Below are 69779 nucleotides of genomic sequence, written 5' to 3'. Positions count from 1 at the left end.
AGTGTGGCACCTTTCTTCAAAGGAACATTAGTGTTATTCCTTGATTTCTGAAATAACTTTCAGTGAAAGAGTCGATGGGCTCTTTTATGTGCTGAATGCTTTTCTCTAGGCAGCCAGTAAATAGTGAACATTGGCATGGTTTCCTTCTCCATTTATGGCCTTGGAAGGGTGAAAGGGACATGATTGGGACTCTCCATTTACGGTCCTTGGAGGAGTTGAAAAGAGTGATTGGGGTGTTCTTGGAGGCAGAAACTAGACATTATAAGATAAAAATAAATTGTCGGGGGATGTTTGCAATTCAAATTCCAATCCCTGCAAGGAAGGCAGAGGGCACTGGGAAAGGGGAACATGTAGAAAGTCAAATGAGATCTGCTGCGGGCATTTGTCTCCTTCCATTGGAAGGTTTGCCATGACACACGTTTCCCAAGTTCATATTTCGGGTTTGTTCTAGAAAGTTTTGTTTTACGGAGTTGTGGCTATCCTTTACAAAGAGAAAGAAGAAACACTTTTAAAAAGATTGTATTATTAGAAACCTCAGTTCTCTAAGACATCATTTGAGCCCCCAGAAGAGATCCCAAGAAAAGGAGAATGAAGCAGGTGCTTGTACAGAGGGTAGGCTGGCTGGCTTTAGGGTGGGAGACACTAATAATTGCTCTGTTTATGCGTGAGGAAGATCATATGTGTTATGCTTTTATTACTCCTTTTACCCATCTGGATTTCTGGTCTCAAGGGACAGATTTACAAAATATTTGACAGAGTGTCTTATAGATTGTCTGCTGTGACTTAAAGATACTGAACTTCCATGGAGGCTATATAAAGATTATTAAGAGTCGTTTTTAGTTTGGTGAGAATAGTTAATATATTGGCTTATGGAAAGTAATCTCATATTTAGGAGAAATTTATAGTCTGGCAAATGCCTGTAAATTAAGTCTGAGGTGAACTGGTTTTGCATAGTTGAGTTAGAAAGTATTGGGGAGGCAACAGGGAACAGGGTCTTGTCTCTCAAGAAAATTCTGAGAGTGAAACCCAGTAAAGTAGAAAGGAGAGTAGAAGGAACAAAGGGAGGCAGAGATGATATAGAGACAGAATGCAGCTAAACTCAATGTGGAAGCTCGAACTAAGTCCTTGGTTTATCTTTTGAAATACAAGATAGCATAAGACATACCACTAAACTCAGGAAACTGGGCTAATAATCAGAAATATGTGTTAGAAATAAAAACCCTGAGAAAATGGAAGAGTTGTACAAGGTGATTAACTAGGTTTTATCTGTGGACTTGCATATTATTTATTTGCTGTGTGCTATGTGGCAGAAAAATAAGTGAAATAATACCCCTCCACCTTGCCCTTCCCCCAAAAAAGAAGTTATTGGCCTGCCTTGTTGGTTTGTTTAGCTGGCAATTTGGTAGAATAGATTTGTAAATTGTCAAGTTTTAGACATAGGTATTAGTGTACTGTTTGTTGATAATCAATGTTTGAGACTGGGAATTTGTAGCGTTATTGATTTGACCTCTGTTTTAAATTTTAGCAGCTTCTACAAAGACTAAGTTAGTAAGGAATACAGACTATGTAAGTAGTATGTTTTACTAGCTAATTTGTTTAGGCAATTGTTTTTACCCTGTATTCCTTCTTAATCAAGAGTAAGGAAGGTGTTCTTTGCTTTGGGAAATTCTTCTTTCTGTCTTCCCTTCCCTCACTTTTTCCAAATTCTGGGCACAATAGCAGCTCTCTCTTTTCTGTGGCAGGTGTGCATCCTATTGGCTGGCTGGTATTTCTTGTTTTTTTTCCCCCCCTTATTCTTTTTAAATGGGGTGGGGGCATAAAAATATGTGTATGGGATACATGCAATAATGTTGTAATGTTTCTTGTTGTTTAATGGATAATTAATTGCAAAATAATTGTTTGAATTATAACGTGTTTGAGTAAATGCTAAATTAGTATTTTTTTCTAATATAATAATGAATTTGAAATCTAGCATTCCTGTAACAATGTGTCTATGTTTGTCTGTCTGTGTCTGTCTAATAGTAATTAATATCTGTGGTCCGTACCTGGAAGAGGAAGTACAGCTTTAAAGGAATAACAAAAGACTTTGTGTCTTAGACCCTTCGCAGGTGTTACAGTCGGGTGAAAGAACATGGTGTTGGGAAAAGAAAGAGCAGTTACACATTTGAACAGTTGGAACAGGTGTTTGGTCAGGGAGGATGGGATGCTCAGCCCTGCCAGCCTGTACTTATTAACAGTAGTGGCTTGTACCAGGAGCTGGAGTCAGATGGCAGCACTATGGAGGACTATTCACAGGAGGACTGGGGAAACCACAGTCAGGATCTCCATGGCTATCCAACAGATCAGGAATTGGGTAAGAAGCCAATGTATATGATACTTAAGTATGTATTTGTTTATATACCTTTATATATGTGCACTGGTACTTATTATCTGCGAATGTCTTCTGGTACTGTTCCCACTAGTGGTCAGTCATCACAAGGCATATAGCCAGTTTATTTGGGGCAATATGGGCATCCTCGGTTTGGCCTTAAAGTGCTAGCTAGTGCATTGTGTTGGTCATTTGGTGATGTGGGTACCGACAAGATTCCTAAAGACCCAGAAGAATTTCTAATTCTGAGCTATACACGGAAGCTCAGTGACAGGTAGCATCCTATGCAATTCTAAATCCTGCACCTTCTAGTTCTAAGATGACAGCCAAGTGTATTGACTCTTGGCCCAACTGCTGTAGACGTGACTGTCTTTTCCTTCCTTCATCCCAAATACCTTTTCTTTTGTTTATGATTTGAAGAAGTTCCCCTCCCAGACTTCAGTCTGAACAAAAAATGAGAGGAATCTTCCATCTATCTTGAGAAAAGCTGATATTTGAACTGTATCAGTGATCTTATTCCTTCAAAGTTCTTAAGGGATCCCATCCCAGTAGTACCTGGAATGATTTATATACAGTCATGATGGAAAATAAAACTCTTGGCCATCAAATCTAAACTTGTATGGCCTAATCAAGAGTATGTGTGTAGAGTTTTTTTTTCTTTGTTTGTTTCTTTTTGCGTTAAATGCTCTGATTTGATTTCTATAATTTGGAAGTACTAATCAAGTTTCTGCTGCAGCCATTGTACATTAACAGCAAATTGTGTAGCAAGTGCTCACTTATAAGTAAATGTTCTTACTTCCCAGTGAGGTACTCAGGCAACTCCCAAGGAAGTATAAGTAGAATTGGCAGTATAAATGTGCTCCCCTAGCCTATGACAAAAGTCCATGGGTACTGTTTTTTACAGAATTTCCTGATGAGACAGAAATGTGAATTCAAAAGAAAAAGGAATAAATGCTAATGTATTTCTTATGAATGCTGTTTTTAAAATATCTCTCAAATATTGGAGGAGAGAATGAGAAGAAAGAGGCTATAAAACTGTAAGAATAATAGTATGTGAGAGATGGACTTAAAGGTTAGAAGAATAAAAAGGTCAGATGCTAAGTGATCACTGTCTCTTTAATTTTAAAACAATAATAAGGACTAAATTATTTTGGCATCCCATAACACTGGTTTTTGCCATAGAGAGTTAAGTGAGTCAAACGTTTGGGAAAAAAATAACATGCAGTATGTGTTGATCCTCTATAAAACCTACATAGAAAATCTAAATAGAACAGAATTATTTTCATTCTTGTTCTTTTAAAATCATGTTTGTAGCGAAATTAAGCTTTAAGCTCCTAGCTAGAAATCCACTGGTGACCTTGAAGAATTTTATACTTGTAGAGCTGGTTTCTGATCTTGCATATAAATGTATGCATCTCATTATGTAAGAGTTATATTTATAAATCTGGCATTGGACAATTTGACATTAGAATTAAGGCCTGGCATTGGAAAGTACGGAATGAGCAGTAAACATAGGTACTTATCTACGTACATATATGCCATCACTTAGGAAAATATAATTTGTTTCAAAATCTTTGCTTTTCAGATGAAATACCTGTCACAAAGAGAACATTAAAAATAAAACAAGAGTCTTCTGAAGAAGCACAGTAAGTAGATGCTTCACCTTTCCAGAAACTGTGTCTGCCTAAGTTTATTGACCATTAGGAGGATCAGAAAGTTGTTAGACAAGTTATGGAAGTGACAGCCGTAACACCAAGGAAGCATGTCTATTTATTCTTTCTCATCTTCTGATCTTGTATTTTCCAGTGGTTATCTAAAATGTTGAGAATTTTGTATACAACAAGAATAAATAAATATGTTACATGAAAATAGGCATGTTTATGGTGTTTGCCTGTGTGTGGATGTGGATTTCTGCATGTTTAAATAAGGCACAAGGAAGAGTCATCGGGACTTGAGTTTAATCTTGGGTTAGGTGAAACGGTAGGAGGGCCAGAGAGACACTTAAATTCCTTATAGTATTATATTTTGGGATTCTGAAAGCAAGCTCTTAGATGATCTATTTATACATTTGGAGAAGAAAGCAGTTGCTGTAGGAAAGACTAAGAAAGTTCAGGGACAGGGTCTTCCCACTTGTCCCCACCTCTTGATCTTTCCCCTAAGAGTTCAGCATTATCTTTTTTGTAAAGACATCATAGTTCTTGGAGTTCGTAGAGTTACCAGTGACGTTACGTTTGCAGTTCTTTTGTTTGTTTGTTTTTTGAGACAGGGTCTCACTTTGTTGCCCAAGCTGGAGTGCAGTGGTGTGATCATAGCTCACTGTATTTCTGAACTCCTAGGCTTGAGCAATCCTCCTGCCTCAGCCTCCCAAGTAGTTGGGACTACAGGTGCACACACTGTGCCTGGCTAATTTTTAAAAATTTTTTTGTAGAGCTAAGGTCTTGCTATATTGCCCAGGCTGGTGCAGTTCTTTTTGATAGATTTAAATAAGTCTCCGATTAAAACTAAATATTGAAGAGAATATATTAAAAGATAAATTTAGGGTGAAAGTGAGGAACACCATTTTTTTCACCTGTTAACCTTGGAGCATTTATAGCACCTGCTTGTTCCTGGCTGCTTCATTCCACACATGTGATCTTGGTGTCAGAGAGATGGTGGAGGAAGAGGTAAAGAGGTGAGATGAAAAGAACTGTGATAGAGAACAGGCAGTACGATGAGGAAACGTTAACTGTTTTCATTCAGCAAACCACCACCATCAGCACCTCTCCTTTGCAAATGCTTGTTTCATTTTGACTTTATCTGTTTGGAATCAAAGAATTCCCAGTATCATCTGATTCCATGTCTGAGGAGAGGGTGAGAGTTCAGGGATCAGGAGTTGTTACCCAAAATTGTAGCCTTTATCCCGTGCCTCAAAAAGGAAGTTAAATGACCCAAATCAGTAAGTTTAAGGCCATCTCTTTTTGGGGAGGTAGTTACCTTTTAAGATGGTGACATTAAAGTATACCAAAGGAAGGGTTATTGTTTTAAAAAATGAGTTACTACAAGTCCATATATTCAAACCCCTATTTTCCAAAATCCCCACTTGCTCTTTCACTGACAGGTCCTGTCTCTCCCTTATAGTCACTCAGAACCTTCAGCAGAGGCCCAGTTGATGAAACTGGTGACTGGGGTTGAACTCAAACTTCACGGAATGGGTGTCACCAAGCTCAAACCACTTCAGCTTTTCTGGTGGTTGGAACTTCAGCAACCAGGAAATATAACAGACGGCTCTGAGGAACTGTTTAAATAATTAGGTCTAGTTCTCATCGTGCTCCGTATCTCTGAGACTCTCATATGAGTCTTGAACCTAAATCAGCTTCAGGCTCAGATCAGTAGGGCAGAAAACGGACAGGCTCTGCAGAAATCTCCAGCTTATGCTGCCTCTTCAGGTTTCAGCTCTTAGGGTGAGAGATTCTGAAGAGGTTCTGGGCCACTGGGTATTTTCCAAGGCGACAGTTTTTGCAGAACTGTTCTTTGCAGTGTCTGACTATAGCATTAATGATTTATGAATAAAATCATAAATCATCGCTGAATAAAATAATTTCATTTGGGCGTGGGATTTTTTTTCTCTTTGGGTGCAGGCAGGATTAGCAGAACTAGCTGACATAACCTATAGTAAAATACACCATCCTTCATCCATGAAGAAGAGTCAGTCACCTAATGTGCTCATGTGTTCAACACGTATTTATCAAGTGCCTATTATATGTCAGACATTGGGTTACATCAGTGAGCATAATAGGCAAAAATCTCTGCCCTCCATCCCTGCTCCATAGTGTAGTCGGCCCTGAGATCAAGAAAACATTTCAGAAGAGGACAAGGAAGGATGGTGGCTATGAAAGAGTTTTCCTTTAAAGCACTGACCCATGCAGAAACATAGTCCTATATCTTAGCCTCATAAGCATCACAATCAAGTATTATAAAAGTAATCAGGAACCTTTATGTCCTCTGAGAAGAAGAATCATTTCCCAGGAATGCAGTGATTTCATCTATCAGATGGCCACTCTAATACTTGAGAAGCTTTCAGGACAAACTAAAGGGTAGAGGGTAAATCCAGGGCAGTCTTAGGCTCCAAGAAGCAGCCGATAACAAAATATTATCTTTGTCATCTTGCAAAGAAAGTCAAGGACAGACAAAGAATGGCTGTGTGAAGACTGCCCAGAATGTTCCAAAAGCTCTTGCCCTAGAAAGTATAAGAATGTACAAGGAAATTCTCAAGGATCTGGCTCCTTCCAAGTCCTCCTTTCAAGAGGCTATTAGCCAGTCAACACGTACACCCTCCTTTCTTGCCTACGTTTGATTGTGTGTGAGTGTGGGGGTTGAGGATTTTTATAGGTTAAACTTATAATTGACGTAGAGTGTAATAGTTTGTTTCCAAGTTAATATTTAACAAACCAATCCTCCAATATCAAAGTCTGCTATACTTGAGAAACAAACTTGTAATTACATATTCTCATTATATACAAATACATGAGTTAAGCAGCCTGTGAAATAAGAATTTCCCACCATTTTCCATCTTGTTAACTATCCAAGTCAAAATTGAAATTATTCCTATATTTTTGCTTCCCTTTATAAAGGGTTTTCTAGGACAGTCTCAATTCATTATCTTGAATCTTTCTGTCTTAAAACCTATGCCTAATGTAGACTTTTTCCATCTGAATTCTCAGATCTTAATTCTGTGTTAACCTGACAGTTCTTTTAAATTTGGGAGTAGTAATTAATTTCAGACATACAGAAAATGTCATTTTATTTTTATATCAGGTCATTAGTCATAATCAATTGTATATTTTCCTACCATATGCATGTATGGGCCAAAATTATTGAACTTTCTGAATTTCTAGGTTAGAAATTAAGCTGTTAATTTTTTAAGTAACACCAGATGCTTTTCTGAATACAGAATTCCTCATCTTATTTTGGTAGTTAGGTCTGAAGGCCATCATAGATATTATAATAGCCACTTAAAAAATTTATGATCCTTGGATTTCTGAAATCCTAGAGGCTTGGGTACTAATACTGATTAAATATAATACAGCAAGGCTACAGAAGTAATAGAAAGCAGTTTATCATTAATTCCTAGACTCCCTAAGGGTGAATGTTTCTCACACTTGAATACTATGATTATCTAGACCTGCACTGTCTGATACAGTAGCCACTAGTCACATGTGGCTATTTAAATGTAATTTTAAATAAAATATAATTTAAAATTTAATACTCACATTAGCCACTTTTTAAGTTCTGGTGCCTACCATATTGGACAGCACAGATACAGAATATTTCCATCATCACAGAAAGTTCCATTTGACAGTGCTGTTCTGGACGCCTGAAGAATTTGACTTTTATTTCTCTTTCTAGGAAGAGAGACATCATGCAGAATATTGTACAGATTTTGGAATCGGTACAGTTGAAATGGGAACTGTTTCAGAGCTGGACAGACTTTTCAAGGCTCCATCTTTCTAATAAACTGGCCATTTTTGGAATTGGTTATAACACTCGTTGGAAAGAGGATATTCGTTACCATTATGCTGAGATCAGCTCCCAGGTGCCCCTTGGCAAGCGACTTCGGGAATACTTCAACTCTGAGAAGCCTGAGGGGCGGATCATTATGACCCGAGTGCAGAAAATGAACTGGAAAAATGTTTACTACAAATTTTTAGAGATCACTATTAGTGAAGCTAGGTGCTTGGAGCTGCACATGGAAATTGACTGGATACCCATTGCCCACTCCAAACCAACTGGTGGGAACGTTGTTCAATATTTATTGCCTGGAGGCATTCCTAAAAGCCCAGGCCTTTATGCCATTGGCTATGAAGAATGTATTGAGAGGCCCCTCTCACCCCACATGGAGCGACGGTCCACGGATGCAGGAAAAGAGGGCTGTGTTGACCTGGAAACCCTTTCAGCACAAGCCTCATTACAGGTGGAAATAGAACCCACCCGAATTATCTATTGCTACCTCGGGATCGCTGAGGTCAGGACTCTGCAGCAATGCTTATTTTTACATTTTCAAGCAAATACCAAAACCTTCAACAAAGATTGGGTTGGTATTAATGGGTTTTTGTCTCAGAACTGTATTGTGGATCCCGGAGTTTCCCCCAAATCCATCTATATCAAATTTGTAGAAGTAGAGAGGGATTTTCTTTCCGCTGGCTCTTTAGTTGAGTGCCTGGAAAAAGCCATTGGATACCCCTTAAAATTTAACAACTGAATGTCATCCTTCATAAGGATTTTGGCTCTTACCTCCTTCTTCTCTACGGCTTCCCATTACCCAGACTGTTCCTCATCCAGCTGCTGCCATCAGACTCTTCATGGAAACTTTTCCACGATCGGGCCAGTACAACTTTTAAGGAATCATAGTAGACTTGGGCAGAGAAGACCTCACCTGAAAATGCTCATTTTGAGCAAGCAAGATACATAGCGAACTTACATGGTGGGTCAGCTGTTTCTTTTTTAAAGACAGAAAAACAATTTTTAAATGGATTTTAAAGCCCTAATATAAACAAATTGTAGGTACATTCCATATTGGACAAAACTTATACTTTGAGTTTCATATGAAATTGAAAAATTGTATTTTTTTCACAATGTTTCATTTTTACACATCTCTATGTCTCTATATAAGTAATATTTACAACCTGAATAAATAAGCAATAGATAATGGCAAGTTAAATCTTGAGTCACAGTAAATAAGACTGTTTTTCAATATCACCCTTAGCTACTATTGTATATAATTTAGAGTTTCATTTTTTTCACCAACCAAGTGTTTTGCTATTTCCAATCAGTGTTGCCTGCAAAGACCTTTGTTTCTGTGATGTACCAACTTTACGGTTGTGTTGCCGTTTAAACTTTTTTTAAAAAAAATTAAAGTAATTCCTGGCCTCTTGGCGTGCTAGTTGAGCTTTTTGTAGCAGAGTGTGGCCACACTGGCAGTGGGTAGTGTGCTCTGACTTTACTGCTAAGACTGAACAGAACAAACAGAGCAGGATATCTTCACTTTCATGTACTCTCTGTACCCCATTGACCAGTGTTATTCTTTCTTGTCAGAGTACCAAAGGTCACTGGATATCTCATTTTGTATTTCTCTTTTAAAAAATGACTAGAGTTATCCTTCTGACCCTAAGTGCATGAATTTGTAAGAGACTTCATTCCTCATCTTTTACGCTCAGTATTCAGGAGCAACTCTCTCAAGGAGCACAAATAGAAAACTGATGTCATCTTGCTGCCTCTAAAAAAGGAAAATGAGGATCCAATAGAAACCTCTAAAAAATATTTTTAAAAAGTGATCCATAGGAGAGGAGATTGGAAGGTGTCAGTCCAGTAGGAAGGTAACTATCATATTTAGATCTTTCAGAGATTTCTAATGGGTCAACCACCACTCCACTTAGAGGTTAGTACTCTTGGCTAAGAATAGCTTACTAATAGAGTAGTCAAGGATCACTTTGGTCTCATGGCAGGAACTGGTTAGATTGGTTATCTTTAATGATTCCCCAGCATCTCTCAGGTACTCTGTTTTAAATGGGCTGCAAATCCAGGTAAGAGCTATCATTCTCCCTATTTGTTTTATACTACTGAAGATGAAGTTGCATATTTACCAAAAAAATGTCCTTTTCCTGCAACCTGAATAGTCTCAAATCAGCGATTTTCTCATTCTGAAACCTCTTGGTTGATGCTTATTTATTTTTCTAATGATTAGAGATCTTATAATAACAATGAGATGGCTTTTATTTATATTATTTGAGTCTGGGTTTGTGGAGTTGGCTTTTTCTGATGTTAGCTGCTAAAAATGGGTGCTAGTTCAGGGAGAATATAAATATCCTGAGAGTGTTTGAATATAACACCTGTTATGCAGACAGAGGCCTTAGGAAATTCTCATGAGTTTGCACTTCTTTGGAACTTGGAATTACGGTCCTAAAGGCTGAGGCGCCGTTGACCATCTTGTAGCAATAATTTCATTAATCTCATTAGTATTCAGTGCTTAGTGCTGTAGGAAGAAGGATTATTACCAGGAATACTACATGGAGTCCCTAAAACCTTGCCACTGACCAGTCCCCAAACTAAGATTGTGCTTCATGCATTTTTTTTCTCCATACCATTTTCTATCAGTGTTAGTTGCTTAGCTGGGGCAGAACATTTGGGGAACATTTAGTGAGGATGTTTTAGACCCACCTAACATTCCTGAGAATGGGGCCTTGCTGGACCACTATGAGTGGCATGGGGAAGATGGCAAAGACTGGATCCAGTATGTGTTTTCACCATTTGGCTTGGGATGGGTAGGAGTGAGGGGAAAAGAGGACAAGCTGAGCACTGGGAATTGGAGGCTTGCAGAGAAAGTCTCTTTGGCTAAAACAGTCTAGAAAAGAAGACGGTAGGTTGTCAGATAACTGTGTGCGTTGCTACAACAAGAAATGGACTCTTTAGACCTTATTGAAGCCTTATGACTGATTGAAGGGGGCCAGAGACACTATATTCAAATGTAAGAAGCGCAGTATTAGGAAGTACTTTGGAGATATAAGATGAGGTGTGATTGGAAGAAATGGTAATGATCTGCAAGTCTCTAACATATGAAACTAGGAACTTAGCTCTTGCACACGTTTATGTAAGCGGTTCCCAGGTCACACACAGATCATCTGTGCCAACATTCTCATTTTACACCAGGCTGGAGAGCAATGTCCACCCTAAAACGCATCTTGGTGAAAGCTTTCAGAAAGTAATGGAGCTGCCCTGCTAATTCCTACTACTTGACTGTCTTAGGGTCAGAATAAAGAAGTGGTTGGAAAAGGAGACAGGAGACAGTGAGGAAAATTCTTTGGGGTGAAAAGTCCTGAAGAGATTGCACCTGTGTCACATGGAGACATTCACTGCCTACAAATCCTTAGTTGCCGCTTTACTTCCCATGCGCCAAGTTATTTGGAATCTGAATTCTGAAGGAAAAGTTAGCTACAGGGAGGCTGTACCTTATGTAGCTCTTGATAAGGACGAGCACAGCTTGCGTGATTAGATGCTTTGGTGTTCCTGGGTTAGAACCAAAAGACTTTGTACTGCCTTTCTTGGAAGGAGTTATTTGAATGACTTAGCTGGTCTGTCTGAAAACAAAGAAGTGGTGTTTACAAGAGGTGGTTTGCAATGTAGACTAAAGCCAAGAAAAATTTGAGTGTGATAGAATAGGAAAACCAAACCAACAGCCCCCAACCCCTCCACACAATCTACTTGACAACTCCAAGTTTGTAGCTCCCTGCGTAAGGGTGTGAGACTGGCAGTTATCCATTCCTGTTGCCTTTGCCGCTACCGAGTTGCCAAGTATTAGATTCCAGGGTTTGCATGAGCAAGCTAGTGTTTGCATGGGCATTTCTCAGAGTCACTGCATGGCAGGTATTTGAAGAGAAGCCAGGCAAGTCACACTAGGAAGAAGCAGCCGAGAGGGCCTATGGGGCACTGTGTGGAAAAAGACCTGTGCAGTGTGGGCACAAGGACCATACTGGGTGTTAAAACAGCAGAGAACTATGTGGAGTAAATGGAATCCAGCAGGCCTGGCTGCGCTTCTTCTCAGACAACTCTGCCCCCTCAGCGGGCAACGCCAGGGATGCGTTATGGTTTCTGCCTTCGGTGACCTTTGCTCGGTGCTTGAGCTGTGCCCGGATGTTTGAAGCATCTTTTTTTGGCTATTGGACGGAGAACAGGTGCGTGCCCTTCGGGAAGGGAGCCACGGCCGCCAGAGGGCGCAGAAGTGCCTTTTGACCCAATGGCGGTGACGCGGGGCGGGTGGGGGGCGGTTAAATTAAATTCACAGGGAACAAGATCTAGTCTCGGGAATTAAAGGATGAGAGCGAGCCTGAGCCTTTCACTGCAGCGATGGGAGGCACTAAAGATTCGGGGAATAAAGAAGAAAGGGAGGACTCTGTCCTACCTTCCCGTAGCCGCCCCCTCCTCCCCGGGCAGCATAAGGCCTGTGAGCTGTTCATTTTGGGGGTGAGGAGTTGGGAACGGAACTAATGTTGCCTCAGTTTCCCGCCGAGCTCCTACCTTGCGCCAATCTTCCCTGCTTGGGGTATGAGGCACAAGACCAGGGTAATCATCTAGGGTGGGTTTCAGAGAGGCCTTCTCTTCCCCGTCCACAGGTGAGGACGGTCCCCGCGTCGACCGGCCGGCCCTGGCGCGTCCCGGTGCTGCCCACGACCTCCCAGAGCAGCCTAAGGGCAGCAGGCGCGTGCGCGGTGGGCGGCGGCGGGCGTGGCGGTGGTGGCCGAGCCCGGCCCTGGCTCTGGGAAAGCGGTTGATTCTGGGTAGCAGAATGGGGCCGGCACGGGCGACGCTCTGGCCTCTTCCTGCCGCTGTGCCCCACACACTGCGGAATCCCGGGAGGCTGGGGAAAATGCTGCTTCCTCTTCCTCCTCCAGGGTGGCCTCCCTGGTTAGGTCGAAGACGCGGTACCTCCAACTTGGAGCCGGTTATTGGAGCCAGAGCCCAAGACGTTTAGGGTGTCAGGGGTGCGGGTGGCTCCTAGACTTCGGAGAGTCCCCAAACTTCCCTCCTTTCCTGGTCATTCTTCCTATCCAGAAGGGGAAGGGGAGGGTATGGCGCAGAATGATAGTTCAGGACCCTCCTCTTTCCCCTTTGACCCCCGGTCTGGCTCGTGGGGACATTAAGACTTGCCCAGCCCCACCCTGAGTTCTGACCTGGTAGGGGACGCGGGATCCGGCCGTCGGAACGCCAGGAGCGCCCCCCCGCGGCGGGCCACCCGCGCACCCCGCCCGGGAGGACGGCGACCTCTCCGCCCCCTCGAATGCCCCGCCCCCCTGTCGCCGTCGGTCCCCACCCCACCACCGGCACACGCGAGCACAGACTTGGGCTGGAGCCGCCCTTGGTGTTAGTGGCTTGACTCCCGCACCCGCTACGGCCCGTCGCGCAGCTTTGGCACCTGTCGGTCCGGTGTGTCCCTGAGTTGGTACCCCAGACTCCGTCGGGGCCAGGGAGGGCCATGATTTCCCTGCCCAGGCCCCCGGCGACCAACTTGCTGCGGCTTTTGTTCCTGGGGCTGAGTACCCTCGGTGAGTAAAACCCAGGACCAGGAGGGGGTTGGGGTGTGGGATGGGGTGAATCAGGCCCTGAGGGAGGACTTTGGGCACTGATGAGAAATTGGGTCCCACAAGACTCCTCCCTCAGACTCTTGCCCTCCTCCCTTACCCCACAACCCCACCCCAGGGCATCACTGGCCAGTGCTGACTTTTCTCCCTGCTTTGGCGGGGACAGCTCCCAGTTTGGGTGCAGTGTTTGTGTGTGAATAGTGGCGTGCGTGGGAGGCGGGTAAGGGCATCGCCTGAAAGACCTGGATACCTCTGGGGTAAGTTATCGGAGCCATGCCTCACCTCCCACTCCCCACCCCCCACTCGGCAGAGCCAGATGAGCTGAGCCGCTAGATGAGACACCGGCTAAAGAGCTTAAGGACTTAACCCCAGACCCCCCTCGTCCCCCCCCCACCCCCCACACAAGCTGATGAATCCCCAAGGGAATCCCCTGGTCTTCAGGTTTGACAAAGGCACTTCGTGTCAGTTTCCCAGCCCAGATCCTCCCTCTTGCCCCCTCTTCCTGCTTCCTGCCCTGGAAATCAAGGGAGGTGTCCCAAAAGGGTGACCGTGAGGTCATTTGGGACACAGGAAATGGGGAGGGGTTCAAATGCCCTGAGGATAACTGTGACACCACCCCCCCCCAGGTCCACTACCCCATTGGTTCCCAGAGCCAAAGGGACAAGGGAAATAGGGAGGAGGGTGGCAAAGGGTCAGAGAGGAAGGGAACCGACTTGGAGCAAGTGCCTGGGAGTGTTGAAGGCCACCAGGGGCCCTGGCTTCAGCTGGAGCTGGGGGTGCTCAGTGTTCCATCTGGGGAGAAAAGGACCCAGCAGGAACTAGGCCCGTATAAGCTGTTTCACTTGCTGCCTCCTAGGTTTTCTTGCCATCCTCCTTCAAGGATCTGGAGTGGGGGTGAATGGGTGGGTTTGGGATATCCGCTTTAGCTCATTTCCCTCAGGTTAGAGGATGCCAGGCAAGTAAGGCCTGGAAAGATGTAGAGTGAAACTCAGTTACAGCGACGGGGACTGAGACGGAGATGCTAGGTCCTGCCCGTGCCCCTTTAGCCTGGTCTGTATCCCAAGGGTGTTGGGGCATGAAGTATTAGAGTCCCCAGACAAAGTGGGTCTCAAGAGCAGCACACCATCCACCCCCCCCAGCCACATCGAGCGGCTTCCTGCTTCTCTAGGCTTGGTGGACCTGACCCAGGATCCCTCAACTTCTCAGCCTGGCTCTCCCAACTTCAGCCTCAGCTCCTCTCTTCCTTCTGTGGGAGGGGGAGTCTGAAGCAAGGCAGGAAAATCCAAGTTTGCTTCCCAGGCATCCTGGACATAACCTGCAGCTCATCTGCAGCGCCCCCTTTTTCTATCCCAGTTCTGAGCCTCAGTTTGCCACACCGAAGGCGCCCGGACTCAAAGGCTCTACCGGGCGCCAGGGGATTTCCCAGCTCCTGCCGGCCACTTGAGGGTTAAATGACACTCAGGACCGCGGCGCATCGGGCAGGCACCGGGCTCCGCTCCTCTGGGCCCTCGGCGAGGCCTCCTGCTCTGCGCGCTCCTCCGCGGCTCAGCGCTGCTGCCCCTGGGGCGTGAGAAGCCCGCGGGGGGAGTTTCTCAGAGAAAGAGGGAGACTAAAAATAGTAGCCCTGGGGAGCGGGCCCATTTCGCTCTCCTTCGGCCCTTGCCTGCTCCCTCACTCTGGTCTCCGAGTGCCGTGAGCTGGAAGAGTCCCTTCTTGAGCTGCCCCTGTGACCTTCACTCAGATCCAACCAAAATCCTTTCTCTTCCAGAGGCACCGTGGACCCTGGGAGCGAAAAGGGCCGACCAGCTGGGGGGCTTCCGCACCAGCAGGCACCCAGGGCAGAGGGCCCTTTCTGCTCCTAGTTTCTGACTGCGGGCTAGGACAGGGAGCATTCGCCCAGACCCTAGTGTGTCCATTACTATCTATTGTAACTCCCCTCTACCTTTTGCAACGTGCAATTATAAATGCGGGAGGTCGCTGGGACAGTCTGTGCGAAGGAAACTGGCGCCCCTCCCGGGACGCAGGCAGTTTCCGGGCAGGAACCGTTTCTGGGCGCTCGGTGTGCGCTGCAGAAAGGCTAGGAGAGCGCCCGCACCGTCCGCAGGCTCCCGGCCTGCCCCGCCTCGGCCCAATGGCCCACGGACCGGGTCCCCAGGGGGCGTCAAGCTCCTTGAGGCTGGAGTTGTTTTTGCCCGCAGAGCCTCCGGTCTAGCGACCCCCCCTTCATTGTGTTCTGCCTTATCACCGGGTACAAGTTTCCTGCCCAGCCCGCGGGAACCCGCCAGGAAATGGGAAGGAGGTGCTACGAAGGTCAAGGAATAGGGGTGGGGGGTCTGTAAAGACACGCCGCGGGGAAGCGGTGGGGGTGGCGCGCATCCTGGCCGGATCGGCTCCGGGCCCTGAGAGGCCTGCAAGCCCGGTGCCGCGAAGGCGAAGGCCGAGAGCTGGGCCTGTCCGCGGCCTCTGCCCGCGGGTTGGCCGCCTGATCGCCACGCGGAGGTGGCGTCTTGTGTACTCGGGTGCAGAATGCCGAGGCCCGAAAAGAGCAGGGCCGGGAGTAGGGCGGCCAGCGTCCTCAGGCCTGGCCGGGTACAAGCCCAACGTTATTCTACAAAGGGCTTAGCACTCAGCCGCTCCTTTGCCTCTCCGAAAGGCAAAACGTGAGCCTGCCTGGACGCCACGGTGCAAACGATAGGCCCCTCCTTGAAACCAGCACCCCAGTCCACCTCCTTCCTGCACGCCCGACACGCGCAGGGGAAGCTTTGTGCTTGTCCGGAGATTGTAGTTCGCCTCCCTTTTATTCCCTGCGACCCGAGAGGATCCGCCCAGATCGCCCGGACCTCAAAAGGGTTCTGGTGTGCTTTGTGGGTCCGCTTTCCCAGGGAAGCCCAGCGCACTGGGACTGAGCGGGAGGCCGGGGACCACCGCAGCCACTGGGCCGGGCTTGGGCGCCGGGCCGCTCCGCTCTCTCCTGCTCTGGGGAGTTCAGAAGGAGCCGCGGGGTTAATCGGTAACTCGGCAGCTTCCCAATCCCCTCCGCCCGTCGGGTTGAGAACTCCGGAGCGAGGAACCCTGGTTGTCCCGACCAGCGTCGCTACTCTTCCTTGGTTCTCGCCCGGAGAAACTGGGGGAGCGAGTGGGCTACGTGGCGTGTAGAAAAGTAGATCTGTCCTTCCTCCTGATAGCTTCCCGTCCTGGCTGGAAATCTGCCCCCTCTTCTTGGTGCTCAGAAATCTGCACCTCTGGATACGAATAAATGCATATAAATATGGCCTATCCGCGCTACAAACCCAGGGGCTGGGAGTGGAGAGAATAAGCTCTAATGAAATTGAAAGCAGGACACTGGGTCAGCGGGCCCTGGGCACTGCTCAAGGCCTCCGGCGGCGGGACAGCACGAGGTTCTTTCCCGTTCGCGCGACTTTTTCGCGACCCTCTCCTCCAGCCGCGTCGGACAGGGTCAGCGAACAGAGCCGAGCCGGGAGCCAGCCCTCCGCGCTCACGCCTCCTCGCTCTTGTCTCCAGCGTCCCCCTCGCGGGCCCAGCTGGAGCTGCACGTGCCGGCCGGCCTCTCCAGGTTGCAGGCGGTAGAGGGAGCAGAAGTGGTGCTCCCGGTGTGGTACACCCTGCAAGGGGAGGTGTCTTCGATCCAGGGGTCGAAGGTGTTCCTGATCTGGCTCTTCAAACAGGAAGGGAAGGAACAGATCCAGGTGAGAAGGGAAAGCATCTCGGCCTGTGGCAAATTTTGCCCAGCGGTAGGCTTAGGGAAGGGCGGGAGGGGTGGCCAGGGAATGGGGGCCCAGGAGGGAGTTTCCGGGATAAGCAAATGTCCTCACCGGTTCAGTTTTTGTTCTGATATTGGAGCCTTCCCAAAAAGAATTTTCTTTCGCCCAACTTTCCCTAGAAATCCAGCACACAAAACACTGTAAAAGCCGAAAGGCATTTTGCTTAGTTATGGGGGCGGGGCGGTGGGAGTTAAGGAAAGGGGACTGGCGTGTCGCAAGTAACACAACTTTTAAAAGTTGAGCATGTTTCTGTTTTCACATTCTCCGCTTTGGACACTGTCATGTCACAGGCCATTTCTCTTCCCAAATGATTGTCATCTGCCCCCTGCCCCCTTATCCCACCTGGAGAGGCAAGGGACAGCCACCTCCCACAATCTGCCACCTGTCCTCCTCACCATACCTACTCAGAGGAGGATTTGCAAAGAAGCAAAGGGAACAATTTTCAGAGCCCCTCACTTGCATGGGCTCCTTCCAAGGTCCTGGAAAATATGTTCAAGCAGGTCATTTGATTTTTTTTTTTAAAGATATTTTTATCTTCTTTTTCCTGAAGATGCTCCCCCCAACCCCGTTGTATAAGTTTCAGGCCCTACAAAACCTGGATCTACCCCTGCGATCTAAGTTTTTTTCATCCATACTGCCTGTTTACATTATCCCTCCTTCACCCATTACGACACCTTTCTAAACACCCCAAGTGAGAGAGGAAGAAATAATGCATAGGGGATTTAGAACTGAACTGTTCTGGCGAAGAGGACCCAGGGGCAGGGAGAGAGTGGCTAGGAAGACAGGGCTGGGTGGGGGCTGGTACAGGTTAGAAGGATGGGTGTAGATGAGAGGTATTTGAAGAATGTCAGTTTGGGGGAGGGCGACAGGCTGAGCGTGTGGGCACAGTACACACGTGTGATAATAACGGGGAGGTGTTATGCCCACACCAGGTGTTGTCCCGCTTCAACGGGAACACGACGTCAAACAGTCCGAGAGTATCCCTGCTTTACCCGAAGCCCTCCTGGAACGTGTCCCTGCACCTGCAGGGCCTTCAGGAGACAGACTCTGGCTCCTACAGCTGTTCCGTGAATGTGCTGGACAGCCAAAACACGGTTAGGGACTCCGGCGTCAAAACTTTAGAACTCAATGTGCTGGGTGAGTGAGAAGCACACACTTCTGGGTCCCTCCCCACCTCCAACCCCACTGGGAGGTGTGGCAGGTGTCTCTCCCAAATGGCTGAGTGTAAGGGTTGGGGGAGGGGCAAACGGAGTGACACAGGGTATGGGGGACTGGGAGGAGGAGGATCTGTGGGTCCCTTAGGTGTGGGTTTTCATCTGTCTCCCCTTGCCCAGTTCCTCCAGCTCCTCCATCTTGCCGTCTCCTGGGCGTGCCCCGTGTGGGGACCAATGTGACCCTGAGCTGCCAGTCTCCAAGGAGTAAACCTGCTGCCCAATACCAGTGGGAGCGGCCGCCCCCATCCCCCCAGGTTTTCTTTGCGCCAGTTTTAGGTGAGAGCACTTCTGGAAACAGCCGGACTGTGGCTGGGAAGGGGAAAGATAAGAGGTACTGAGGTGCCGCAGAAACTGGGGTGAAAAGGGGAGGCAATGCTGGAAAGTACTGGGGTGGCGGGGTGGAGGAGGATGTGGAGAGGAGGATGGAGAAAGATGGCCCCGGGGCAGGCGTGGTGCTGGGTGCGTTCCCTTGCTGTATGCTGTGAGTAAAGAGGCTCTGGAGCTAGTGTCTCTGTTCAAATTCCAGCTCTTCCGTTCCCTGGCGTTGGGATCCTGTCCCTCCATCCCTGCATTTGTGAAATAGGGATTTTTTACACACACCTGTTTGAACACACCAGTGTGGTTTGAACACGCCAGTTAAACAAAATTTTTAGGGACAATTGAAACATTTTTAATATGGAGTATTAGATGATTTTAGATAATTATCATTAATTTCTTAGGCGTGGCAATGGTATTGCGGTTATGTGGGACAACATATTTATTTTTTGGAGATTTATGCTTAAGTATTTACTTTAAAATGTCTCAGTAAGAGAGAGAAATCAAATAAATATGGCAAAATGTCAGCAACTGTTGGATCTAGGTGGTAGGAATATGGATTTTCATTTTGCTCTTTTTCTACTTTTCATTTCTTCTAGCTTCTTGCTTTCAAAGAAGCAATTTTCTTTTTTTAAATAGTACTTATTTCCTCATAGGTTCATTGTGAAATTTTGGTAAGTTAGTACAGATAAAATACTTAGAGCAGTCTTTGATGTGGAGTAGGTAGACAATAAATGTTAACTGTTACAGTGATTAGTCCGTGTAACCTTTCGACACCGTCAGGTAAATTGTATTGTCCCCATTATACAGATGAAGAAATGGAGACCTAGGGATATGAAATAACTTGCTTAAAGTCACAGAGCCTATTCTGGAACTAGGTTTTCTAGTTCCTAGACTAAGGTTTTTTCTCTCTCTTACTGCCTTTCAGTGCGATGAATATAAGAAGCAAAAAGAGTACTTTGGTTTTTCTGTATGTCACTTCCCCTTTAGCCTCCTTTTTCAGAGATCAGTTGGGGGCACTTGGGAGTGCAAATGGAGAGGGGTACTGAGCTGAGCCCAGCATGCTGGCTGTCGCACCTTCTCCTCCATCAGGGAATAGACAATCTGTGACTCCCAGAGAGTCAGAGGGGACATTCTAGAGAAAGGAGAGGAGGGGAAGGGTTTTTTGTTTTTGTTTTTAATGGGAAAGAGATTCCCTGGACTGATGGCTAAATTGTGTCCACAGATGCCACCCATGGGTCTTTAAGGCTCACCAACCTTTCCACTTCCATGTCTGGAGTCTATATCTGCAAGGCCCACAATATGGTGGGCAGCGCCCGGTGCAATGTGACCCTGGAAGTGAGCACAGGTCAGTGAGGGGTAAGTGTGGTTAAGGAGAATGGTCAGTGGTGGTGAGGTGTGGTCGCAAGAGGGGAGGAAGCCTGTCTGCTGAGGCCTCTCCTTGTAACAGGACAGGGAGCTTGCTCTGGTCAAATATTTGTACAAATGTTTGGTAGGTCGGTGACTGGCCATTTTCTGCTTGACAGCCATCCCCTCTTCTTAACATGGAAAAAGACAGAATATGTATGGTGGCGGTGAGGGTAGTGGGATTGGAGAGGGGTAGGAAACAGCTGGGTGTCCCCCTCTAACACCAAGCATTTTCTAGGGCCTAGGGCTGCGGTGGTAGCTGGAGCTGTTGTGGGCATCCTGATTGGATTGGGGCTGCTGGCTGGGCTGGTCCTCTTGTACCAACGCTGGGGCAAGAGCCTGGAGGAGCCAGCCAATGATATCAAGTAAGTGTCCCTGGTCTCTGCTGTGTTTTGGGCTCTCTTAGCTCCCTTCACAGAGCCTGGGATTTCAGGCAGCTCTCATCTATCGGAAAGGTGAGCAGTAGCTGAAACACCCCTATGGGCAGATTTTAAGGGAGAGGGGGAGGAAGGTTGAAATATGGGGGGAGATGGGGAATAGAACAAAGCACTTGAACTCTCCCCTCCTTCCCCCTCCCACTTCTGACGTCTTATTACTTCTTTGATTACTAGGGAGGATGCCATTGCTCCTCGGACCCTGCCCTGGCCCAAGGGCTCAGACACAATCTCCAAGAATGGGACCCTTTCTTCTGTCACCTCAGCAGGAGCCCTCCGGCCTCCCTCTTCCAGGCCTGGTGCACTGACCCCCACACCCAGTATCTCCAGTCAGGCCCTGCCCTCATCAAGACTGCCCAGAACAGATGGGGCCCACCCTAAGCCAACAGCCCCCAGCCCTGCTGGGGTTTCTTCCTCTGCCCTGAGCCGCATGGGTGCTGTGCCCGTGATGGTGCCTGCCCAGAGTCAGGCTGGGTCTCTGGTGTGATGGCCCATCCACTCGTTGGCTGAACCGTCTGGTGTCTCTCTTTCGCACAGGGGTCACCCCTAGCACAGAGGCCTAAGTCTTGGGAGGGTAGCCATGCTCCGGACCTTCGGTCCCTGCCCTCACCTCTCTTTACTATGAGAAAACTGAGTCTCAATAAGACACAAATGTCCAGGAGGTAGAAGGAGAAGAGGAAGTGGACCTGGGATTGGGAGGAGCCTCTACCCTTCCCTACTTCTCCCTGTGAAGCCAGCTGAATGCCGCTGAGATTGGCTGCCCACCAAGGGCCCTGGCAGAGACTGCTAGTCACTGAGTCCCCCAAGCCTCCTTGATCTGTACCCCACCCCTATCTAACACTGTGCTTTGTTCCCACTCAGGCTCCCTGCATTGATATAACCTGTCCTGCTGGCTTGGTTGGGTTTTGTTGGGGCAGGGGATGGGGAAGATATCTTTTAAACTAACTTGAAATGTATGTTTTTTGTTTTTATTTTGCCAGTTTCAATAAAGATACATTGTGTTTGTATGGAATAAGAATCAAATCACTTTTTCAAACTCAGAATTCCCAGAAGTTGAGCTTCAGGATGATGCAAAGTAGATCCCTACCCAGGCTGTATACCCAGGAGTGCTTCTCCACACAGCCTCGGAGCTTACTAGCTCCAGATAGCTCTTCTAGAGTTTTCTAGAGCCCTTCTATAGCTCTAGAAGAGTCATTTGCTGTCCTGTGGAGAGGAGGAGTCACAAAGAGCGTGAGGCGAGGAGACCCTAACCTGCTCTGATCAGCAATGGGATGGGATTGGTGCGCTTTCTTTCTGTGCTCCAGGCTTGGGTCTCCTGCTTCCTCTTCTGGGACAGGGGAGATGAAGCTGACTTGTGCTCCCCTCTCCCAAACCACTAATCCTTAACAGACACACGTGCTCGCCCATCCGGAAGTGATCCCCCTTGTTGCTGAGGGAGAGCTGGCCATAGGATGTGGTGCAGGTCCATGTCTGAATTCTGCGATGCACTTTCCTGCCAAGGCTGGGGCTCCTCTAGGTGTCAGTTTCTCTGCCCATAAAATGGAGTGGCTCTGCAAATGGGGAGGCTGCTATAGTTTCCGTGGAGACTCCTACCTCAGCAAGTGGTGAGAAGAGGGGTTTGGAAGAAACAAGAACCTCTAAAGGAGCCAGAAATGGTCTATGGTCAGGGCCCATGCTCACTGTGTCAGGCTCTGGGGTGGGGATGTCATTTGCCAGCTCTGGGGGGATCGAAATGCCTCCCTCTTCCTCCAAAGTCGCTCTTTCCCTCCAGAGGTCTCGTTCTGAGCCCTTCCCCTCAGGGTGCCCACCCCGAGGCCAGGCCTTTTCCCAGGCCTGACAGCTTCAGAGGTTGGTGGGAAGAGGACGGCAGCAGGGAGCAGGGCTAAAGTGATTCCAGAATTGGGCCTTGAGGAGGGAGGAGCGTGTTTTTTACCTGTGGGTGCCGGCCTCTCCCCTTGTTTGCTCTGAGATAGTCAGTCTCGCTCCTGCCCAGGACTGAGGCGGCTGCCCTTGGGGCGCTCCCTTCCCTCCCAGACACCCGGGTAGGACCCGCCATGGCCAAGCTCCCCGGGCCTTTTCTCTGCGGGGCCCTGCTGGGATTCCTGCGCCTAAGTGGTGAGGAGGGCGGGACCGCGGGAAGAGCTGGGTGGCCGAGGCCTGGCTTCCCCGGCTCCTCCTGGGGTCTGCTCAGGCCCGGCGGGCTCAGGGGCTGGGGCGTCAGCTGGGGGTGGGAGGGGGGCGCAAGGAGCCATCGTGGAGGCCCGGAGGGCGGAGGGGAGAGGCAGGCAAGCCGGCAGGCCAGTTCGGCCTCTCGGTGCCAGAGGGTTTAACCACCGCAGGACCATTGTTTTCCTTTCTCTGCTGCACACACCCTCATACCTGGCCCAGTCTCGGCCCTTTTACCCACAAAAACCCGGCCAGGCCGTGGGCCTCTCCCTACCGAAACTTCAGGTTTCAGGACTGGAGGGACTGGGTTGAGGGGAGGGGTTGCGCTCTGGGGAGGGAGCCCCCGGCTTCTAGTGTGATCCCTTGGTGTGGCCCGGACCCTTCAGATCACCGGGATTTGGGTCTCCAGCCCCAGGGCTAGCCGTGGAGGTGACTGTACCCTCCGAGCCGCTGAGCACGCCGGTGGGCAAGACTGCCGAGCTGGCCTGCAGCTACAGCACGTCGGTGGGAGACAACTTCGCCCTGGAGTGGAGCTTTGTGCAGCCTGGGAAGCCCATCTCTTCATCCCATCCCGTGAGCTGAGAGCAACTGTGCCGAGTGGGGTTGGCAGGGAGAGGCAGGAGCCCAGTGGGGTCGGGAGGGGGCGTCTGGGCATCAGTATGCTTGAATGAAGAGGTAAGTGGGCTTTTCCTAGGTATTCTCAGGGCTGCAGTGTGCTTGATCCTGTATCATCCCTTCCTCTCCCATAGCTCCTATATCCAACTCGCCTGTTAGTGCAGTCCTAGTTTCAGTTAATAAACTCATCAACACTAAGGCGTTGTAGTTATTATTAGGATAATATGTTGCCTCTTATAGGACTATTTGCATGAATCCCCCCTATCCCCAGTAGAGAAAGCCATGCTTAACTGAAAGCAATGAATCTAGTTCATCTAGCACCTGGAAGGGGCTGGTGTTTGGGGACAGATAGACCTTTGTGGTTCTAGCTACAGAGTATCAGCCTCCCCGGCTGATGTAAGTGAGGAGCCTCTTATTCCCACTTTTATGAGGAAGGATTGTAGAGTTGACGCCAAGCAGAAAAAGGCACATATGTGTGTTTTCTACCTCTCTCTAGATCCTGTACTTCACCAATGGCCATCTGTATCCAACTGGTTCTAAGGCAAAGCGGGCCAGCCTGCTTCACAACCCACCCACAGGAGGGGTGGCCACCCTGAAACTGACTGATGTCCACCCCTCAGATACTGGAACCTACCTCTGCCATGTTAATAACCCACCAGATTTCTACACCAATGGGTTGGGGCTAATCAACTTTACTGTGCTGGGTAAGGCAGGCTGGGGACCCGTCAGGCACCTGCATACCTGAAAGTTCGCACTGGCCCTGCTAAATCTCCCCATGTCCTCATTTTCAGCCGGAGCACGCAACTGCACTGGGGACCCCAGGGGAAGATATCCCCTTCCCAAGTCTTCTAATCTAGATGGTCATACTCAGACTCCACCCTCCACAGACAGAATCTCCTCCCTCAGGGCCTAGTAACAAAGGGTGTGAGAGAGAAAGCTTTTCCCATATGTGGGGATCTGAGTCATGCCCCCACCAGCTCCACCATGAGGGAATCTCCCATGGGTAGCTAGATTCTATTTCCAAGGTCAATGGCAGAAAAGGGAAGTGACCATTAAAGGAACAAGGGCCCCTGTCACTGAGCACCAACTTCGCGTTCAGAGCTTCCATCTTACCCCAAACTAGAGCCTGGTCAGAGATGAGCAACTAGGAGAAACTATTAAAGGGGCTGGGAACATTTCGATGGAAAAGACAAGACCTAGGATGTGGTGTATGTCTGCTGTATTCAAACAGCTGAGGGACTGTCATGCAGAGGAGAAATTTTCATTTCTCCTTTCAGGCCCAGAGGGCAGGAACTGGATGCAATGGGTGGATATTACATTAACACAGATTTTGGCTCACCATGAGGAAGAATTTTCTAACAATCAGAATTCCCAATAGTGGAAATCCCTTCCTCAGGATGCAGTGGTGTGTGGACACTATTTGGTAGGGGTATTGAAGCAGGAAGTCTATTGCTTAATGGGGGTGGGGTTGGAAGATTGCTGAGGTACTTTCTGTCATTTTTGCAGTGCCTCCCAGTAACCTCTTATGCAGTCAGAGTGGGCAAACCTCTGTGGGTGGCTCTGCTGCCCTGAGATGCCACTCCTCTGAGGGAGCTCCCAAGCCAGTCTACAACTGGGTGCACCTTGGATCCTCTCCTACACCTTCTCCTGGCAGCATGGTTCAAGGTAAGGGCGCAGGGCATCAGGAAGAGGGAACTGGGGATCTGGGCAAGTCTGGTCTCTAAGCCCTAGACACCCCACGTTACTAGTTCCATGACTAGGAGTATGAGGCACACCACTGGACCTTTCCCTGACTCTTCCTTGGCTTTCTGTATTGTTCCCTCCTGTCTGCCTTCCTGCACAGTCTGTGGCTGGTTGATCCTAGAAGCATTTCTCAAGCTAAATATACCCTGATATCCTGGAAGAGAGAGTGGAGGGCAGGGAGCATTCTGATAATTCCCACTTGTCTGCTTTGGGGAGACTCCTTTTAGATTTCTTAAGGCTCATGAATGACTTCCAAACTTCTAAAAGAGGAAACTGAGGCAGAGTAGTCTGGACTGGCTTGAATCTTTCAGCCAATTTCTTTGGAGGAACCACATACCTAAGAGCCTTAGCTTCTCAGCTTTCTCTTGCTGGCTCCAGCTGCCCTGTCTCCGCCCAGTCCTAGCAAACTCCTTTATCAATCCAGACACACCCCCTCACCCCCAACCTCCTGGTGTGTGCTGTGTCTTCTCTAGCAAAGGCAAGCAGCTGAGAAAAGCATTTGGGTCAGCTTAGAGCCACCCCAGAGTATGCAGTTTCTAGCAATCAAAACTTTTACCCCCAACCAGAAGCCCGACATCAGCCAGTAAGCAGCCCACCCCAATTCCACTGCCGGTTTCTAAGCCCTCTATGTGTAGAAAGTCCCCTCAGAAGGCAGCTGTGTAGAGTAGAAAGAGCACAAAAGTTACTGTGGCTTCGGAATTCCTCTCTGGTCACTTCGGACAAATTAATTCCTTTCTCTGAACCAGTTTCCCCACCAATAAAATGAGGTTAGTCCCTTTCTGACAGAATTGTTGTAAGGATGAAGTGAAATGTGCTTTCCTCATAGTAGGTGCTCACTGTGAGTTGAATGAGTGGTGGAACACTTCCTCTTCATCCTCTAGATGAGGTGTCTGGCCAGCTCATTCTCACGAATCTCTCCCTGACCTCTTCGGGCACCTACCGCTGTGTGGCCACCAACCAGATGGGCAGTGCCTCCTGTGAGCTGACCCTCTCTGTGACTGGTAGGGGATGCTGGGCAGACGCCAGACTGGCAGGCTTGGGTTGGGGATGGGGAGGCTGCATGAAGCTGTCTGAGGATGGGCCAAGGAAGGTCTGCGACTCTGAGGGTCCTGTGTCTCTTTAGATCCCTCCAAAGGCCGAGTGGCTGGGGCTCTGATTGGGGTGCTCCTGGGTGTGCTGTTGCTGTCAGTTGCTGCCTTCTGCCTGATCAGGTTCCAGAAAGATAGGAAGAAGAAGCCCAAAGAGACCTATGGGGGTAGTGACCTTCGGTGAGCAGGAGGGCTGGGGGGTGGTGCAGAGAGGGAGGAAAGGGCTTGGGTTAAGTGGGGGCCTACAGCCCTCAAACTCTGACACTGTAAAATGCGTTTAGGGCTAGAGGGTGCTGCTCAGGCCTGAGATTTGGTGGTGACAGCAGTATAACCTATGTATTTGTGTATGTGAGCAAGGTGTACAGGGTGGAGGGGTTGGTTCACAAGCTGGTGCAGGGACAGCTCAGTTTGCAGGAATTCCCTGACCCTCTTCGTACTTAAAAAAAGTTTACTTTTCTGATTCGAAGGCATTTTCATATATACTAACCACCTGGAAGTAGTGAGAGGTGGCTGCTTTGTCCTGAGCCTTCAGCTGAGTTTAGTTCTGTGTGACGCAATCAGAAAAGGAGGGGGGAACCGCCTCTGCCATCCACTGTAGCTGCTAGTCCGGGTCCAGAACTTGCTCAACATTCAGATTGAGGCCCTTTCCTATCCCTCCTAGAGGGGTGTGTGGGTGCTTGGAGGTGGGGGCTGATCTTCATTGTAACCAAAGATCCACAGATGATTCTCATGCACAGTAAAAATTTAAAAGTCCCCAGGTTAGAGGATGGCCGCCTTCCGGAGGATGCTTCTAACGTTCACTAAGAATTTCCCTATATCCATCAGGGAGGATGCCACTGCCCCCGGGATTTCTGAGCAAACTTCTGTGAGGGCTGATTCTAGCATTGGGCTCCTGGAGAGGCCCCCGTCTGCCAGCACTGTGACGACCACCAAGTCCAAGCTCCCTATGGTTGTCTGAGTTCTCCTGAACCTGAGGGTGGTGAAGGGGATGTCAATAATTAAAGTCTTTGGGTACCATATGGACTCCCTCTCCTTCCTGCTAGTATGGCGAATTCTCTAGGCGGCTCAAAGAGTATTACCAGTAGGGGAAGGAAGGAATGAGCTTGAAGTGCGGGAGACGACGCCTTAGGCAGGAAGTTTGGCCGGGTCAAAGGAGTAGGTTTCAACCTAGGTACCTCTCCACCTCTGCCCTCCCCCCGTTCTCCCCCGCTTTGATTTGGTCAAATGAAACTTGTCAAGCTCCGAGCGGTGGCCTTGTGCACCCAAACTCTCTCCTCCCCTCCCACCCCCCCGCCGGCACCCTCTGGACACTTGGACATTCCTCTTTATTGTTCACATTCCAACCCAGCACGGTCACATGCACACACGGAGATTAAAAACCTTCCGGCCACAGCCCCAGGAGCCCTGCGGGGGACGGGACCAGCAGGGGCAGGGGCAGGGGCGGGGCCGCGGAAGACTCCTCCTACCGAGCCTTCCAGGCGCTCGGCGTTTGCATAAACAAGAGAGCTGGAGAGGCTGCTCTCAAGAGTGCGCTAGGGAGAGGGAAGGGGACATCACAGGCAGGCGTGGGGTAGGGACTTCCCTTCCGATCAGAGAAAGGGGCGTCTGACGCCATGAAAACCCTCTTCCCCTCTCTCCTTGCCCCAGGTCCAAAGTCCAGGGCCGAGGCTGGGGCGGGAACGGCACAGAGACGCAGGGCGCCCCTTTCAGCTGCGCACAGAACGAAAGGACTTGTTCTTTTGAGTGTACTTGGGCGACACTTAGGGCGCCCTCCGCAGTGCGCGCGGGGAAGCGCCCGCACCGAGGCTGCGGAGGCAGAGCTGCATGCTGGGTGCGGGGAGAGGTGGGCGAGAAGCAAAAGAAGGAAGATTTGGGAGCACAGGGTTTAGGGCAGGTGGGGGAGGAAGGGCAGATGGGAACCATACTAGACTAGAGACTAACTAAAAGGGCACGGACTCCGCGACGGAGCCCGCCTGGGAGAGGGAATCTCTGGGACGCAGGGGGGCTCCTGAAGCTGGCAGGTTGGTGGGAAGGAGGGGATCACAAACACGGCGGGGAAGTCTCTCGTCACTGCGAAGGGGACGCGGCATCCATCTCTCCTCGGGAACTGAGGAGAGAGAAGGTCTGAGAACCTGTCCTCTCCTGGTACTTTTCCTCCCCCTTCCCTTCTCCCTTTCTGGGCAGGGAGTGCCAGGGGGCCCCAGTAGCCCAGAACCGCCCGCCCGAGTCACTGTGCCGAAATGAGCCCCGCGGCAGGCACGTGTGTGCGCCGCGGCGTGCGTATGCCCCTCGGCCAGGCTTGTGCAGCCAAATGGGGGTGACTGCGTATCTGTGTCGGTCCAGGTGTGTCCCCGTCGCAGACTCAGGCGTCTCGATGTATCAGAAAACCCGCAACGCAGGGTGCATTTCCCCGGCTGGGAGGGGTGAGGACGGGCAGAGGGAAGGGTTGGGGATTTGGTCCCTTTCTCCCACTCACGGCGCCCACCCTGCCGCTTCGGGGTCGTATTCGTTACCTTCGAAAATGCTCAGTTCTTCTTTGGTCCAGGGCGGGGCAGAAGGGAGGGTGAAAAGGGAGAAACAGTGAGCTCTCGGCACACGCAGCACCCTCAGCCTCCTCCCGCCCACCCACCTCACGTCTCGGATTTCTGGTCCCCCACCTTTAGCTCCCTGCACACCCCTCTCCACCCGCCGCCCCCCGCCCCCCATGGTCTGCCCCTGTTCCTTCGGAGGAGGGCTGGGAAAGGACAGCCTCCAGCCCTCCGCCTCCTGCCCGCCTCACCTGGCCTAGTCTCCGCTGGGGCCGCCGCCCGCGCCTCCCCGGGCGCCCCCAGCTCCGCCAGGTCCCCCAGGGCCCGGGCCCTTCCGGCCGCGCTCTCCGCTCTTTATCTTCTTCCGCGCCATGTGGCCCCGGAAACTCGCCTGGATTTTGGCAGCGGCCGCGTTGGCACCAGGATCGTCCAGCGGGATGTCCAGAATGTCGTCGTCCGGCTTGGAGCAGGCGCTCTCCTGGGGGCGGGGCAGGGGGGTTCTTGTGGGGTAACTGGATCGAGATCCCGCGGGGTGGGACAGGAACAGAGCCCTGGGGGATGCAGAGGAGGGCGACGCGGGGGTGGGAGGTGCAGAGAGGGGAGCAGAGCGTGGGGAAGGGATAAGGCAGGGCCGCACTCTGGGGCAGGTGTGTTGGGTGGGGGCAGCGGCAGACGAAGAGGAAGGTTAAGGGCCAGGCGGACACAGTCGCGTGCCCAACTCAGGAAAGAGAATCTCACGGTGGGATGGGATGCAAGAAAGCCAGGCCCACCACCGGCGGCCGAGTTAGGGGAGCTGCAGAGCTGATTGGAGGGTGGGTTTGGAGGAGCAAGGACAACTGCAGCAGGCCCTCCTGGAAGTGGCCCTAGTACCCCTGCTCTCAGAGGGTGCCTCCAGCTCAGAAAGTCCCCTTCCCAGTCCAGGATTCCCTGGGGAGAGGGTGTAGAAGACTCAGTAGGACAGCCCTCTCCCTGAGTTCTCAGTGGGTCAGCCTCCCCTGCCTATGGCTGGAGGCCCAGAGGTTGTTTCCCATTGCTTCCCAGGATGAGCTCAAACACAGAAGACAAGAGATAGTATAGTGTGGAAAAGACAAAGGAAGGAATTATGATGATAGCTACCATTTAGTCACTTACCTTGTTCCAGGTGCAATAACATAGTGTTTTCTAGGCATTATTTTATTTAGTCCTCAAAAATAAAGCTATGACGTACCTTTTTATTGTTATCCTCGTTTACCCTTAATAAAACTAATGATTGGAGTGGACTGAAGATTCAAACCTCTGTATGTCGGAGTCCAGAATATATTTTTAACCCCTACTTTGTAGGATAAGCAAATGAGGCCCAGAAAATGAACCAAGGCTTTACCATTTGCTATGACTGCGTGTTCTTGGGCAAGTTATCTAATCTGTTCCTATCTCAGCTCCTTCATCTGAGAAATCAGGATAATAGTATCCACTTCTATGGGTTGTGGGGAAGAACAAACAGCATGATATGCATAAAGTTTCTGACACAATCTAGTTGCTCAATAAATGGTAGCCATTATGATTGTTTTAAATAATAATAAGTTAATGCAAAATAGTCATTTTCGTAGGCCCAAAGTGGTCATATAATAATTTCACATGGTTCAACCTAATAATAATCCAACTCACCCCTGTGCCCCAAAACAGGTTTCTGGTTCTCTGACAGCCTGCCCTCTTTCCTAGAAAGGGTTAGGGAACTGATGGTATTGATTGTGGAGACAAGGCCCTGGATGGGAGAGATTGAGCTCCTGTGCCCCTTTGTTGCTTAACATTACTCCCAGCATTAGTGAGGGTTGGGATGGGGATGATTACTATGAAGTTGGAAGGTCATTTCTCCTTTGATCTGGCCCTCTGGCTTCTAGAGATTTGTGCTCATTTTTTCCTTGAGGCCTTCCACGGCTTTCACTGTCTCTTTCTTCTAGGACATGAGATGACCAAGGTCTCACATGCGATAACTCAGTTCTGCACATTCCCCCTCCCTGCCCTCACCCATCCAGTTCACAGAAGTGGATAGGAAATGAGTGAGGCTTCAGTGATCACTGTCCTGGCCAGGTTCTGCCCCAGGAGCACAGGTTTAAATTCCAGAAGCCCAACCCCGTAGGTTTACAAATGGCTCCTCCTCACCATGTTTCCCCAGGCTGTCCTCATTTCCTGGGCTTCAGAGTTCTTCCTTTTGTGCTCAAGAAGCCCACGATTGATTTAAACACACTTAAAAGGAGTTAGGAATAGGCGAGTGGTTGTGGAGGGGCCTGACAAACACATTCTTGTCTTTCACAGGTCTAGAGCTCTCTCTGACATCTTATTCCTCACATAAAATCAGAAACAACTCCTTTGGGTTCTTTGATTCTCAGAGCTCAAGTCTTTCTTGGCATATTTTCAGGAAACAGTGAGACTTCTTCTCAAAAAGGGGCAACAAACATAAAAAACCATTCCCGACCCAACTGTCCTTGATGGCCTCACAGGAGGTTGAGCGGAAGGAGGAGCCCTTCTGGGAAGGGGTATCTTCCCCCAACCGTGCTAAGACCCTATCTGCTGTCACCACCCACCCCCAATGGATCCAGAATGGAAACCTGGAACAACAGGCAAAGCCACCCCGACACTCTGCTCTTCTCCAGAATCAGCTCCCTCTCCCTCTAGCTGAATTCTCAGGACGGAGCTGCTAAGTGGCAAAACTGGAAGGAGAGTAAAAGGAATCCAGAAAGGGGCTCGTTGGTCATGATGCCTGGACTGGTGCCTTCCAAAGCCAAGACTGCTGGTGTGTGCCTGAGAGCTCCATCTCAGGGACATCTGGCGGGGGAAGGGAGGAGGTGGTGGTGGAGGAACTGGAAAGAGCACTGGTTGACAAAACAGGAGCCATGGCCTCTAGTCCCAGCTGGACATGTCACTTCACCTCTAAGAGTCTCATTTTCTTCATCCACAACTAGCTCTTGGCCTAAATGAATAAAGTCTCCTTCAATTCCCAAATTCTAATAGCTTTAAGGATTATCCCTGCTGCTGCTTGTTATGTGTCAGGAGGCCCTGTGCTAAGCACTTTGCACATATTACCTCATTTAATCCCCATTTTAGAAGTCAGGATAGAGCCTCGGAGATGTTTGGTAACCTACCTAAGGTCACTTGGCTGACAAATACTGACAGTAACTTGATCGGATTCAGTAGCCTCTGCTGTTAACCACTGCCTTAGGGCTGGTAATTATTTCTATGAATTCGGCTGGACCAAGCCAACTAGACTAAATAAAAGGAGTAGGATCAAAAATATGTTTCCTTGCCTTTTCATATTAAGTGAATACAGGAAAAGTCATACACATGTGGCTATGTAAATCAGCAACTGTAACATGTGAATCAACAGCTCCATCTCAAAAAAAAAAAAAAAAAAGAAAAAGCAGCTCTATTTTCCTCTTCCTCATTTCTGTCTGAGCCTCCTTACCAAGGGGAGAAAGGGAATAAGGCAGGACCAGGCTCTTCCCAAACACCAAGTGAGGCGGTCAGCGAAGAAGGCTCCAGAATGGAAGATGAAGGACTTGCCTCCAGCCCCTCACAGGTACACTGCTCTCTTTACGAGTCCCAGCTACCGTTCAGTACTGAGCACAGCCCTGCCCTTCCCAATCCTCCACCTCATCACCCACCCCTTCTTATTCTTCCTGCCCCCTGCCCAGTTTGAAAATGTCTCTCTTGCTCAGCCCTTTGTCTCTGCAGACCTAGGACAGGGTATGAATTGGGAAAGCTCCTATGTGCTGGGTGCACTGGGATAGTTGTGTATCTGCTTCCTCTGTACCTTTTGAGAGGGCAGCCTTCCCTTTTTAGGGGACATTGATATCAACTATGTCTACCAATCCCTCAGTATGGCTTCCTGGGCACTCAAGAGCACGGTCCTGGGCAAACCAGGGCCTGCAGGCGGGGACTCCACATCCTACCCTAATTACTTCTGCAGACACCAGAGGAGACAAGCTACCTTCCTCCCCTGGCTTCTTGGATAGCTTAGCTTACTCACCTCCTTTCACTGGCCATGCCTCCTGCTTCCCCTTCCCCAGCAATACTGCCCCCGCACTCCTCTCCCCTTTCCCCACACATATCCCAGAGCCCACCATGCATTTATTTTCTCTACTTTATAAAACACTGCTGGGGGTGAGGGGCTCTTCCTCAGTGGAGCTCAGAAAAGTGGAGTCCGTCTCACAACAAAAATTGCTTCCCGAAGCATAATAGGCAAAGGGAAAAGATTGGAAGGAGATACGTTATCAGGGTGTTCTCCAGGGGGAGGGGTGGGATTGGAGATGATTGATTTGTTTCTTTTTTATACTTTTCTTTAGTTTTTATATTTTCTATGATGAGCATATTACTTTTACAACGAGGAAAAAACAGTACAGATTCAGAGGAGAGGTTAAAGTACAGCTATTCGAATCAGACAGGGCTATGCTTGGATCCTGCCTCCTTGGGAAGGAAAATCATTTAATCTTTCTAAACCTCAGTCTGCACATCTGTGAAATAATACCACCTCACAGGGTTGTTGCAGCGATTAAATATAAAGTGCTAGGTACGTGGTAAACATTCACGAGCTGGCAACAGTTATTGATACTAATAAGAGTGAAAATTACAATAGCCACGACTTGCCCCCAAGTGTTCTCTGCCTCTTGGTACCCAGACATAGGGAAGTCTCAACTCTTACAGAACTGGGCTATCCTTTCCTTCCAAACCCCACTTCTTTTTGTTTTTGTACGCCATGGGGTGGAGGGTGGAGAGCAGGCTAAGTCAGTGACCTGTTGTATCATTAGCTGAGTTGACTGAACGAGAATACAAAGACTTTGGAGTAGTCTTTCTCCATATGAAGGGGCTAAAAATAAATAAATAAATACATAAACATAAATTTTATATACATATGACCACTGCCCTCTTCCAGTGAGCCAGGAGGCAGGCCCTGTGCCGGGCGCTTTCGTACCGAGTCACCTTAACAGCAACCCACTTTGGCTTTAGGCACTAGGAGTATCCGGGTTTCCGTGTGGGCGCTGACAAACCGCAGACACTTCCTTCCCTCGCCAGCAGGGCTCTCTCGCGGTCACTGCACCCAGCCCCCTCCAGAGCGAGGCGGCGTTGGGGGCCGGGCCACCCACCGCCCCTCTGCCCCCGAGAACCACATTCACTAGGCTCTTTGCTGCTCGTCATCATTACTAAGCTAACCAATATGAACCGATTATCCCAGCCTGCGCTGAACAGGGCGCTTAGGCGATTGTTGAAGGGTCGTGAGGATCAGCCCGTCCGCCCACCGAGGCGGCGGCAGTGGGATGGGGAATGGGGTGGGGGCTGAGAGTCAGGTGAAAAGGGTCGCCACAGCTTCTCTAGGCGACGGTTTCCAGCATCTCACTGGGGTATGTGTGTGGGGGAAGTTCCTCTTCTCGTCTAACCTCCAGCATCCCTGTTGCAGAGCCCTGCCGAGCTCCCAGTCCAACCTAGACTGCCTGGCTGATCGGCTCTCAGACGCCCCCGCAAGTTGGGGAGCATTTTTCCTAGGGCTTCCAACTCAGGCGGGCGCCTTCCACCACCCACCACCCACGTCTCAGCAGGCACCCCTTTTTGCTCCTAGGTCTTCCGCACCCACTTCCATTCCTTATTCGCCGTCCAGGGGGTTCTCGGGCGCCCCTTGCCCCAGACCCTGCTGAGTGCCCGTCCCCCAGGCCCTCTAACTTACGGTGCAGCAGTCCATGCTGGTGTTGGGGGTCCTTGCCTGGGGCGGAGGGCGGGGGTGGGGTCAGTGTGATGCTGGGAGGGGGCTCTGGGGCTGTGGGCAGCCGGCCGACCCGTGCAGAACCAGCAGCTCGCCTCTCGGGTCCGGTCTCCCGCGCTCGGCTCGGCTCTCGAATGTAACCTGAGCACCGCGGCCGGGAAGCCAATCAGAAGAAGGCTTCGGCAGGGTAGGCGGGGAGAAGTGGAGGGAGGACCACGCCCTCTCTCGCCTCCAGCCCCAACCCCTCCGCCTACACACTTGTATCCATTCCCCCTACACACTCCATCCTCCCAATTTGCCTGCTGCGTGGCAGACTGCCAGGCAGATGTACGCTGGAGTAGGCAGACGGAGGCCCCCGACATCCCTGGCACAAACACACTCACATCTGGGCACAGCACCCTCTCCCGCCCATGAATAGAAAACCACGCGCCCCTCACCCACCTCTCCATATTTCCACAAGCTAGCTAGAGTCCCAAATATGGCTCCCTCTAACTTCCCTCCCCCTCAGTCCGCAAAGAACAGCTCCTTAAGACGTGCGGTAAAAAAAAAGTCCCATCATCACTCCCGCTATAGAACGGAGAAAGCTGTTGGTACACAACCTGGTGATGGGCACGCATGAACAGAAAAGCTCACAAGCCCCTCATGTCCATATATGACACGGCCAGGCTCACTAAAACGTGTCCTTCCAACATGCAGATACTGCAGACACAACCTGCAAAAATAACTGCATAGACCTTGTACGCACACCCTGTGCAGTTCCAGGTAAATGCGGACACCCTGTTATGGGCAGGCATGCACACACACACACACAGGCAATCACCCTGCTCAAGCTGTCTGCATTACATCTCTATTATCTATCTATGGATCCATCATCTATTATCTATCGGTATGCCCTGCACCGAACCAACAAAACCCACTTTGTGTGTGTTTATAATATGTGTACAGATTTGGAAGAAACCCCCTCCCGGCCACTGCTCCTCACACCACAGTCTTCCTAACATCTTGATCTTCTGCCTCAGAATAAGGCAAAAACTGGCCACCCTCACCCTTGCTCCTGGGAAGAAGAAAAATGCCCTAAACCCAAGTATAGGGAATTAGAAGTGATAGGCTCCTTGGGTCTGTGATGAGGAAGGATATGTGCTTGGTGAGAGGCTGATAAGGGGAGATAGGGCAGGAGCATCTGGGAGGGACAGCCTGCCACTTTTGTGGTCACCAACTTCCCCCGACTTGTCAGAGTGATGGAGCTGGCAGTGTGGCATGTTATGTGGGTAGGGTGGGCCTTCTCTGAGAAAACTAGGAGTCTTTCTCAGTTAAAGTCCCAGAGGAAGGAGGATGGAAAGGATGGCTGCTTCTCAGAGCAAAGGAGAGGAAAACACCCTGTGGCTCTGGGTGGGACAGGGGACCCTGAGACTGCACTTCCAGGAATTCCCAGCCACTGGCCAGTCATGGCATGGCTGTTACATGAACGTCCCACCTGAACGTTTGGCCCACAGGCTGTGCTGGCCAAAGGGAAAATGAGTGGGAGGGAAATTCCAGTGTCCACTCAGGATGGGGAAGTCTGAGCCAGCTGAGGCCTGAGCTGAGCTGGATGCTGGCTGGGATTCCAGGGCTTGGGGTGTAGGGGTGTCTCTCCCAGCATGTTTGGGACCCACCCACCCTTGTAACTAAAAATCTGTTCCCCAAGCTGTCTCTGGCACATCCTCCAGCTCCCCACCTCCACCGAATGGCCGGATGTCCTGGCAACTCGGGCTCTTGCATATATGATGGGCACATCTGGGGCCTGAGGTTGTGCCAACTCCTGCTGGACTTCAACTGTAGAATCCAGAGGGGAGAGAAAAGGAGGAGACTTGGGGGACATAGTGGATACCAGGCCTAGACTCTGTGCTTTTCTCTTCCCAAATTAGAGCTGAGGAATTCGGGATTTGGTGAGTTTGCAGTAAAGTCTCCCAAGTTGCTAGGCAACATCCCTCTGCAGGCTGCGCTGCCTCTGGGTCCTTCTTCCTGCTGGTCAGAGCTGAAAGGGGGGGTATCTTTACACTCTCCCCAAACTCCCACACAGGCAGCACAGCCCTTGCCTCTTCCTGAAAGACACCTTTGTGTGGGGTGAGGGTGTCTCCGAACACTGGCAGGCCCATGGGAGAACAGACACAGCACCTGTCAGTCCCATCTGCAAAACAACCATTTCAGCAACAGCCCACTTGCGGCGCCTACGCAGAACTGGCCACAGTGCTCACCCAGGGGGATGGGCTGGCTCTAAGGTGAGGAAAAGACAGAGAGGAAGGCAGAGACTGGAATGGGAAGACAGACATTCACAAACTCAAATACCAGAGGCAGGAGCAGCAACACATATGGCCTCATATAAATGACACATACACATAGACCCAAAGACGCAGACACACACACTGCCCACACATCCACAGAGCCACACACCCCGAGCAGGTTGTCACACACTGACATCCAAAGACATGCTCAGAGGAGGCCCTTTAACCACTGTGGGGCCAAGGCACACACTAGCCCTGGTGAGAGGTCCCTCTTCTGCACCTCTAGGTGGCTGGAGTTTGTCTGCAAGGTGGATTGGTGGACTCTGAGCCTGTGATTCTCAAATAGAGGAGCTAGGAAAAGGGACAGGTGCAGTATGTGATGCCCGGGTCTGGCCCTGCAGGGCTCTGGTCCTTGGCAGAATGATGCCAGGTGACATTTCCCATAGCAGCTTGCCTGGCCTAGGGCCTGGGTGCCACCAGTCAACTTTTGGAGTATTACCTACTAACCAGCTGGGCTTGGACCCTGTAGTTGTCCTCCTTGAGTCTCCTGTACAGTCGCCAGCCCCCATTGCTACCGAAGGGGAAGGGCTGCAGACCTGGAAAGGAGATGAGCTCCAGAAGGGAAGGGCTGGGGTGTGTCGGTGCCGTGGGCTGGTGTCAGCAGGGAGCATGGAGGGAGAGGGTGAAGAATAAAAGCCAAGGCAGGCAGAAGAGGAGATGGTTAGCAAAAGAGAGGCTAAAAGATGGATTAGTGGGAAGCTTCTGTGGTCCAATACAGATCTTTCTTGGGACAGATGGAGGGGGATTTGGAGAGGGTTGGTCCTAGTAAGCAGGGAGAAAAGCCAAGACATGTGACAATCTATTTGCCAATACTTGTGGCTTCCCCTCCTTGGAGTGGGCACTTCCTGAACATAACATCCCAGCTCAAGCCCACAGAGGGACTCCATCATAAGAACGGGGCTGGAAAGTAGGAGGCCTGTGCCTTTGGCGGAGCTGATCTGGGGGCTTCTTAGGTCAGGATTTTACCCATTTGCGTGGAGGGGGTGGAGGTAGCAGGAAATTCAGTTTTCGCTGCAAATATTTCAGCTTTTGCTGTCGTCGTATTTTTAGCAACCTGGTTGGCAGAGGAGGAGCCTGGGTACATTTTTAAAGGGGCCTCTGCCAGACTGAAGGCCTCTTCCCACCCTCACCCCACGTGTCATAAAGGAGAGGAGGAAAAAACACACGGCTCAAGGGGTGCACTCAAATGTAAAACTCAGGTTTGCTGGGCATTAGGTGACCATTAAGTCGTCTCCATCAGTAGTGGCTAGCTGTCATCAGCAACTTTGTCGTTGTTAGCATCGTTAGCAAGAAAAGTAAATATTTCTTGAGCTTCTGCTATGTGCAGGGGTTCTGCTAGGGACACAATGTAGATTAAAGGTTTGATATGATGTACTCGGTAAGATGGGGAAAGAGTCGACACTATTGTGTGACTACTAGGCTAACTCCGAATAGTGCTTTTTACAAAGTGCTTCCCATCCATTATTTAATGTGGTGCTCTTGAGAACTGTGTGAGGAGATATTGGTATTTTTAAACCCTTTTTCTGAGGAGGAAACTGAGGCCTAGAGAGGGTAAGTGGCTTGTTATTTGTCTGACATTAGATCTCTGATGACATGCAGAACTAGCGCTAAAACACAGGAGCTTTGCCTTAGAATTCTGCGTTTCTTTCTTTCCCCTCTAACGTGCTCCTAGCACTTGTACCGGGCTCATTGTAATGGGTTACGGGGTAAACAAATCACACATAGTCTGCTTTCTCTTGGATCTTATAGTCTGATGACAAAAGTACGTATGTATGTGTGTGTATAAAATAAAGTAATAAATGGTAGATGCCAAATGAATGATGCAGATAGTGAATGCTATGGGAGCTGAGGTATGAGAGAAATGATTTGAGAATTTGGGTGATCAAGGAAGGCTCCCTGGATGAGGGTGGTTTGAAGCAAGAGTAGGGCTCAGAGAAGTGAAGGGGACCAGGAGTGGGCAGAAAGACATTTAAGGCAGGGGCAGATACTGTGAGCCATGAACTGCATTTAGTGTCACTGTGAGCTCATGCCACCCCAGCCCAGAGGGGCCCTGAGGACAGCAGTCCTAATCTCCTTCCTCACACACAGGGTTTCATGCCCGAAGCTCTGTGCCTTGCATTCATCTTTGGTGACATATCGAAGCCCAACCAGGACTTCCAGGTCTACACCAGTTGGTGCTCACTCCTGCTCAGCAGCCCTGCTGTTCCTCGGAGTTCTGCACACGCCTGCCCCTTGCTGCTGTGACATGCCAGGCGTCTGCTTCCTCCACTTCCACCTCTTTTGTCCTGGGTCTCAGTGAAGTTCAGAGTCCTTGATGTGGCTGCTCCTTGTTCCTCTATTGCTGCAAACGTCTGCTCGCTCCACACCTCTCCACTGCCCTTTCCCCGGTTTCCTTCCCCACCTTTTCTAATGAGTAAGAGCTAGTGACACCAAGCAGTGTGTGCATCTGCTGGGCCCACAGATCCTACCTGCAAACATCACACCAACACAGCCTTTTAATAACAAGGCAACGACCATTTTATTAACATTCGAATAACAAACTCTGAAACAAACCTAATAATAACCACCTCAGTTTTGTTTTAATTGATTTTTACAAAAACACTTACATGAAATGTAATTTTTACCTTATTCCTTAGTCCATTTAAGGACATATTCTCCTTCTGTGGTTCAGCTGGATAGTCAGATAAAAGAAAGTCCTGGCTCAACCAGCAATGCGTGTCTGGTGATCCAAGGGAAGTTCAGGCCATTCTCCTTGTCACCGTCTATCTCCAGGCAGAAGGTGGGGGAAGCTCTTATCCAGGAGAGGGAGACCCTTTTAAAATCACCCAGACTGAATGTCTCTTGGTGTGCATGAATGTGGTTGGTATCACACTTCTCACACTCCGTGCTGACACTCGCTCTCTGATCTGAGAGCTTAGAGTGGTCCACTGGCCACGGCTGTGCCATTCATTTGGCATTTAACATTTATTGCTCTATATTAATACTTTTTTTAAAAAAACATCTTTTTTTTATTTTAGAAAAACTTAAACATCTACACAAGTAAATAAAGTAGTATATGGTGAACTTCACTGTACTCATCAATAATTCTCAACTCATTACCAAACTTATTTGTATTCCTTATGATTCCCCCGTTATCATTTCATTCATAGATATCTAAGCATATATGTCTGAAATATAAAGACTCTTTAATACTTATTTTTTAAAGCTATGCTCATTAGACCATAAGTTCCATGCGGAAAGACTCTGGAGAGTCAGAGAGCATGGCGATGTTTCCCTGAAAACTGCTGAGAGTAGATGTTGAGTGTGCTCACCACGCACACACTCCAAAAATGGTAACTGTGTGTGGCGATGAATGTGTTCATTAATTTAATTGTGGTAATCATTTCACAGTGTATGCATATATCAAATCATCACATTGTACACTTTGAAAATATACAATTTTTTTTGTCAATCATACCTCAATAAAGCTTGAAAAATATGAAATGTAAAAAAAATAAGGAAAGTTATCAGAGCTGTTTTCTTTCTTTTTTTTTTGAGACAGACTCTCTTTCTCTTTCCTGTGCTAGAGTGCCATGATGTCAGCCTGGCTCACAGCAACCTCAAACTCCTGGGCTCACGTGGTCCTCCTGCCTCAGCCTCCTGAGTAGCTGGGACTACAAGCACATGCCACTACACCCAGCTAATTTTTCTATTTTTAGTAGAGATGGGGTCTTGCTCTTGCTCAGGCTGGTCTTAAACTACTGAGCTCAAGCGATCTTGCCGCCTTGGCCTCCCAGAGTGCTAGGATTACAGGCATGAGCCACAGCACCCGGCCCAGAGCTGTTTTCTTTACCACTATAGCCTTAGCACAATGTCTGGAACATAGCGGATACTCAGTAAATATTTTTTGAATGATTGAATGAATAATGGGGAGGATGAATGTCAATGACATGTCAAGAGGAAGCAAGGGGTAGGGAAAGTGCATACTGTTGTGGCCAGGCATGACCTCATTTGCAACAGGCCACGCTTCTGTTAGAGGGCCAGGTATATCTTCAGCAACTTAGAAGGTAGGCCTTAAACAGAGAGGCATCTCTTCATTTTTCTGAGATTTAGTCTCAGGGCTTCCATTTTGAGGAGCTGAGATGTAGAGGCGTGTTCCTCCGAAGTCCATGATGAGGTGGCCTCTTTTCTGGGAGCAGCTTGGGAGATGGACCATCACAGGGTCTGAAAGCCGGGAAGGAGCCATGTCTGTCCCCGTTTATCTAGTTTAATGTTACTCTCTGTCTAGTTCCATTTGAATGTTTCCTTCCTTTAGCTTGGCTAAGCATTTCCACTGTGTCTTTGCTGTGCAAGCGGACATTCCAGGAAGAGTTATATACTCGGCCTCAGGCCAGAGAGGCCAAGGTGGGGCAGGCAGCTTGGTGGCAGCAATCCTTAGCGAGGGATTGCAAGAGGAAGCCGGCACTCAGGTTTGTGGTCTTGGTGCCTTGTTCCACTTGGACATTCTCTTTCCAGTGCTAATCTTGGAGGGTTTTATTTTTACTTAGAAAGGTAGGACATTTCTTTTGTTGAGTTGTCTGACATGGTTGATCCCAATTCCCTTAAATAAGTTCATATGCTAATTACTTCCACCTACCAGGCCTGTTGGGTGGATGAAAACCAGCCTGTCATTGCTGTTTATAAGGAATTAAGGGCCGAACACCTATTTAAACCAATCCAGATCAGCCACCTGGCTAAAGGTGGTGTTACCAATAATCATCTTCTACTGAATTTTCATATGAACTTCTCATAGGAAGTGTTGATATATTCTGAAGTTTTAGACTTTGGAAGAAAGGAGACATTGACAGGACTGTTCTAGTGGACTGCTCCTCCATGGCCAAGATGTAGGTAAACATATGTTAGAAGTCAGCCATTGCAGGGCCTGGATGACAGGTCATCTGCAAGAGAGAGCTTCCTCAAGGACATCATGCAATATGATGATACGTCAGATACGTCGCACACCCGGGGATTGGATCATGACACAGGAATTTGGTCATTTGGGCAAATGTCTTTCCCTATGTAAAAATGAGAGTAATTTTACCCAGATAAACTCTGGCTTTAACCATAGGAAGTGATGTTTGTTTTGATTTTTTTTTTTTTTTTGTCAGACTGAAGCACTGAAAAGTAAAGGATTATTAACTACAAGCTTTTGTTATTCTGTAGTTTGCGTGGAACATTTAACTTTAATAAAGTGTGTACTGCTAGTTATTTGGGTTGATGTATTTTTGTTATTTTTGTTTTGCCTTCATGGGATTGTGTGTTGGAGTGGGATGAGGGTGGGGAGAGCTGGAACATGAGCTGTTTTTCGATTGGGTTGTTAGAGGAAATGGGTTGTTAGAGGAAACTGTTAGAGAGAAGGCAGTGAAGGTAAAACCACACTTCCTTTTGACCCTCAGACCTTCAGAAATTTCAATAGTCTTTCTACAGGTGTTCAGTGTTCGTATATACCTGGTGGACAGAGTCAAAGGTCTGTGCAGTAGACACAATGCTATCTAGTAGATGTTCCTCAAAAGAGAAAGAATATAAAGCTTGATCCTTGAAGAAGAGAGAACACTTCCTATTCCTCTGGAACAGGATGGTGGAGCAGTGCTGCATTATGACTTGCTATACACATGTCGCATCAACAGGAAAGTCCCACCCTTGGGATGATAAGTGGGGTTGTATAGACCGTAATGAAGTAGTCATGGTAGACATTGCTGCTTACCTAGCCAATATCCATGAATTTTCCATCTTGCTTGCTAACATAGCAGCAATTTTGTAGAGGCAGTCATGGGTCCAAACATGACAACAGATCATATCTAAGCCTGGTTAGGACTGGTCACAAGACCCCAATATGGTCAATGAGATACAAGCAGATTTATGTTGAGAAATCTGGGAAAGCTCTTACTTTCCAGACAGGAGGGGGCTGATGCAGCTTGTACAATCATCCCCCTTCTTTCTGCCTTGAATACAGACCTGAAATCTGGAGCTGCATTAACTATCTTGTAATGATGAAGCAAAATGTCAACATGCTAATATCACAAGGAAAAAAAACAACCCAGGCCTATAGATTAAAGACATTATCATTCAGGTTTTCTATAACATTTACATGAATGAATCCGTAATATGCCACAATAATGCAAGAGATGTTCGAGTGCATCAGATCAATGCACCTATCATTTTGTCAAGATGAGGAGTGCGTGTGCAAGTAGTTTCCAGGGATTCTTTGATGACAGACCCTGAAAAATCTAAGCTGGGACAGCTAGTAATTCAGACCTGAGTCTACGCAATCCTGTGCTGCCTTGATTCCCTAATTGGTTGTCCTAAATTGGCTTTGCTTAATTGAAGGAGTCATTGCAGAATTCTCAATGACCATTTATAGTTCCTGCAGTCATGCTCAAAGTCTTTGTCCCCTGGTCTCTCTCACTATTTCTATCACATCAACCTCTCCCAGTTGTCCCATGTCTGGAGTATGGGCTTGCTATAATTGGAATTACTGGCGATTAAGGAAAATTCCTTTAAGACAAAGATGAGGACACAGAGATAGATGAGGACTGGATGGGTTTGGGCATTTTATCTCTAGCCAGATGGCTGATCTGTATTGGTTTTTAAAAAGTGATAGGTGGCAGGCCCTTACTTCCTTATAAATGGCGGTGGCAGGCTGGTCTCCTCTACCTGGCTGGCCTCTGGTTTGGACTAGAGGGCAGAAGTCATCAACATATGGACTTATTCAAGGTATTGGGATCAACTGTGTCAGAAATTTCCCACCTCTTATAATAAAAAAAAACCCTCCAAGGTTAGCTTGGAGGAGATTGATTAAAGGCAGAGTGAATGTTCATCCAGAATCCCGTTTTTGTACAACATTTGGAGCTTCCTCAGGGGATGTCTCCTTTCCTCCACCATTCCAGTAGCCAGTACGTGGTACTTCATCTGTGGTTGCCAATCTAGTTATTCTGACATTCTGAAAGATTAATGAGATACCCTTAGGACAAAGACCCTCTACTAGTTCTTTGGCTAATGTGGGCTTATATCCTTTGAAATGGGCATTACTTTTAACTACTAGATAGGAATGGCTTTTACCCACAAGCAGAAACCTCTAGGACACTGGGAGGGCACTTTCATTTATTGTATATTGTTATTATTATTGTAAACCTATATGTGTATTAATACACACACACACACACACACACACACAGGGGCTTAAGAATTTATCTTAAATTAAAACAAAGACTCCATAAGTCTGGAAAGTCTCAAACCATTTTCCTGGGAGCACTTTCTGTGCCAAATATTTATTATGAGCATTTATTATGTACCATCTGCTTTATACTAAGTGCATCACACTCTGTATTGATTAAGATTCTTTTGGTTGAAAGGGATAGAAACCCAACCTATATTAGCATAAGCATTGATTCACGGAAAGGGCAGAGGTGGAGCTTTAGAACAACCAGCTCCAGGAATGTAAAATCTTATTAAGATTCTCTTCTTCCCTTTTTATCTCTTGTCTCTGTTTCTTTCTGCATAATGCTGCTATTTCCATAACGCTGGAACCATGGCTGCAGGCAGCTCTGAACTCAAACCATTACAGCCTTGGGACCAAAGAAGAAATATAATTATTCAATCCAAACTTTATTAATAATAATAATAATAATAATAATTTAACAATTCCCAGGGGAGGTCTCTGATAAACCAGATTTGAGCCACATGCCTATCCTTGCACTAATGCTTGCAGGTAGGTGAATGAGGTATTATAATTAACCCAACCTGTGGCACAACTGTGTGGCCAGCTGGATTATACTCACGTGACTGAGAGTGCCCTCCGGGAACATTTGGAGAGAGTGGGGAAGAGCAGTTCCACAGAAGAAAGGGGGTATTCCGGACTGAGATGAGTAATAATGTATGTCCATCTCGAGACATTATGTCATGTCATGCTCACAATAATCCAACGAAGCAAATACTATCCCGATGTTTATAAGTAGGGAAAATGTGGGGGAAAAGAAAGGTTATGTAACTTGAACAAGGTCACACAGCTGGTAGGCAGCAAAGCTGGGATTCCACTCAAACCTGTTTAACTCTAAATCTACGCCACTATTTGGCACCTCTCCTGCCAAGATGAATTTCTCCCCAATCTATGTGTCTTAGTCATGAAGCCATTAATACAGACTAAGTCTGCACATTAAGCAGCCATCTTCTATCTCCCTGCTCCTCTCCAGGATAGGTGATCTTGGTGTTGACATTTCTTTCAGGCTTCTGCTTCCTTTTGGAGTAACCAGCTTAAACAAAAACGACCAGAGGTATCGGGTCGCTTAACTGGGCTAGCATGGCTGTACCCAGTGCTTAGAACCTTGTCATGGGGGTTCTGTCTCCCTCCCCATCTTTCAGCAGTGCCTCCCTCAGAGTCTTTTCTGGGTTAGATTCAGCCTTAGATTGGCCTGCTCCATGGTGCAGGAAAGAAGGTTGCTGACAGCCCCAAATCCCCAAATGATAAAGAGACCATCTCTCTCTATGGAGCTATGTATGAAATTTCGTGGAAGGCCTCTGAGCAGCCCTTCTTGGGCATTTGCTCTTGTTATGGACAAACATTCCAGGGCCACGCAGACTCGGGAGGGGTGGGCCAGCCCTAGCCAGGGAGGCTGGCAGTCAAAAACATCCACATCGATGCCTAACAAGGCAGAATCACTGGAGACTAAAGAGTTGTGGTCAGTCCCCCTGCTCCCTATGTTCCCTTATTAGCAGTTGTCATGTGGCCTAGTCATTGTTTTCATCTAATCGTCCTCACTAGGCCGGGACCTCCTGTAGAACCTGTAGAACTAGGTCTTTCATTTTGACATCCCAGCACCTAGCATAGTGCCTGACATATGGTAGGAGCTCCATAAGTATTTACGGAATGAATGAACATCATATAATGCTATGGCTGAGAATACAACCATTCTCCAAAGGCCCAGTATGCACCACAATAATAAAAACAACCACTTAAATGCCACTGTATAATTTACAAGGTAAGTTATAAGTACTTTGCCAAAAGATTTCATGTATGCATTTCAGTTAAAACTAAACACAATGAACATTTATGTGCCACTTCTTATACGCCTTGTACTTGGCTGGGTGAGGGTGAGGGAGGTTGGCCAAGTAGAGGGCGCAGCTTGTAAGGAGTGCCTGGTCTTGCAAAGAGAGGTGAGATAACCGCGATAATTAGGAAACCTCTCCAAGACTGTACAGTATGTTCTTCCATTTAAACAATGCTCAGGTGCTCCCTGGAGAAAGTCTTGTGTGTGTTTGGGGTTCCAAGGAGGAACTTAGGGATATATTCAGAGCAGGGTTAGAAGAGCGACAGGAGATGAGTTTAAAAAAAATAACATGACAATGTGTGGAAAGGTTCAAAGAACGAGAATGACTCAGGTTGGAGAAGAGAGGGTCTAGAGGAAACTGAATCATTTTCTGCAAGACAAAGAAGGGCTCTCTTGCTGGGGGCTGACGGCCAGCTGTCCTCCTGTGCCTCTGCCTTCAGAGCAAGGGGAAATGGGCTGAGACCGAAGGCAGGGCTAAGATTAGAGAGAAGGAAGAACTTGGCAGTGAGGGATGTTGTATAACCTACTTTTTGAGACAACTTGGGGACTGAGGAGACTCCCACACTCCTGGTCTGGGCCCAGTGGACGTGGTCGTGGGGCTGATCTGCCTGGCTGGCTGGGAAGGGAGGAGGAGGTCCTGAGGCTGCGTCGTTCTCCGTGTCCTCGATTTCCCGTTGGAAGTTAAGTTCCCAAATTTTGGAGCTGGCAAGGCAGCACCTCCCCCACCCACCACGCACTGCACCAGTGTTCCTGGGCTGGGTAATAATGCCTGTCATTTCCTCTCCCGGGGGAGTGGGGCTGCAACCGCCCTGACAGCCCCGAGGGATTGAAGGCAACTAAAAATAGTGCATTAAATATAATCTGTTGAGGGGCACATTTGCATTGCTTTTCTTTTCCCCTCCCTGTCTCTTCATCCTTCCTGGCAGGCCAGGCTTGGGTCTCACTCTGGGCACTGGGAATCAGGTTGGCGGCGGCGGCTGCTCTCATTCTGTTACGAGAGTGTTAGCCAAACAAGAAGTCCCAGGGAATAAATTCGTACAGTATAGTCAAGGGTCCTCAGGGGTGTCCCCTGCCATGTCTCCCCATTTCCCCCGGGCCTCTGGGTGATTCAGGGCCTGAAGGTGCAGGGGAAGGAGCTGCAAGTGGGGGAGGCAGTGTTGAAAAGGAGAGCCAGCCAGGGCTTTGTTCTCCCATCAGCTACTTCCGTCTGCTGCACAGTCTCTCTGAGGTTAAATATTAATTAAGAGCAGAATGACAGTGAGAGCTGAGTAGTGTCACTTTCTGTCCCAACACAAATGCTAATTTCCTTCCCTGTAGAAAGTGACTTTGGAGTGGGATTGGCAGCCCAGGGAGAATAGCTGGGGAGGAGGAAGGAGAGGCAGCAGGGAGAGATGGGTGGCGGTGGCCCAGCGGCAGGACTGTTCAGACAGGACGAGACAAGGGTACTGGCTGCTAAGATTCTAGAGGGAAGACAGGGCTCGTCTGGCTACAGAGGCTGCAGTCATAGCACAATCCATGCTCTACCCACTTTAACAACAGTGATCTACGAAGTTGGAGTAAGCCCTCTCCACTTCCCTAAGGCAGGGTTCTTAACCTGGGGTCCACGAATTGGATTCGGGATTCATCAAACCCTGGAAATTGTTTGCAAAACCGTTTGCGTGCACATACCAGTTTTTTTGGAGAGAGCTGTGGATGTCCAGCAGGGCTGGTATGATCTACAGTGTCACAACGGTGTCATCCTCAGCATGTGGTACCCATCTTTGAGGTCAGTTTATGGTTTGAGATTGGTTGCTAGAGCCTCAACTGAACGTGTATATTCTAGGAAGGAAACAGGAAAAAGTTGGGGTAGGCGGGGAGGACAATAAAGTTCTGCTCTAGTTTTCTGTCCCCATATCAATGAGCTTTCCTAGAAATCCATTTCCATATTACTATCTATACCTACCTGCGAGAGAGGCTGGGCGATAGGATATTTTAGCTGATCGTGTTGCAGAACCACATAAAACCAGTGTTTCTGTTAATTAAAAAAAAAGGGAGAGGATGGTAGGTGACTAGGAATTTCTGTTGCAGTCTCTGTCTCACAGAAGATCAGGAACTTCTGATTTGGGGGAGGGAGATGTTCTCATCTCTCGAGAGTCTCTTTGCCCACCACCCAGACAGAGCTGACTGAAGGACAAAGCCTAGCATTGCGATGCCTACCTTGGTTTGGATCCCATCAGCGCTCCTGAGGTCACAGCTGGTCTTCAGCAGCTGGTCCTCCTCAGTGAGGTTGGCAGGTTAGCCTCTGACCGGGGCTTGGTTATTAGAAAGGAGGCCAGAAAAGGAGATGCTTGTTCCATTGAGAAACACAGCCCTGCAGGGGGCTTTGCAGTGTGTGTCTGGGGACAGCTTTGTTTGGTCTCTGATACTTATCTTCTTCCTGGCAGCACTTTGCTCCCCACAGCCTGGCACGGGTGGCTGAGGAGAGGGAAGACATTTTTACTCCTTAAGGAAATGTGCACTGGGCAAGGGTCTTTGGACATGGGTTGGGGAGGGGCAAACTGGGCCAATCTGAGATTCCACTTGTTTAGAACCTGGGTGGTGTATTAAATTCAATCCATTTCTCTAAGGTCTTTGTGCCTTTGCACAAACTGTTCCATCCGATTGAAGTGGCTCATCCCTTGGTGGACTCTCAATCCCTCTCCAAGAGTCAGCTCCGTGAAATAGTTACTGATTTTTCTTGCCCATCCTCTCTACTCCGCACCCCCATCCCCAGAAGCTCCTTGTGATTCTATAATCCTCCGTACGTGTTCTGTGATCTTCATCACAACATTGACCACGGTGTTTACATTGTTTAAAACCATCTACTTGTCTTCCTCCACAGGGCTAAGAGCTCCTTAATGGCCGAGAGTGTTTTGTGCCCACCCTTGGCATACAACTCTTAATAGGGCTCAATAAGTGTTTGACGGGGATGAACAAATTTTAAAAAGTGTTAATGAGCTTCTACTGTGAGCAAAGCACACTAGAGGTAAGAAGGGGATTAACATTAACAATGACATAGACACTGGCTTCTAGGAGTCCACAGTCTAGTGGGGCAGACACAAGACTAGAGTATGGATCTGAGAAAAAGATAATGGTGAGAGGGTGCAGGGATCTTTAGAACAGGGGAAAGAGATTAATAGAACCGAGGGGGAATCTGAGAAGGCAACAATGATTTGTGCTAGGCCTTGAAGGAAAAGTCACACTGCTAATCTTTAGGGCAGAGAAGGAGGAAGAAAACAGGAGAAAGCAGAGGCACTTTTGGAGATCAGGTGTTTTGGGGTTGCAGAAACCACATGGGAATCCAGGAGTGTTTCTTTCTTTCTTTTTTTTTTGAGACAGAGTCTCACTCTTTTTGCCCGGGCTAGAGTGAGTGCCGTGGCATCAGCCTAGCTCACAGCAACCTCACACTCCTGGGCTCGAGTGATCTTTCTGCCTTAGCCTCTTGAGTAGCTGGGACTACAGGCATGCGCCACCATGCCTGGCTAATTTTTTCTATATATTTTTAGTTGTCCAATTAATTTCTTTCTATTTTTAGTAGAGACGGGGTCTCACTCTTGCTCAGACTGGCTTCGAACTCCCGAGCTCAAACAATCCGCCCGCCTCGGCCTCCCAGAGTGCTAGGATTACAGGCGTGAGCCACCGTGCTCGGCCCCCAGGAGTGTTTCTATTTGTTTGTTTTTTAACACAGGGAAGCTGGAGCTGTGCATGTGTTAGGCTGATTTCAAGGCTCGACCTTGGTCTGCTTTTCCTGTATGAAGACTGTGCCATTTTGTTCCTGTAGGGCCTGAAGGTGTCTGTGAAGGTGTCAGGACCAGGTGATGGTGCTGCTCAGGGAAGAGGAGACAAGAGGTTGGTGGAGATAGGGTCTGGGATGCCTGTTACCTTGGTCTGAGTGTTTTGGAGGCCTGTGGGAAGGAGGGCCCATGCTAGGTCCTCCCTCACCCTTCCCTTTTTTTGTCTTTCTCAAAATACCCTGTGTTCCTGCAGCAGCACGGCTGCTAATCTAAAATAAAAACAGCAGGAAATGCAAATGGTCAGGTTCTCCTAGCAACAGGAGCCAACCCACGCAGGGCGTGTGGAGCAGAGCAAAACTGTCCTGAGGCTGAGACGCTGGTGGCTGGGGTAAGGAACAAGTCTCCTTTTGCAGCTTGGCCGCTCCGGTTTCTGAGAGGGGCTGGTTGGTGGGCAACCACCAGTTGTGCAGAAGGAACCTTCCATGAGCTGGACTGGGGCAGAGGACCCTGTGCCAGGGAGAAGCTGCAGGGTAGAGGAGAGAGCAGAGTCCTAGTTTAAGATATCTCCTGACTGCAGTGGCTGGAATAGTGCCTCTTAGAGAACCAACACTGGGGTCTAACTAGGTGCACGATTGGGAAGGGCCTGGATTTGTGCGCATGTTTCTATGTGTCCGTTTCAGTAAACCCGTGGAGCCTTGCTGTTCCTAAGGTAATGAAAGAAAAGGAAATACAAGATGGCTCAGATTCCTAGGTAAGAGGATCAAAATCAGGAAACTGCAAGACTCTTAGAGGCATCTGGTTTAATTCCCTTTGCTACAAATGAAGAAATTGAGGTCCAGAGAGGTAAGTGACTTTCCCAGGACACAGACTTAAGTAGTGGCAGAGGTGGTGCTGGACAGCAGCCATCTAGGCTGAGGTATGTCATTTTAAATAGAAGCTGCTGATGTCCCTCCTCTGCTCACAGCTAGCCAATTAGAAGCCATGATATCCTCGCTGGGCCCCTGGAAAAACCAGTCATCTTAGGCACATCGAAGAAGGTGCAGACGTTTGAGAGAGAAATGGGGCCACGACCCCAATGGGTACATAGAAAAGTGAGCACCTGGACATGACAGAGGCATGGGCTAGGGGTAGAGACAAAAAGATGTTGCTCAGAGTGCCACCCAGCTCCTGGTGGTTGCTACCCAGGGGCATTCCTTCGGGGGTCTCTCCGTGGGAAGGGAAAGGGAGAACATTATCGTATCAAGGTTACATAGCAGGAAACTGGAGAAGGTAAGGTGACCTGCTCAAGAGGACAGACCCAAGTGTGGTTGAACTTGGAAAAGAATCCAAGAATCCAGCCTGGAATCCTGGATCCTTGGATCCCAGAGAAGTCCGTGTGCCCTGGACAGTGTGGTTTCCTGTTACATAAGCAGCTCTTTTATTACTCACACTCTGGCTTCCTCCTGCAAGACTCCTACAGCATCTCCTCTAGAAAACACAGTGGAAGAAACAGGTCCTTAATTCCAGCTGAGTCTTGGTGACTTGAGTACATGGTCATCCCTAAGGATTCTAGGGTAGCTAGCAGGGTGGATGGCAGTTCCAAGCCACATTGGGGAAACTGGTGTCCTCAGAGCTTGATTTCAGAACTATTGGCCTACAAATGACCTATACGTACTTCTGCATGCTTCACTTCCTCATGGCACCCCATGGCACCCTATGGCCAGGGCACTGTAAAAGTGCCCTCAGTCCTAGCCTTGCTGTGCCACCTCATCCTTCCTGGCCAAAGCCCCAACTGCAGCAGTTGGTGAATAGACAAAAGAATGAGGGTTTTGGTACCTGTAGCCTGGACTTAAATTCTATCTCAGTAACTCTGTGACCCTAAGGAACTTACAAAGCTTCTGAGTATTGGATTCTTTAGCTGTAAAATGAGAGCAATTATGTCTATCTCATAGATGTATGTAAAGTGCTAGCACAGCCAGACATACAGTAGGCACTCAATAAATATTGGTTTCTGCACTTCTTACTTGTGGTTGCAGTTGCTCAGGGACCAGGTGGGAGTTTCAACTGTTATTGCCAAGGCAGGGAATGCTATTTTCCAGGTATCCCAAGATGGAGCTCAGAATGTAATTCTCCCACACAGAAAAAATTAGTTTGACTTTATATTGATTAAATAGATTTTTGTGGGTTGATCCGAGAATATAACCTCTGTGTCCATTTTTCAATATTGTATCCCCATCTGGTATAGTAAACACTCAATAAGCATTTGTTGAGTGTTATGTATATGAGAAAAAGCATTTTAAATTATAGATAACCAGCTAACAAAAGAATATTTGAAACATGATGAGTTCATAAGTTTGCTCTGCTTATGGAAGCCGTTTGAGGCCAGGCCTAGAAAGACACATGGCACCGGCTGTGCTAGTGAGTCTACCAAAGCATGACCTACTGTAGGCCAGCCCCTGACAGCTCCCTGGCTCAGACAAGACACCAGGCTGCAGAGATTCCTACAGATGGCTTTTGAGGAGGGGGATCTTCCCAGAAGATCTCTGAGGAGCTGCTGGGGCCAGTAACGCGGGTAGTCAGTCAGTCTTGACCTTGGCAACTCCATCCTCTATTCTACTTGTGCAGCAGCGCAGAGGAGGGGCATATTCAACTGAGGTCTCTTCTAAGGAGTGGCGTTTTTTACCCTGTTAGTTGTAAACATCCCCTGTCCCTCGTGCCTCCCTTTTTCTCTCTCCCACACCAACCCCCACAGCTATGAGTTTGAATATTGATTCTGCCATTTTAACTGCAAATTCTGTTTCTCAAATGTGGGTAGTGCTGGCTTACTCACTATTCTCTCGTTGCTGGAGTTGTAAAAATCAATGTCCCATTGCTGAGACAGAAGTTCCCTGTGTCTCTGGGGGGCTCAGCAGGGACGATGGCCTCCACGATGGACCTCTGGGAAATCACAGAAGTGTCATAGCTGTGAACGCAGCATACTGGCTCCCAAGGGGGTTAGAGCCCACTCCGCCTGGGAATGGTGATCTTGCAGAACTTATTTGCAATCTCCCGGAGTCCCAGACTCCCCAAAGGGTTCAGATCATTTTCTTTTTGCTTCCTATACCGAACACATTATAGAGCCGCAAGAGGAATCAGAATTCCAGACTCCCTTGGTGAGAGACAAATTGTTTGGTCTTAGGTTTTTCCTTTCTAAAATAACGGTCCTCCCTGGAATCGGGCTGCCTGATATCATTATCTGTGAAGCTGGTGGAGAGTAAGAAAATTGTATTTCTCTTCATGGGTGGGAAATCAGGTCACCCTCTGCAAAGGTATAGAAAACTCCCCCGGGCTGTGGAGAGCATGTTCTGGTTTCTATCCAGAAAAACCACAGAGGAAAACTGTGGCTGCCTACTACTGAGTATCAGGGGGAAAAGCAGAGATATTTTTAACATACGGAATATCAGTGAACAGAATGCTAAGGAACTAGAAAACTTATTCCAATAAATATGAAGCATATGCTCTGCCTAAAGCAAACTCAGCTTTTGCTATATACAAATTTCATGAAGGAAAAAAATGTAGGAAATTGTGGAAATATCTGACCATAAGTGGGCTACTACCACTTGCTGCAGGAGAGCTGGATGGCTGCACAGATGGAGTGGGAAAAGCGACTGCTGGGCCCGCGTGCGTGGGGTCCTGGGCCATCTTGTCATGTGGGTCTGGGGCTGTCCAGCACTTTCTGGAATGGTGGGGCGGGGGGCTCCAGATGGACACTCCCACACAAACAACCCCACTTTATAAAGTCAGGGTGCCGTCACCGGCCACTGGAACATCACTGTTAGCTTCTCCACCCTGAATCCTCAGACATGGAAGATGCCAGTCTCAGTGACAGAGATTGCTGGGCTTAGCCAAAAATGGCACTTTGGGTTTTATGTGACAGGTTCTTCCCCTTGTAACTAGGAATGGCAGTTTGTATTTATCTCATTAGTGAGGCTATAGTAATTGCGGATATTAATTTTATTGCTAAACCTGACAAATATTTCACTCTCTCCTGTAGTGGGTAATTGCATCTCCAACAGCCTCTCCCTTTGTGCCTCCAGATGGAAAGGATGTGTGTTTGCCATTTTCATTAATACAATTAGTACCTTAGCGTCTCGCCTGCCCCCTCCCTGGCTGCACAGTCCCCGGGACGGGGAGGAGGGTGCAGGCGGAGCGGGAGGCCTGCGGCGGGGCTCGGGGCGGGGCGGTGGGGAGGGCCGGCGGCAGCGCTGTCGGGAACCGGAACCGCAGCCCGAGCGCAGGGGTTGGCGCGGCGCTGCCAAGCGCTAAGCCGCAACAATAACACCGCGCTGACAGCTGTGTGGTTAGGGAGCAACAAATCATTAAGCTGCCTAAAGCGCCCCCAGCATCATCGCGGTCCCGGGGCACCTCCCCGCACAAAGGGGACCGCGCACGAGTGGGCGCCGCTGCCACCCTTCCTCCCGCGCAGCTTGACTGCTGACACGCGGCTGCGGCCACTCCCGCCCCCGGCTGTCCCCACCCTCCGCTCTTTTCTCCACCAGCGCTGCGGCGCCGCTGGGCGGTGCTGGAAGCCTCCGCAGGCAAGGGGGCTAGCTGCCTGCTCCCCTTCACCGGGGAACCGGAGCAAAAATCCTGCTCTGGCTGCCTGGGCCTCCATGTTGCTCTCTGAATCAACGTGCTCCATTCCCGTTCCGAAAGTTGGTAGCTGCCAAATGTTTACTATGCTCTTTGCCCGGGCTCCTCAGTCATCGCAGGACTGTGACTGGCAGACGCTCACTCCTGTTACAATTTCCGTCTTGGAGAGATGGCGGCAATGGCAGAAGTGGAGTGGTGGATGGACTTCACCGACCCGTCCAATCCAATCGATCCAGACCAGTCTGTGTCTCAAGATTCCTTTCTGATGGCCTGAAAAAGGAGAGCCGTGATTCACTGGTTGTTTGCAGGGACTCCCCTGGCTCCTGTCTTAGTCAACGTGGGCTGCTGTGACCAATATACCACAGACTGGGTGGCTTTATTTCTCACAGTTCTGGAGGCCGGAATGTCCAAGGTCAAGGTGCTGTCAGATCTAGTGTCTACAGAGAGGGCCCTCTTCTTGGTTTGCAGACAGCAGTCTTCTCGTTCTATCCTAGCATGGCAAGGGAGAGAGCGAGAGAGGGAGAGAATTCTCCTTATAAGGGCACTAATCTCATCATGAGAGTACCATCCCGATCACCTAATTACCTCCCAAAAGCCTCATCTCCTAATACCATCCCATCGGAGATTAGGATTTCGACGTGTGAATGGGGGGCACAAATAGTCAGTCCATAGCAGGTCTCATCTTTTCATAGCTGTCAGGGTGGTGGGTGCATGGAGCCACTTATGTCCAACCTTGCCAAAGCCAGAAGTAAGGCAAAACTAGACAGGGCACCCTTTCCCACTCTTTCCCTTCCTTTGGCCTCTGAATGCAAAATTTGGGGACTATTATGGAAGAGTCCCAGAGAGAAGCCACTTCTAGGACAGCCACAGCCTGCTCCTAGGGAGGAGTCTGTCGTTAAGGGACTGTGGTTGTTACAGAATAGAAAACAGTTTTTAAAAATCATCCTTGGATATATCAGGTTAAGAGTGCTTGTTGGCACTACACTGTACATTTTCCTTGGGGACATCACGTTCTTTTTCCATTTTGTGTCACCTCCCAATATCATCTTAGCCATTCATGGCATTGGTGGCAAAGGCTTACTTTAAAACACTCAGCCTATTATTACCTTGGAGTTAGGAAGAACTTAAGTAGAAGCATGCTCGTGGTTTCCTAATCCTGGTTATATCACCAGAGGATAGGAAACTCTGAGCTTAATGTGAACTCTTTAATTTAGGAATGATACTTCTTCCTGAGACTGGGATTTTTGAAACAAAGCTACATGGAAATACCCAAACTTTTAGCTGTTTTCCCTGATTGGAATGGACTCACCCTTCCTTTCCAGCATGTGATCTTATATATCTTCTTTCCCCAAGAAGCTTGCAAAATAATCCTTGTAGAGAATGCACTATCTGCCCTATTCACTTACCATTTGATCAGTGTTAGCCTATGCAATTAAAAGTAATAGGATAGCTTGCCTGGACCACCTTTTGCAGTCTTTGTTTGTTCTAGACCCCATTCAAAACAGACAGCCTTATTATGAGTTTCCTGATAAGTGGATAGGAGCAACACATTCATTTGTTCTGTATTTTGCTTCTAAAATCCAAAGATGCCTTCTTCATTTTTGTGGGTAGATGCAACCAACTGTTTGTTTTACTTTAGAAAGTAAATCTTGATGTGAACTGGACCACTAGACCCTCAGGAACTTCACTCATGTGGCAACCCTTTGAACGTTCTGTCGTGTTACCAATGTAGTGGACTAGCTTGGTGTTCTATAGCATATGAAGACAATCAAGATCTCTCTAGACCATACGATGACAAAGAGCAGGAGTGTAGACATGGCATAAGAGATTGAGGATGTATTGTTGTCCCTGCTACATGAAGTCAAATTGCTTCTGATTATCTTTGGTGATATGCATGGCGGGGAAAGGAATTTGTTAGGCTAATACATGCATATCCACTTCCAAGGGCTGCACTGTTTTGTTCCACAAAGTTACCACATCCAGAGTCTGCTGTGAATGGCACCTCTGATTAAGTGTGTGATAATCTATAGTCATTCTCCAAGACCATCTGCCTTTTGCAAGAGCCAGGAAGGAAGCTAAATGGGGACGTGGTTAGAATCCCACCTCTGCCTCTATCAAATATTTAATGGTGGCGCTAAATCTGCAATTCCTCTGGGGCGGGGGTGTGTTTCTGGGCTTCTATAATAGCTTGATAAGGAGTGGGTTGGGGTTGGGGAGTTCTAGGGACCTCTACTTGGTGCTTGGTACTCCCTTATGGCCATAGCAGACTTCACTCTGTGCGTCAGGGATGAGGATTCTTCCAGTTACTAAGTATATCTGTTCCAAATATACCTTCTGAGATGGGGAACCACAAAGTGGATCCATGATCCCACTGGACTTAGACCAAAACTCTAGCTTTTACCCGATTTCCATAAACACACTCTGATTAGTGAATCAAGGTGAAACTTCCAAGTTTTAAGATTACAGTCAGTTCGATTTAGTTTTTACTGCCTTGAAGAAGGGATTATCCTCTGGGCTCTCCTGGGGTACATGGCAAGGGAGTGGTTGATCAAGTTGCATATTATAGATCCGTTTAACTTTCTCATGCCCATTAGCATTTAGGCTTCTTCCTCTGTCTATAGTATGCCAGGCAAGTGCTGGTATTTCACCTTTACTGACTGTAGCTTACTGTTGAGACTGACCAACCTAGCTGACTATTAATGCCATTTCCCACGTGCACAAACCATGACATTAAATCCTAATTCCCAGCCATGTGCCCATTTCTATAAATTCAGCTTAATCGAATCTTAAGTTATAGTCTTCTTGGTCTAACAAACCTTAGAATCCACTTAAATATATGCTCCCCAGACTCCTCCTGATGCAAATTAATAAAGTTCTGAAACTCTTTTGGCATAAAGTCTGCCTCCTCTAGGCCTAGATCTTGTACTCTGCAATCTGGACCACGCTGGCATTTAACTCTCCTTGTGGATCTAGAAGCAATGAAGGGTCGTGGAGGTGGGTCCTGAGGAAAGTCACATGTCCTTGGAAGGCAACTGCTCAAGGTGCAGTCAGTGCAAGATGTTTATTCAATGGAAATGGAGTTGCAGGATATAAACCTCCTCAGGGAGGCTTAGGAGGATTTTACCATTCACATTCTCAATCTTATCCATGTCTGCACGAATATCTCTATCTGACATCTCAGGGTCCCATTTCTTCCCTATCAGTGCCCTCTGCTTATTGTAAGAGACCGGAACTGAAGGATTTGAGTATTTAATTGGGTTTGCAACTCTGCAACCGTTAAGCTCATTTTCTAGATTTGGTTTTCAGATGTATCAGTCCAGTGACTACAGGAGAAAGACTCCATTAGAGCCGCCATAGAGACTTTCTGGCTTCCCACAGATTCCACGTTGGGTATCCACGGCTTTCAACGTGTTCTTTTTCCTGTTTACTCTCTTTAGAGTGGCAGAGGCAGCCAGCTGACTCCAATAATCACTGTTGTCACCATGGTGACTAAGTAGTCACAGTTGCTTTATTTCTTTTACCATCCACCTGAATTCATTTCTTGCCACTATCAATGATAAGTTGAGTCACTTAGCCATTGAATACTGTGAATTACCAGCATCCCATTTTCTCCTGGTGAGGAGGTTAGTTGTGTGCTTCTTAAATATAAGAGCAATAGAGTATCAGAATCCTGTTCTGGGGGTCTGTTTTCTTGGGCTTTTGCTGGTACCTATTCCTACATTTATCTGGAGCCTGGAAGGCAACATGTGGCACACTCAAATGGGGATAATTGAAGTAGATTTAATAATAGCCATATTTATAAAGATGAAGGCAGGGTGGCAGGTTAAATAATTGACTTCAATTCTTCATCCCTATCTGTATCCACACCCTTTCAAGCCCTCGTTGTGGGCGGGATATACTATTTAAGTATTTTAAAATTGAGATATGCTTCACATAACAGAATAATAATAACACTTCACCATTTTAAAGTATATACTTCAGTGGTTTTTATAATTACTATGTTGTGCAACAATCACCACTATCAAATTTCATCACCCCCGAAACATTTCCATTGCCCCAAAAGAAACCTTGCACCTATTAGCAGTTAGTCCCAATTCCCCTCTACCCTCATCATCCCCTGACAACCGCTGATCTCTTTTCTGTCTCTATGGATTTACCTATTCTGGACATTTCATATAAATGGAATCATACAACATGTGGCCTTTTGTGTGTGGTTTCTTTCATTTAACGTAATGTTTGCAAGCCTCGTGTTCTAGCATGTAACAATACATACTTCATTCTTTTATGGTTGAATAATATTCCATCGTATGGATGTTCCATATTTTGCTTATCTATTCATCAGTTGATGAACATTTGGGTTGTTTCCACTTTTTGGGTATTATGAATAATATTACTATAAATGTGTGTGTAAGTATGTTTTCAGTTCTCTTGGGATATATCTAGAAGTGGAATTGCTGGGTCATATGGTAATTCTATGTTTACCTGTTTGAGGAATTGCCAAACTCTATTGAGTTTTAAAATTATGTCAGGAAGTTTTATATTTCTAAAATTTTGTTTTTTATTTTTTGAATGTTTCTTTTTAAAAATTAAATATAATATCTCTCCTCTCCCTCTGAGGATATCAATGGTACTTTTTTTGAGGTTTTCTTCTCCCTGCATAGTCTGTCTCATAAAGTTAATTTAATTGAATTTTTAACAAAATTCTGTTTTCTATTTTAGAGGCTTTTCTCATATTTCTCATAATCCTTGACTGATCCAGAGTGATTTTATTCAAGAGTGGGAAACCAGAAAGCTGACTGCATCGTGGTCTTGATCATGAGGGCATTGTCTTGTTGACCTGGAGTTTCAAAGTGATTTGATGGGACATTTGTTGAGAACTCCTTATGTCAGTTATCTTTAGCCCAGATTTTTCAGGGAAGGAACTTCCAGTCTCTTATCTGGAAGGTTAGGATCTTTCTACCAGTGCTCTGGGGGATGGTCACTTAATCCTCTTCTTTGAGCATACTGTTTCTGTCCTCAAAGGGGCCTGGTAATCTCCCAGTCTGGACACTATTCTATTCCCTCTGCATTATAAACCTCTAGATTTATAGGGTGGGGGGTGGGTAGGCTCCCAGTGGCATGGAGTAGGAAAAAGAATCTAAAGATCTAATTGTTTCTTGAACAGCTTTTATCCATTTCATTTTTTTTTTTTAATTTAGACCTCTCCATTTTTACTTCTAGCTCCAGTGGTACCTGGTATTTGCTAATTTGGGCCTTTTGTGAATTTTGTGGTTCAAATTGTCTTGATTCTCAGCCTTCCTCACCGTGGGCTTGGGATCTGGCTCTCTCAGTTCTGCTAGATGAATCTGGTTTCCAGATTCCAAAATATATTGATGTTGTCTCATTTCCTGTTGCCCTAATCATGTTTTAGTTTAAAAAAAATCATTTGCTATTGTTTCAATGGAGTTTCAGGAGGATACAGAATTATATTATGTGTTCAGTTGTTCATGTTGATCCAAAAATCTCCAATCCAATTGTCTACGTAAAAAGTTGGATGTTTTGATTTCAATCTGAATCAGTTGCAGTCTAGTCAGGAGACAGAAACCACTATACTTATTTTAAGAGATAGAATTTAATATAAAGAATTGTTAATTAGGAATGAAGAATTGTCAACATGGTGATTGAAAAAGGTAAAAGAGAAAATTCAGGTATTATGGAGATACAAACTATAGGAAAAGCCACCACCCCTAAGCCTGAAGGAATGAAGGGAAGAAGTTGGAATTGCTAAAACTCAGCAGCTCAGAGAAAGGGCCTTGTGGAGCTGAAATTCAGTCCTCTGAGGAGGGATACCCATCAGCTGGGGCTGAGGTGTCCCTCAAGCTGAGGAAGCTTGATGAAGCTGACTGTGGGTGTGGGGAAAGTGGATTCTGTCAAGCTGAAATAAGAAGATTCAGAAAATATGATTAAGTATAGCATTTATTCGAGTGCAAAGCTTGAGGATAGCCACCCAGAAATACCAACTCCAAACAACTGGGGTCCGTGTTCTGCCAGGCTTGCTTTTTGAGGGGTGTTGTCCCAGTTCTTTGGCTCCTTGCTTGAAAAAATCACAAGCAGGGCCGGCGCGACGGAGTGATGACGTAGCACTTTCACAGGAGCAGCTTGTATCATAGGCTTTTCAGCATAGAAAGCGACAGTGCGTTTTCTGAGGAGAAAGGGGTCTTTCTCCGCCAGTGGAGAAGACCCTGGGGTTTTATTACACTTTTACTTTTATGTCTATGCCTTATGACATGTTAAATGGTAGACAGAATAGGCATTATTTTTCTGGGAACAGGCTGGAGAGGTTTTGGAGTTAAGGGCCCTCTCCAATTTTATTCTTCTAGGGTAACTTCCAGGGGTTGTCATGACATTTGTAAGCTGTCATGGCACTGGTGGGTGTGATTTTTTGTTATGTTAATATATGTTAATGAGGAAAAGGTTACCTTTGGACATGAGCTCCTAGTGACTGTGCATGCTCCTGGCTGGGAAAAGTCCCCTACCTTGAGTTCCTGCTGTTGCAAGGTTTGGTTCTAAATGTTCACTGGCCTCCTCATTTTTGTCTCCTTCCTCATTTTCTGTGGTTAGTGTTGCCAACCTGCACCTGTCCCTAACATGTTCCGAAGTGGAGAAGTTAAGGTTTCACTTATATAAAAATTTTAGCAGGATTGTGACATTTCCATACAATGGAAATGTTGGCATATGCCACAGTGATTTGATTGATTACGAATTGCTACATTCTAAGGAAGATTATTACTCCATGAGGAGGGGTAGTGATCTGAGGGGGTCTTATGGCTGGTGTTGTTTAATCTTAATTATTTTTAGGAAAAATAGGCAGAAGTCACAGCTGCTTGCATGACTCAGGCTGCATAGGCACATCCTCTCAAGGTTCAGAATAATTTAAAGTTCCAGCAGCTTTAAGTTTGAGTTATTTAATTTCACAATTCAACTGCTTCCGGACTGAATTGCTGACTGGGGTGAGGAAGAAGCAATGTTGGGTGACACTGACAGGCATAGGAAGCCAATAGGAAGTGAACAGAAAGGAGCATGGCCACACTCCTCCTCCAGCCTTGAAATCTCTTCTAAAGGCCCCTATTGTCAGAGCCTAAAAGAGACGCAGCTGGCAAAGGGGAAAGGTGGTTTGCAGAGCCAAGCCTCAGCATCACAGAGACAACCAGAGGGTGGGCTTGGAGCTGAGAAGTGATAGCTTAAGAGTTGGTATAGTCTACCCTTTTGTCTACTCAGGATTCATATACACAGCGCTAAACATATCTGAACTTACACGCAACCACAGATTTGACTCTGTTTACACCTGCTTACAAACAAAGCCATTTTCACTCTCTCTCTGAAATGAGGAGACACAAAGTCCAAATAGCAACTGTATCCATATGGGGGAGACAGATTCACTATCTATTTCTAGGTCATATTAATTACTAGTCAAACTCAGTCATAGTCCCATCTGAATATTCTATTTCTAAATACTATCTTTTGATCCCTGTTTTTCTCCTTAGTTTCCCTCAATTGGTTCAGAATTTGGGTGGGAAGAGAGGAGTGTTATATGTATTGATACTCTTAGACCCCAGCCCCGGTGAGTATGCCTATCATCAAGTTTATTAGCTCTTGTGCCAATTCACATTCCTAAGAGTAGAATAAGTGGGTTCCAGTCGTTCCACATCATGCACTTAGTGTTGTCAGACTTTTTAATTTTGCTAATCTATGAATGAGAAATTGTATCTCAGTATTGCTTGATTTATATTTTTCAGGGGGACTGAACATTGTTTTTCCATATGTCTATTAGACTTGGGTTTTATCTTCTGATCACATTTGTTTTTTCTTAATTTCCTAATTTTTTCTTCTAACTGGTTTGTAGGAATTCTTTAAAAAAAATTGGTGAGCTATATTTGAAACATATGGATAAGAATAGAGGGTAATATAAAAAATATGCATGTTCCCACCACCTAGCTTCATTAAATCTTAGCATTGTCTTATTTTTTAAAAGAAATAAAACATTGTGTATATACTTGCAATCCTTTGGGCCTCCTTCTTCAATCCGATTCTCCTCCGTTCCTCCCCTACAATAATCACTATCATGCATTTAGTGTTTACCATTCTCATGCAAAGTTTTTATACTGAGTAGGAGTTTATATTCTGGATACTAATCCTTTGTTAATTTTATGCATTTTGAATTGCAAATATCTCCTCACATTCTGTGCTGTGTTTTTCACTTTGCTTATGGTATTTTTGATGAAAGTTTTAAATTTTAATCTGATCATATTTATCAGATGTTTCTTTTATGGTTTGTGCTTTTTGTGGTATAAATTTTCTGTACACTTTTCGTGAATGTATGTCTTATCTCCTTGAGGCATCTCTATGTTCCCTTGAGGAAAGGACCATGATTTTATACTTATTCATCCTCTGCAATGTTGATTTAGGGACACTCAGCTGGCAGGTCAGAAAGTCTTAACTGGTGGGCAGTAGCCTCTTGTCTTTCTCTGCATATCCAGTTCCAGCTGCTGCTCCTTTTAGCTGTTATCTCGTGCCCTTTCCTCTCTTTTCCTTTGCTTCATATCTACATTTCTCCTTTTCATTCTTTTTTGCCCAGGGCTTAGAAAAATATCAGTTACAACTCTTCGTTACAGGTTACTGAAAACTGTTAAAAATAAAGGGGATTAATGAGCTCATACAAGCAGAAGGACTTCACTTTGATGCTGCGGGTCATTGATATAATCATTAAGAAACATACACAATGTCTTTCCATCCTTTTGCCCTACTTCCCTTTGGGTCAGCGTTATCCTAAAGCTTCTTCTCTTTTGGAGCTGCATGGCATTTTTATACCTAATTGAGGGTTTCTCAGCCTTGATACTTGAGGCATTTGGGTTGGATAATTCTTCATTGTGGAGGGATCTGTCTCGGACATTGTAGGATGTTAAGCAGCGTCCCTGGCCTCTGCCCGTTAGATACCAACAGCATTCTTCCTCCCCACCCTGAGCTGTGACAACAGAAAATATCTTCAGACATTGTTAAATTTCCTGGGGGAGAGGTGGTGGAATCACTCCTGGTTGAGAACTACTATTCTAATTAAATGGGCCTAAATGATATGTCTAGTCCTGGAAAAATGATAGCCTGCTGAGGGATGGAGGGTGCTGATTGGCTTAAGCCAATCTGAATTTATCTCCAGAGTTGGTTGAACTTTTGTTCTGGGTTGATGAATGTGGTAGAAACCAAAAAGAAAAGTTAGGTACTAGTAGATAGGAGGAAGGTGGAAATGATGCTGAATAGTCAAGAAATGGCTACCCTCAAGAAAATCTGATATTCTGATATGAGGCCCAAAATGGCAGCCAAGTGACCATTGCCACTCTTCTCCCATTTTAATATCCAATAATCAATCCTAAGCCCTCATCATCAGCTCTTCCATTCTAATTTTCTCTCCCCTTCTTGATTCAGGAATGTATGTTATAGCAAAATTAGAAGGGAGTAAGTGTGTCAGTAGTTCAGAAAAGATGGCAAACACTGACATGGCATTATGTTTTGCATATATCAAGTGCTCAACAGTTGTTACTTATCTTGGCCTTTTTGGGCAGCCATAATAAAATACCATAAACTGGGTGACTTAGACAACAGAAATTCATTTTCTCACAATTTTGGAGGCTGGAGATCAGAGTGGCAGTATGGTTGGGTTTTGGTGAGGGCTCTCCTCCTGGCTTGCAGACTGCTACCTTCTCTCTGTGTGCTCACATGTTCTTTCCTTGGTGCCTGTGGGGGCAGAGGTGGGAGTGGGGGAAGCAAGCTCTCTGGTGTCTCTTCTTAGAAGGGCACTAATGAGGGACCCACATTCATGACCTCATTTAATTTTAATTATCTCCCAAAGGCCCTGTCTCCAAATACCATCACATTGGGGGTTAGGGCTTCAACGTATGAATTTTGGAGGGAACACAACAGTTACTATTTGGGATTTTGGTAATCAATTCATTTAGAGAAGAAATGTCTCTTTTTTCTGTTGTAGGTTAGCCCCTGACAATCACTATGCCCATTATTGAGCTCTTATACAGATCACATTAGAGATTGCGGGTGTGTCAGAGATTTGCAACTTAGCTTGTCATCGGTCAGGTTTCCTGGACATGGTTTCTGAGACAGAGTTTGAATGCAGGTGGTTTACTGGAGAGTGCATTCAGGATCAACACCTGTAAGGATGGTAGAGAAGCAGGATTGGATAGAAGATGAAGTTGAACTGTGATAAAGTTGCAGCAGAGGTTTAGCCAATCCCACGGCTGAGAGCTGGGATGGCTCTGCCTCAGTTTGAGGCAAAGAATCGGGCCCTTCCTTACACCATGGCCCTGACTAGTCATTAGATGAGGGTGCAGCTTAAGGTGAAGCAGCTCCCTAATGTTGAGGCAAGTCTTAGAAAGGAAGCAGCTTTCAGTCCTGAAAGAGTAGGGGGTGGGGGCCAGATCTGGGTAGCACATCACTGCATTCACTACGTTACCCAAGAAATCTAAGGGCAAATGACTCTAAACTCATTATTAGGACAGCACTGCAGTGACCATACTTCCATACCAATTGCTTGTTACATGTCTAGGCAAGCATATTTTCTATTGTTTCAAGAAGTTCAAAACTAAGTTTTTCTGATAGTTTCCAAAATTGGGTTTAATGCCTGATTTATCAAACAGGGCCCTAGTTCTTAGTAATATAATCTCAATGGTGTAAGATGCCTTAGTTCTTAGTCAGAAGCCTTCTGAGACAGGAGTGTGTCTTCAGGGGTAGAATGGTGGCAGATTCTCACACCTTCCCCATTATATCTGACTTCTTTGGGGTAGTACGTTTATACACTTTTTGTGCTGATCTGCTGGTCTTGGAGTGTTGACAATCCTTTGTCAAAGTGTGTGGTAATGAGTATGGTGGCTCTTGAGATTTTAGTTATAATAACATCACTAGTCAGCAGACTTTAATTCTTGGCTCTACACAACAGAGACTGCTTGCTCCCAAGCATTTCATTCACGAAAATAATTTTACATTCTGAACTATTGTGTTCTGTATGTACAGTTTCTTCTGAGATCCTCACAGGCATAAATAATTGTCAATCCCAGTAGCTATATTAGTAAAAAGTACTTCATATTTGAAATGAGTATATCAACATTATATATTGACACAAAGTGAGTCATAATTAGATATTCATTTACAGATATATGGGAGAGGGAAAATAGGAATAAAAATGAAGTGACAGAAGTCCTAGTCCTATGTTTTTAATGCACTCTAGAAACATCCTCAAGCCAAGAAGACTGCATGTAGGAAATTAGCCCCTGGTTTCTGTGTTACCACTCCCCACTCAAGAACATGAAAATAATTTTATAGGGGAAAATCCAAAGTTTGAAGGAAATATAGTACCTGCTGAAATGTTTCTAAATTTTCCATTGTTTTGCAGTATAGAGAGAAACTTCTAGGTTAATTTTATTGAGAAATTGTGGAAATCACTGTTTAGTTTGCTTTAGAACAACAACAAAAGTGAATGAACGATATATGTTTAGAGGCAAAATGACAGTGACAATTCCTGGGTTTTCCTTTGAATCACAGAGTCATTGTGTTTGACTGAGATCCAAATCACAGGGGAGAGCACTTCTCTCCAAATTATACTGGAGTTATATTATTAAAACGGAACTGATTGATGATCTTGACAGAAGACTCCTTTTCTATAGGTACAGTGTTCATAAGAATGTTTTATGAAAAATTCATGTTGACAAACTGTCACATTTAGCTTCCCACAGAGCAAAACTTTGCATATATTTCTAAAATATTTCTAGAGCTCAAGTCCTCTCTCTCTCTCTCTCTCACTCTCTCTCTCTCACATGGTTTTTCATACTCTCCTAAACTCCAAAGCTCTTTCTTTCGGGAGATTGCCCTGTTTACATTGCACAATTCCATGAAGCACCGTTCGCATTGCAATTTATATGGCAGGCCACCCAAATTTCCACATTCTCGTGTCTTATTAACCTCTCACATGCTGTTTTAGTTTTTTCCTTTTTTTCTTGATATTTACTCTAATCTTTCATTTTGATGAATAATTTACTAACTAGTGCAGTGTTAGTGAGAAGCCATGTAGTGACTAAAGTACGGTGGTGGATATTTGTTGGTTGCTTGCCCAGCATCCACTAACCCTTCTTCGGGACAACATTACTCTATTTCCTATTGGAGACTTCAAACTTACTCAACCTTCAGCCAGATTTTTTGGGCAGAACTGACCTCCTACTCCGTGGGCAAGTTCTGGTAGTGATAGGCATAAACCTATCAGCATATTCCTTTCCCTTGGCCTCAGTGACTGATTTAGGGATGGATGTATAACCCAATCAAAGCTAATTATTAGGTTATTAAGTACGGAATGTTCAATTTCCTTAAGTATTAAGTTTTATAGTTGATATCTCTGACATTTCACTTTGAGACTTCTATTTTTTTTTTTAATTGTGAAAGTACATTCTCATTCTTTCAAATGCACATTTTGGCTTGTGATTATCTTTCAGTTTTTTTTAAGAGCAATTTTTGTGAAACCATGGATAAGAAAAAATTCGTGTTATTTTCAAATATGAGTTCTGCTGTGGAATCAATGCAGTGCAGACAGCTTGAAATATCAATAAAGTGTTTGGGAAGGATGTGGCTAATGAACACACAGTATGTCGACAGTTTGAGAAGTTACATTCTGATGATTTTAATCTTGAAAATGAGCCATACGGGAGATCTGAGACCAAGGTGGATAATGATGAGCTGAAAGCTGTAGTGGAAGTGAATCCATCTCAAACTACACATGAATTAGCAGCAAGGTTTGATGTTACTATTCAAACAATATTGGATCATTTGAAACAAATGGGCAAGGTAAAGAAGAAGCTGGATAGATGGGTATGACATGAATTAAACAAGCATCAGAAGAGAAATCATCTTGAAGCTTGCCTTTCTTTGGTGTCACAACATAAAGGTGAACCATTTCTACACTGTATTGTTACATGTGATGAAAAATGGATTCTTTTTGACAATCACAAGCATTAGGCACAATGATTGGATAAAAATGAAGTGCCAAAACACAGTCCAAAACCGAATATTCATCCAAGAAAGCTAATGGTGTCTGTTTGGTGGTCCAGGACTGGTATTATCCATGACAGCTTCATGAAACCTGGTCAATCAATTACAGCAGATGTCTACTGCCATCAGTTGGATGAAATGATGAGAATGCTTGTGATGAAGCAGCCGAGACTGGTCAATAGAGACAGGCCAATCCTCTTGCAAGACAATGCTGGACCACACGTTGCACAAACAACGCTGCTTGAACTACAGCAGCTGGACTTGGAAACTCTCTGTCATCCACCGTATTGACCAGACCTTGCACCAACTGATTACTACTTCTTGCAGGCTTTGGACAACTTCTTGCAAAGAAAAATATTCAATTCTCAACAAGCTGTGGAAAATCCCTTTGGTAATTTCATCGCTACTCACTCTCCAGGCTTCTTCGCTGCTGGCATAAACAAGCTACTGTTAAGATGGCAAAACTGTGTAAATATTTTAGGTGAATGCTTTGATTAATTGTACTGCTTCTTGTTTGAGACATAATAAAATAAATTTTTGATTAGAAATTGTATTGGACATTTCATATTTAACAACCTAAATAGATGGAAGGAGATATTTGCTAGGCTCCTCCAACTTCTGTGAGCCACTAGAGACAATTCACTCCTTCCTGTTCTATGTAAAAAAGGAACTAGAAAGTGAAATAAATAGCAAATCTCTATGCTTCTGGAGCATATATTTTATTGGGGAAAGCAGGCTAGTAAATAAGATATATTCGATGGCGTTCAGAACCAAGGAAAAACATAAAGAAGAGAAGGAAAAAGAGAAGTACTGGTTTTTTTTGTTTGTTTGTTTTGAGCTATTTTAGATAGAGGGGGTGGCTCAGGAAAGTTCTCACTGACTTTTGCTCATTCAGTAATGACCTGAAGGAATGAGGCAATTTTGGGGGAAAAGCATTCCAGGCAGAAGGAATGTGTGCCAAATCCTTGAGGTAGAAGTATGCCTGGAATGTCTCAGGAACAGGTTTGAGACTAGTGCCGCTAGAGCCAAGTGAACAAGCAATATGGGGTCAGAGGTAACAGGAGGAAAGATCTATTTTAATTCATAGGTCTCTATATCAAGAGGAACTATATCTGAACCTGATATAGATCATGAGATCCTGGACTTCAAAGATTTGGTGGAACTTTTAGGGATCTAGGAATAGGAGTGAGTCTATGTTGCATGGGGGAAGGATGTGAATTAATTATAATCAAGAGAGCAGACTGTGGTAGATTCAATCACTGGTCCTGATTCTTCACCACCCTGTAGTAGTATTATGCATACATGAGGACTTTGCTATGGCCACATGGTGAGCAGTGTATTATCTCATCCTCTTCATTTTGGGCTTGGTCGGATGACTTTCTTTGGTCAATGGGATGTCAGTGGAAGTGGTATGAGCAAAATCTTGAAACATTCTTGCATATGGGGTTTTCCTACTTGTGTTTCTGTAATCAGCATGAGAAGAGCTTGTCCTGGATAGCATCTCTCAGCATGGGCTTAGAATAGGACAGGTGAAACAGAAGCACTGCAGTTGACCCTTGGGCTCACAGCCTGAAGCAGACCTTTCCCGGTCAACTCAAACCTACATCTTGGAGCAGTCCTGAACCTAACCTTGAGGCTGGAGTCCAGCCCAGCTCAGTTTCATTGTCATTGACCCACAGACCCATGAGAAAAGATAATTGTTTTAAACCACTGATTTTGGGAGGGTAATGTGGCAATGACTGGCCAATATAGAGGTTATTGCAATAATTCATGAGAGAGCTGATGGGAACTAGGACCAAGGTGGTAACAATTGAAGTGGTGAGAAGTGGTCAGATTCTGGATATATTTCATAGGTAGAGCCCACAGGTTTTGCTGACAGACTGTATATGGGCATGAGAAAAAGTGAAGAACTAAAGATCAATTCTAACTTTTTGGCTTGAGCAAATGGAAGAATGAAGTAGACATTTTTGAATGGGAAAACTGGAGGAATTAAAGATTTGGGGGGAATATCAGTATATCGGGCAATATCATGGTACTTTTGAGACGTCTATAGACATACAAATGAGGATGTTAAGTAGGTAGTTGAATATACAAGTTTGCAGGTAAGGAGGAGAAAGGTGTGGGAGTAAACAGTATGGAGATGACTTTTAAAGACCTGCAGGAGATCAAGTGAGTGTAGAAAGGGGGTCAAACGACTGAGCCTGGGGGCACTTAGCATTTAGTGGTTGGGGAGTTGAAGAGTTACTGGAGTAAAGGAGATTGAGAAGGAGCAGCCAGACAGGTAAGAGGAAAAACAGATAAGTGCTAAAAAAGTGTTGTTATAATACCACATCCATTGCTCTCCACCTACTCCTTTTCCTTTTCTTCCTTTACGACAAATATCACCACCACTAGATTCATGTGTGTGTGTGTGTGTGTGTGTGTGTGTGTGTGTGTGTGTGTGTGAACTGATTATATGGAAAG

At 46.9% G+C, this 69779-nt stretch overlaps 4 protein-coding genes across 7 annotated transcripts in view; 3 read left to right on the top strand and 1 right to left on the bottom strand.

Annotated features, from left to right (window-relative positions):
• The window catches only part of MSANTD2 (Myb/SANT-like DNA-binding domain containing 2), a 31270-nt gene extending 21996 nt beyond the window's left edge, over positions 1-9274 (top strand). The window contains exons 2-4 of one of the 3 annotated variants that reach the window (XM_012660785.1): positions 2254-2353; positions 3954-4014; positions 7754-9274. In XM_012660785.1, coding sequence (XP_012516239.1) covers positions 2254-2353; positions 3954-4014; positions 7754-8606 — 1014 coding nt within the window. In that variant the 3' untranslated portion in view covers positions 8607-9274. Of the gene's footprint in view, positions 1-2097; positions 2354-3953; positions 4015-7753 lie in introns of all 3 variants that reach the window. The other 2 variants (XM_012660784.1, XM_012660786.1) reach the window with 2 other exon arrangements.
• Positions 9275-13253: 3979 nt separating this feature from the next.
• On the top strand, positions 13254-21634 carry ESAM (endothelial cell adhesion molecule). The gene is made up of 7 exons (XM_012660783.1): positions 13254-13440; positions 16999-17183; positions 18191-18395; positions 18593-18748; positions 20013-20135; positions 20433-20559; positions 20806-21634. Exons 1-7 carry the CDS (start codon positions 13371-13373, stop codon positions 21113-21115), a joined length of 1176 nt encoding a protein of 391 aa, XP_012516237.1. The 5' UTR covers positions 13254-13370; the 3' UTR covers positions 21116-21634.
• A 1046-nt stretch (positions 21635-22680) lies between these two features.
• Positions 22681-27257, top strand: VSIG2 (V-set and immunoglobulin domain containing 2). The gene is made up of 7 exons (XM_012660782.1): positions 22681-22743; positions 23210-23367; positions 23906-24113; positions 24916-25074; positions 26034-26153; positions 26276-26420; positions 27066-27257. The coding sequence occupies exons 1-7, from the start codon at positions 22683-22685 to the stop codon at positions 27196-27198; spliced, it is 984 nt and encodes a 327-aa protein (XP_012516236.1). The 5' UTR covers positions 22681-22682; the 3' UTR covers positions 27199-27257.
• Positions 27258-27548: 291 nt separating this feature from the next.
• On the bottom strand, positions 27549-34616 carry NRGN (neurogranin (protein kinase C substrate, RC3)). Of its 2 annotated transcripts, none has more exons than XM_012660781.1 (4): positions 34461-34616; positions 29020-29246; positions 28754-28774; positions 27549-28347 (listed from the first exon to the last, which is right to left on the bottom strand). In XM_012660781.1, exons 1-2 carry the CDS (start codon positions 34473-34475, stop codon positions 29025-29027), a joined length of 237 nt encoding a protein of 78 aa, XP_012516235.1. In that variant the 5' UTR covers positions 34476-34616; the 3' UTR covers positions 27549-28347; positions 28754-28774; positions 29020-29024. The 2 variants fall into 2 exon arrangements, with proteins under 2 accessions (XP_012516235.1, XP_012516234.1); XM_012660780.1 differs by having other exon boundaries at positions 28754-28771.
• Positions 34617-69779: the final 35163 nt, after the last annotated feature.

This window comes from Propithecus coquereli, unplaced genomic scaffold, assembly GCF_000956105.1.
Source record: "Propithecus coquereli isolate 6110/MARCELLA unplaced genomic scaffold, Pcoq_1.0 Scaffold678, whole genome shotgun sequence".
In the NCBI taxonomy this organism is placed as follows: domain Eukaryota; kingdom Metazoa; phylum Chordata; class Mammalia; order Primates; family Indriidae; genus Propithecus; species Propithecus coquereli.
Note: the sequence above shows the minus strand (reverse complement) of the source record. Positions and strands in the feature narration are given on the sequence as shown.

What these genes read in the sequence shown, in the direction of transcription:
- VSIG2 (XM_012660782.1), top strand. Translation starts at nt 22,683, where the DNA reads ATGGCCAAGCTCCCCGGGCCTTTTCTCTGCGGGGCCCTGCTGGGATTC. An exon ending in GGGATTCCTGCGCCTAAGTG is followed by an intron (nt 22,744 to 23,209) that starts GTGAGGAGGGCG and finishes CTCCAGCCCCAG; the next exon opens with GGCTAGCCGTGGAGGTGACT. An exon ending in GCTGACCCTCTCTGTGACTG is followed by an intron (nt 26,154 to 26,275) that starts GTAGGGGATGCT and finishes GTGTCTCTTTAG; the next exon opens with ATCCCTCCAAAGGCCGAGTG.
- ESAM (XM_012660783.1), top strand. Translation starts at nt 13,371, where the DNA reads ATGATTTCCCTGCCCAGGCCCCCGGCGACCAACTTGCTGCGGCTTTTG. An exon ending in AAGGGAAGGAACAGATCCAG is followed by an intron (nt 17,184 to 18,190) that starts GTGAGAAGGGAA and finishes TGCCCACACCAG; the next exon opens with GTGTTGTCCCGCTTCAACGG. An exon ending in TTTCTTTGCGCCAGTTTTAG is followed by an intron (nt 18,749 to 20,012) that starts GTGAGAGCACTT and finishes TTGTGTCCACAG; the next exon opens with ATGCCACCCATGGGTCTTTA.